The sequence below is a fragment of the Ambystoma mexicanum genome, chromosome 5q (genome assembly GCF_040938575.1).
Source record: "Ambystoma mexicanum isolate Mex_15411 chromosome 5q, UKY_AmexF1_1, whole genome shotgun sequence".
Lineage (NCBI taxonomy): Eukaryota > Metazoa > Chordata > Amphibia > Caudata > Ambystomatidae > Ambystoma > Ambystoma mexicanum.
The window spans coordinates 837,848,240-837,920,328 of record NC_090933.1 but is presented as its reverse complement, the minus strand read 5'-3'; positions in this window follow the sequence as shown (position 1 = coordinate 837,920,328).

The following is a 72,089-nucleotide window of genomic DNA, read 5'->3' as shown; positions in this document are numbered from 1 at the left end:
TGCCTGTCCCAAAAATATCATCCATTCCCGGGTGGCTCTGCCAATCCCATGTTACATAGTCAAATTTCCAACCCGTGAGCCTTTCTCACTTCCATTTCCGCTCTTGCGAGAACAGACCGCCATGGTATCTGACTGCCAGTTCTGTCACTCCCATTTAGTCAATGGGGCGAACAAGGCCACTGCATAAATTGTTGAGTCCCAACCGACCCTAGTGCTATCAGTGCCCATCTCCCCCATCCTGGCTGATGCAGCCAGCGGTTATAGCTCGCAGAAAGACCTCAGCGTGCCGACTTCCCTGAGACCGCCCTTGTAACTCTGCCTGGGACAGAAACATTTTTAGAAACATTGCTACAATCACCTATGAGAAAATTGGACCTGATTAAACAACATCAAACATCATCAACACCTGCACGAAATTGAAGAACAAAATTGGCATTGTCTTTGATCTTTACTAAATGTAGTCCTTTACCCCTATTTCATCAACTACAGCTTGGGTGGGAGGGTGGCTGCTGCTGCCTGGGCTGGAAGAGAGATCTGTCCCTCTCAGCCCAGGCTATTTATTTGCCTCTCCAGGCCAGGCCATTTCCGGGCCGGACCATGGGGGCACGCATTTCCGCCACCTCAGTGAGGGGAGGCGAGTCCATGCAGGGGGGTAGCCAGAGGGGTGGCCTGCTATGCCAGCTGCCCCTTTAGTGCCCCCGATATGGGCTGGTGCATCTGCTTAGCGGGGCTAACCCCTACTATGGCCCCCTATCCAGTAATACATCATATCTCATATACTTTGTCCACACATAATGAGATGAGACGGAGACCTTTCTGAATTTTTGAAAAAACATATTAAATTTTATTGGAAAACACATGGTCGCTTTCTGAGAGTCATCCTATTGGACGGTCCCAGCCCTGCTTCGGCCATAAGTATGCCTGTCCCAAAAACGTCATCCATTCCCGGGTGGCTCTGCCAATCCCATGTTACATAGTCTAATTTCCAACCCGTGAGCCTTTCTCACTTCCAATTCTGCTCTTGCGAGAACGGCCCGCCCTGGTATCCGACTGTCAGTTCAGTCACTCCCATTTAGTCAATGGATCAAACAAGTCCACTGCATCAGTTGTTGAGGAGTTCCAACCGTCCCTAGTGCTATCAGTGCCCATCTCCACCATTCTGGCAGATGCAGCCAGTGGTGATATCTCGTGGAAAGACCGCAGCATGCCTCTTTCTCTGGGGCCACCCTTGTAACCCTGCTGCGCTTTGGTGGTGGCCCCCCGTGACCCACAATGCCATGGATACCCTCCCGGCACCCTGCGCCCTGTTTTTGTGAACCCCTTCCCTACCTCTGGTATTCTGCCTGCTCCGAAAGGGCTGCCAGGTCTCCTTCCTTCCTTCCCTTTCTGTACCTACCCTGCCAAGCACGACAGGGGGGACTGCCCCCTCACCAATCGGCCGACTAGTTCTCTCCTTCCCCCCCATGTATGCCACACAGCCCTCCATATACTTTTGGTCCCAAGACATGCCTGGTACCTGTGCCATTTTTGACCTGAAATCCCGGTCATAATCAATCCAACCCGTGGACCCATAGCACTTGTGCTCTTCCACTATTGTGTCCCTGTATTTCCATAAGGCAGGCCCCTGCTCTGGGATCCTTTCCATCATCACTGCTGCTAACAGTTTTCAATAGTCTCTCTCCTCTGCTCTATACCTTTCTTGCCTCTTCTTCACCTCCTCCTTCGTTATAGTTACATCAGGGCCCTCTGTCTCTAGTGACAGTAGTGAAAACAACTCGAAATAATCCCTTGCCCAAATACACTCCTTCAGCTGTCTAGGGATGTACCATGACAGTGAAGACTTCCCTGATAACAGTGGGGTGATTGTTACTAGTGGAACTTCCCCCCTGATGTTGAAGGAGTTGACCCCAACCCTCCTACTGGTGAACCCACAGCTGGCCCGGACAGACAAGGCACTGGGGTTGGAATTCCCCCACTTGTCTGAAGAATACCACTACCTTGGCCTGTCTCCTGAGGTCCTACCCCTAGAGAGCCTCACTGTGCCCCTGCGAAAGCAACCAGCCCCACAGGTTGTTCCCAAATTCCCCTTGTTCCCCCTGCATTTGCATCCCGCAGTTCCTCCTGACCCCCATTTGTTCATTGCAGCATTTGATCCATGAACCTTTTCATCTCCGTTTTTGCCAATTCCATGTTCTGGTTGTGTGCCCCAACCCCTTGCACTACTTGCGCCCCGCATCTGCCTGGTACCCCAAGGGCTCCCAGCAGCAGTTCTGGCCCTGCATAATATAATGCTACCACAGGTAATCCTTGCACCACCTGTAAAACCTGCCCAATAGGCAACAAAGGCACAGTGACATCGGCATTGTGATTGCCTCAACCATGACCACCTCACCCTTTGTTTGCCTTTGTATTGTCCTCTTTTTAGCAGGTGTGGCCACGACCGGCTCCTGGATCGGTGGGATAAAAGCTGTGGCTGGGGGCATGTCTTGCACCAGTTCGTTCTCAGACTGCCCCAGCAGTCTTTTCGCTCAGCCTGTTCCCATGCTGAACACCCTCTCCTGGAACAGTACCATCAGCTGGGCTGCCTCCATGCTCTCCTGGGACCTACCGCTCTCAGAGGTGCCTTCACCGCTGTCGAACAAGCTCGGCGACCCATGGCTCGACATTCTAACTTCTCCTATAATGTTAATAAATAAACAAAAAGGGGTTTCAGGACCAGATCCATGTTTGCCTCCTGCCCAGAGGCGCCTTGGTGCACCTCACTTGTGTATAAGGGCTTTACAAATAAACCATTCCCCCCAGTACCCGCCTTCTGACCATTGACTGTTGACGCCATTACACCCCAGTCAACCACCATCCCCAACCTGGTGTCGGCACCTCACCCCACATTATTTTTAATGCTGCACCTTTGCTTTAAAGCTGTCAAACTTGCCATCTGCCTGAGCCCCGCTGCACAAACGGGCGCGCCCTTCTAACCGCTCTTTTATTGTCCTGCTTGTTCCTGAAACAAACCTCCCAAAGTGCGCCTTCCCTGGAAGTGAGTAGGGAACCAGCAATATCACATGGGGATATATTGTGGTAACATTTCAAATGTAGCTGCGTCAGCTTGCTGCCTCGCACCAGATTATGCCTTCTTTTTTCAGATCTGCCCATATAAACCCACATCTCCAGCAGTTTTAGTTTTTTGATTTCCTGAGATAAGTACCCATGTCGTGTTTACACTGGCAGGCCGGGGGCCTGAATGAAACCGGCATATGAATGGACCGTCAATGAGATGCAAGAGATTTTGGTGGCATACTATATAAACCGTTTTTTCTTATTTTCAGATTGGAGGTGTATGAAAATGGGCAAGGTCCTTGTTTTGTCCTCATCCATGTTAATGACCAGGGGTGGACTGGCCTATAGGGAACTCTGGAGATTTCCCGGTGGGCCTCTGCTCCCTGGGCCTCTTTTGTGTGGTATTTCCAAATTTCCTCATAGGAAAAGCATTGGGCTTGCTGAAAATGTGTCATATGGGGCCATTTTGGACATTATTTCCAGGGCCTCTTTTGGCCCCCAGTCATTATTTCCAGGGCCTCTTTTAGTTCCCAGTCCACCCCTATTAATGACCCTGTTTGAATGGGAGCCAAGTCCCCTTTCTATTGTTGTTCTTTTGTTGTGGGCTGTGCCCCACAGTATGCAGGAAGAGGTGGGGTCACCGCCTCAGGCGCCAGTTTCGCGCCGATGATTAAAGAGATAAGAAGCCACTTGACCGGCTCCCGCCTATTATTGTATCTGCTTCATTTGATCTGCTATATTGTTTTATTGCTGCACCCGGCCTCCGTAGGGATATAACAATGGCGACGAGATCTTCAACTGAGTTGTCACGCTCAGCCGAACCCACTAGACCGTGCCACAGCGAGGTGCGAGGGCCGCATCCGCAGCCACACTGCACGGTGAACTTCAAGGACTTCACCGCCACGGAGAAAACGCTCATTACCACGCGAACGCTGCCAGTAAAACCACGCGGACTCCATGACGACTCGACTTCCCATAGACGGCACAGGCCGCGCTGATCTGCAGGGAGAGGCCTGCCCCAGAAAACATCGCGACACAGCCAACCACACGTGGCTGCAACCATGTCGGAAGGTGCCGCAGATAGTGGCATCCAAAGCCCCCAGGCCAGCTCCACCCCTAGGCCTGCCAGCAACAAAGAGGAAGGTAACTCTGAGTCACTTCAATTACAAGCCGTGCCACACTTCGACATGTCTGACACGAACAGCCTGGCTCCCAGATGGGCCAGATGGCTAAAAGAACTGCAGATCTACATCGACGCCTCTGGAGTGAGGGAGGAACGTCGCCTAAGAGTCATTTTGATGCATTCATTGGGCCCTACGGTACATGATATAGTATTTGAAATGCCTGATTCTAGCACTGACTCATTCCAAGGATCATCGACTCTTTGAATACGTATTTTGCACCTTTAAGAAACGTTGATTATGAGAGACATATATTGCATACGACCATACAAGATAAAAGTGAAAGCATGGATAATTTTGTCATGAGATTGAGGAAAGAGCCAAATATTGTGACCTTGACAGATATTCCACAGACGAGGCCCTCAAATCACAAGCCATTGCCGGGTGTGGATCCCCCGAATTTCACAAAAAACTACTGCAGAAAAGTAGGACACTAGAAGAAATCCTGCAAATAGCAAGAGCTGATGCTGCATTAAACCTACAAACTGAGTCGCTAGGAAACATCACTATCATGCAAACGGCCAATGCAGCACAAGTATGTCCCATTCGCGCTCACGCCGACTCATCAGAACAAAAGAAATGCTACAGATGCGGTTTTCGGTTTCCCCACACAGGACCATGTCCTGCAATAGGTCACCAGTGCGACAAATGTGGAGGTGAGATCCATTTTCAGTCGGTGTGCAAAAACATTAAATTCTATCAGAGTGCTGAGCCTCACAGAGAGTCCTGGAGACAAGATGGCCACGGAGGGAAAGCCCGTGCAAACACGCAAGCCAGTCGTCTGCGCCCAGCAGGCGGCGCTCACCCAGCTCGTCAAGGGCTCGTCAAGGGAGCACGTGCCATCCACTCGGTGGCGTGAAGAAAGAAGAGACACATTAAGTCATCGCAAAAGTAGACATCACTCTCAGCACCGCCAGCCAAGACAAAGAATCAGGTACCTCAATGAATCGCCGCAAGAAAGAAGAACGGCCATGTCGTCATCTTCTAGTGGAGAGAGGAAACGTGCATATGTACATGCCATAGGAAACAACACGGCTGCTGAATATAGCCCAACACTGCTGCTGCAACTCAATGGACAAAATCTGGAATTCTTCATCGATACGGGGGCCACTGTCAATGTCATAAGCGACATAGTATACAAAACACTTGAGGTGAAGAAAGAGCTACGGAAAGCTGACACATTGATATATCCGTATGGCTCCAACAAACCGCTTGATTGCAAAGGCATGTTCACCGCAAAATGCCAATACAAAAATCAAAGCCAAAAAGTACAAATCTACGTGATCAAATGGGAAGTCCCAGGTGGAAGCATACTGAGTTTCCGCACAGCCATACAAATGGGGATAATCAGCATCATGTACCAAATTATGTCTGCCTACACTTCTAGCGCAAAAGACATGATTCAAAAGATGTTCCCATCTCTCTTCAAAGGCCTGGGACGTCTAAAAGACCAATAAATCAAGCTACACATCAACCAGCAGGTACCATCAATTGCTCAACATTATAGAGGCATCCCGCTTAACATACAGCGACAGGTTGAGGATGAAATACAGTCATTGCTACAACAGGACATTATGGAGCCAGCATCCGGTCCAACACCGTGGGTCTCTCAGATAGCACCGGTACCCAAAAGAGACAGCAAATCAAGCATACGCATCTGTGTGGACATGTGTGCCCCAAATGTGGCCATTGAAAGGGAATGACACCTACCCCCACGCATGACTGACATAATGCATCTATTACATGGGGCGACTGTGTTCTCCAAGCTTGATCTAAAGAAAGGTTACCATCAACTTGAACTTCATCCCTCATTAAGATATATCACAACTTTCTCAACACACCTAGGACTGTTCAGGTATAAAAGATTAAGCTTTGGAGTATCTTCGGACGGTGAAATCTTCCAGAACGAGATTCATCAAATAATCAAGCATATTCCCCAATGTCTAAATTATAGCGAGGACATTCTCATTTTCGGCGCATCACAAGAAAGTCACGGTGACACTTTGAGAAGACTCTGCATGGCACTAGAAAACGCCCACCTCACTCTCAATCCTGAAAAATGCGAAATCAGCGAAACAACATTGAAATTCTTTGCACATATATTTTCGAACAAAGGTATGCGCCCAGATCCTGAGAAGGTGCAAGCACTGGTAGACGCCCCTACTCCCACATCTCCATCAGCCATACGCTCATTCCTAGGGATGGCCAGCTAATGCACTCGGTACATTCAAGATTTCGCATCGGTGAGCACACCACTAAGGCTCCTCACAGGAAAAGATTGAGAATACCAGTGGACCCCAGAATGCGAAGAAGCATTTCAAGAGATCAAGCGTTGCATCGCATCAGCCTCGTGCATGGCTTACTATGATCCCGCATATGACACTGAACTGACCGTGGACGCTAGCCCGGTCGGCCTTGGAGCCATCCTCGCCCAGTCCGGACCCGGAGCCTCACCAACTTCACCAAAATGCATATTGGCTTATGCAAGCCGAAGCCTGTCACCCACCAAGTGTGCCTATTGTCAACCTGAAAAGGAAAGCCTGGCAGTCGTGTGGGTATGCGAACATTACCATCTCTTTCTGTATGGACGCCCTTTCACCGTCGTCACGGACCACCAGGCGCTCACCACGATCTACGGCAAACCCACGGCTAAAATGCCACCTCGCATAGCCCGATGGGGATTACGACTACAGGAGTACTCATTCACAATCGTTCACAGGCCAGGCAAAGATAATAATCCAGCGGATTTCCTGTCCAGATACCCTCTGCCCGCTCAAGAAGAGCGTCAATCCATTAAAGCAAATCAATACGTCAACTATCACGTTGACAACGCTCTCCCGAAACACATTTCCACAGCCCAACTAGAGGAAGCCACCAGCGAAGACAAACTCCTACAAATCGTGAAGGAGTGCATACAATCAGGCCGATGGCACATAAAAGACCGAGACAAGGCGGGCCTATCCTCCCAAGAGGAATCTCGATTGCACACATTCAAACTTATACACCACACCCTGTCTCAATCCCCGGAGGACTTGATTCTCAAAGAAAACAGACTGGTGTTACCATCCAGTTTGCAAAACCAAGTTCTAGACATAGCACATGTGGGGCACCGCGGAGTGGTATCCATGAAAAGACAGCTCAGGACAAAAGTTTGGTTCCCGAAAATGGATGAGAGGGTGGAAAGTCTCCTAAGCAAGTGCCTTGCATGCCAAGCGGTGGCTCCGAGAACATTCCCCGCACCGTTAAGGCTGTCTGACATGCCCCTACAGGTATGGGATGAGGTGGCCGTCGACATGTTTGGGCCCCTAGTGAATGGAAAATATGTGCTAGTCATTGTGGATGAAATGTCGCCTTTCCCAGAAGTACACCTTGTACACTCAACCAGCGCCCAGGCCATCATCCCTGATCTGGATAAGACATTTGCAGACTATGGAATCCCCACGACCGTAAAATCAGACAATGGGCCGTCCTTCAGTGGTCATGATTTTGCAATGTTCGCAGAACATCTGGGATTCCAGCACAGAAAGATAACACCCTTACATCCCCAAGCCAATGCAATGGCCGAGAAATTTATGAGCAATCTCAAGAGGACTTTACAAGTCTGTTCCATCACCAACGGATCATTTATGCAAGCCATTTGCACACTGTTGAGAGAATATCGGAACACGCCACACAGCGCCACCGGCGAATGCCCGTCCACCCTAATGTTTGGCCGAATCATACGGACAAGACTTCCGCACAACCCCCATGTCGAAGATGCATGAGCCAGTGACAAGGTGAGCAAGGACAAAATGAAAACCTACTTCGACCAGAGGAGACAAGCCAAACCATGCCAGATTCAAGTAGGTGATGTGGTACTAGTACGACAGGACCAAAACACCAAGGGCACCCCTGCGTTCAGACCCAAACCCCTGACTGTGACCCACACCAGCGGGTCCATGATAACGGCGGCAAGCCCTCATAGAACTGTCACGAGGAACTCATCATTCTTCAAAGTCTTCGAAGGAAACTCAGGTCGTGAAACCACAACCACCACGGTCACAGACGAATCCTCAGATCCAGAATCTGAATATAGAGTGGAACATCGGGATGCCGACGACAACGACACCCAGATGGCCAGATTAATGACACCGAGGCGAAGCCCCTCAAAACGGACAGTACGCAGACCAACCAGGTGGATAGAGGGGCGGGATGTTGTGTCCTCATCCATGTTAATGACCTTGTTTGAATGGGAGCCAAGTCCCCTTTCTATTGTTGTTCTTTTGCTGTGGGCTGTGCCCCACAGTATGCAGGAAGAGGCGGGGTCTCCGCCTCAGGCGCCAGTTTCGTGCTGATGATTAAAGAGATAAGAAGCCACTTGACCGGCTCCCGTGTATTATTGTATCTGCTTCATTTGATCTGCTATATTGTTTTATTGCTGCACCCGACCTCTGTCGGGATATAATGGAGATGCTGCTCTCCGCGGCATGACAGACTGCGGGTAATGTTAGCAAGAGCACGCATGGGGAAAGTACAAAAGAGTCTGTCTGTGAAGCAACTTCGACAGTGAGGATTGAAGCCTGCAACAGTAACTCCGACCACATGGAATCATGGGAGGGTTAGCAGCGTGGGTCCATAGAAGAGCTCCTCATCAACACTTGTTAACCTTTCATAATTAAAAAGCGGATAATCAATGGATTGGCGTAACGGTGACAACACTGGAAATAAAACCCCACTCCAGTAAATCTAGTTGTGTACTCTGACTCGAGCAACCAAATAAACAAAATCGGGGGTAGATGGAATGGGATGGAAACAAGCCCTGGACTGGCATGGCAGGCCCGCCACCCTCACTCCTTCTGCCATGTGCACGTCACCCTTCCAGGTGAGCCCCCAACTTGCACAAATGCTGGGGCAGGGTTTGTGGAGAGCGGATGAGTATGGAGAGCGGATGAGTGTGGAGAGCGGATGAGTGTGGAGAGCGTTTGAGTGTGGAGAGCGGATGAGTGTGGAGAGCGGATGAGTGTGGAGCAACGGTCGAGTACATAGAGCGGACGAGTACGTGGAGCGGGCGTGTTCGTGAAGCGGACGTATGTGTGGAGCGGATGAATAGGTGGAGCGGATGATTGTGCGGAAAAGTTGAGTCAGTGGTGCAGATGAGTGTGTGGACCGGATAAGTGTGTGGAGCCGACGAGTGTGTGGCGCGGATGTATGTGTGAAGCGGATGAATGTGTGGTGCGGATGAGAGTGTGGAACAGACGAGTGTGTGGAGCAGACGAGAGAGTGGAGCAGACGAGAGAGTGGACCGAACGAATGTGTGGAGCGGACGAATGTGTGGAGCGGATGAATGTGTGGAGCTGACGAGTGTATGTGGAGCGGACGAGTGTGTGGAACAGATGAGTGTGTATGGAGCGAATGAGTGTATGTGGAACGAATGAATGTATATGGAGCGGATAAAGGTATGTGGTGCTGATGAATGTGTGGAGCGGATGAACGCATGGAGCGGATGGATTTGTAGAGCGGATGAGTATGCTGAACGGAGGAGTATGCTGAATGGATGAATACGTAGAGCGGATGAATAGTATGTTGAGCGGATTAGAGTGTAAACCGGATGAGTGTGTAGACCAGATAAGTGTGTAGATCAGATGAGCGTACTGAGCAGATGAGCGTACAGAAAAGATATGTATACAGAGTGGACGGGTTTACAGAGCGGATGAGTGCGAAGGCAGACATGAGTACATGCGCAGGGTAGACTGGAGTGCATGCGCAAGAGGACAGGAGTGCACGCGTATGGAACACATGAGAGCATGCATGGGGCACACTGGAGAATGAAGGATAGACTAGAGCACTCAAGGTGAACCAGAGTGCGTGAGTATGTCGAGCAGACATGAATGTTGTAGGACAATCTTGAACGCCTGAAATGAACAAAAATGCATAGAACGGACCTGTCCGCACGGAATTGCGTGACGTACATAATATGCTTTGGAAAGCAGGAAACATTTGAAAGAGCAGACATCATACCACACCCCACGCTTACTCTCTCCTTTACACCACCACTCAACTAGAACACAGAGATACTATGACACCATTCAGTATAACTGTTCTCATATCAACATCTCCCGCTCACTCCACATCACTCTAAGTAAACATTGCTGGCTTCACACCCCCCAGCCAGGCGTTCTCCTCAGGCCTAACGCAGCCACACTCGGTCTGGATAATTCCGGCCAGAGCGAACACATATTCCTGGTCTCTCAACCACCACACTTACCGCTAAGAAGCAGCTACCACATGAATTCCAGACCAGCGGCACACATACCTGGTGCGCACTTGCACTTTTTGGACTCTCTCTACTCTCTCTACTGACCCGAACTTCGGTTTCCAAGGGCGTTCAACCTACCAGCGCCTTCAGACCATACCAATGGTATATAAGGCGCTATATAAATGCAAAATAACATAACATAACAGGGTGACTGAACTGTACAGTACCCAAATGCATACTTGCACTAATAAAGCGGTACGGCGACCGCCCCGTTTGGTACAAAATTGCATACTTGCAGAAAGCATTGTTTGTTGCAAAATAGGCACATTGCAGAGAAACCGTGGCCGGCGATCATACTGGTCCTTACACAAATGCATTTGCAAAATGATCACGGCACGCCGACCGCGCTGATCCTTAAAGACATGCACAATTGAAATCCCACGCTGTCTATAAATCCAACCCACATTGATCCACGGCGACCACTTTGTACAGCAGTTTGACCCATACATTTCAACATTATATGCGGTGCCCAGACCGCCTCATTCAGCAATCTGACATGAAACATTCAGAAATACGTGGACCAGTGGATCTCTTTGTTCAGCCCCCGAACTTTCAATTTAGCAGTACGTGGCACGGAGACCGCCCTGTTCAGTAACCCGCACTATCCCTGTACTTGCACGCGGCATAGGGACCGCTTTGTCCCTCAATCCGACAAAATATCAAGGAATATTATTACACAAGACACATGGCATGGAGACTGCTTCCTCGACAAGTAAACAGCCTTTGACAAAAGCGGCACGCGACCGCACGCTCAGTAACACGTTTCACCAAGGAAGAAAACAGAACAGAACACGAGTAACCCCAGCCTGCAGTGTTGCCCCGACTGGTCAAAAAACTCATGCCTCGTGGAGGATATGCTGTAGACCTAAAAATTAGCCTGGCAAAGGCGGGCGCTCTCAGCACCAGCCCATCAACCCCAGTCATACCTAGTTTGCTCAGTATGACCCAGTGAAACTGCTACACTGATCCTGCTAACACACCTCTGCTGCTCCTGCTGCCCGCTGCTGCCTGGCCTGGAAGAGAGACCTGGTCCTCTCAGCCCAGGCTAGTTAAGTGCCTCCACAGGCGTTTCCGGACCGACCATAGGGGGCATGCACTTCCACCCCCGCGGTGAGGGGAGGCGAGTCCACGGAGGGGGTGGCCAGAGGGGTGGCCCGCTATGCCAGCTGCCCTGCGTGGGCTGGTGCACCTGCTGAGCAGTGGTGGAAATTCAAACAATGTGATGTGGGATCCCACAAGGGCTGGGATGGGGACAGAGTTTGGAGGAGGGGGTTGGGTTTCAGGGGGCGGAGCCTGCTGTTGAACTCTGCTCAAAGGAAATGTTCGAAATAAGAGTTTAAAACTGATGCTTCTTTCCCAACTCCACACTGTACATCAGTTCCGATTTAAATCACTTCAATGGCAGTGCTGCACCCAAAATACTGTTGGTAATGCAGTGATTTTTATTACATTAAGGGATCCATAAACAGCTCTGCAGTAGAGGAATAGCAGGGTAGCTCAGCAGGTTGAGTGACAGTTGCTGAGAGGTTATACATTAATAACTGGTTGCTAATAGTATAACTTTTTGCAATTCCTTATAAAAAAAAAGAAGTGCTATAAAATGTGTTCGGCCAAGCCATGGGTTGGGATGGTTGATTTCGTATATTCAGGGCTGCAGTATTTCTGCCCCTGCAGTGAAAATAAAAGGTTGGCACCCATGAACCCACAGTTTAATTTCCTAATAACTGCTGTTAGCAGAACAGATGCATTGGTTAGTGATTAAGCAGTTTGACAAGCATATCATTTTAACCCCTCCTTCAGCACTGCTCGCCTTTCATAAACAGCAGACTAACACTTGACTCACCAACACAGGTAACCTAATTTCCCAGCCCTGCTGGGTTTTCAGAGTAGCAAGACTGGCATGTGAATTCCCAGCCCTTCTGGCCCTCCACAGATAATACCAGTGGGAGCACTGTGCCACCTCCGGCCCTCCCCTGCAACGAGGGAGCTGGTGCAGGTCCCAGAGCTGCAGGTGAGCATCAAAGGGCGCTTTGCCTCCAGCTCACTGTCATGCAAATTTAAGTATCAGACGGATACTTAAGTTTGCATGCTGGGGGCCTGGGCTGGAGGCAAAGCGGCCATCATTTGCTGTTGGTGAAGAGCAACGCATCCGGCCACACACAATACAGGAACAGCAGGGGACTCAGTTGGTGTGTGTGTGTTTGTTCCTGTGAATTGAGTCCCCTGCTGTTCTTGTATTGTGTGTGGCCGGACGTGTAATTCTTTATTAGGTGCTGCAAAACGTTGCTCCCTGTCCTTCTGTTCACTAATTGACAGACACTGAGAAAATATTTTTTGGTGTGACATCCCCCCTCCCTCCGATGGACAGGGGTGAACTGAAAAATCTGTCACAAGACTTTGGGTGGGTTGTTGGCCAGGGCTGAGGCAGAGGCAAGCCGGATCCAAAGATCTGGCTAGAGATCTGATGCCGGATCTCAGATCCGGCGAGAGCTGTCCCATTGGCCTGCGCTGGTGCAGAGGGAAAAGATGAGGCTGCAAGTTGCCCATGTCCTTCCAGAGCCAGCGCAAGGCCAGTGAGAGAGAGAAGATGGGCCTAATAACTGCTGAACCCATCATATGCATGCATTAGTAATGGCCGAACCCCAAACCCCCTCCCATAATGATAGGCTCACAACTTGTATCAAGTGTTGGCAATAAAAGGCCGTAGGATTTTATTGTACAGATATGAGTTATGGCAATAACAATATCACATATCATGATGGTATCATACTTTTGGGCACCGGGTCCTGAGGTTACCCCCTCGGACCCGTGCCGCCTTCTTGTGTCCCACAACTTGTTGTGGGCACCGTACAGTGCCTTGTACTTCTTTTTGTTCTTCTCCCCTTTTTGTAGGGTGGGCGGGTTCTGTGGTAAAGAAGCAAGAAGATTTGGAAGACACTGAGTAAACAGTGAACCTCCTGTTGGCTTGGGTCCCCGTTCAGGGTCCACAAACAGATTGTGTTTACTCTGAGCATGCTGCTCTCATTTATAGGACCCAGGGAGGCCCTGGGTCTTTCTTGTGTATGTGGTGGGGGCTGCTGTTGTCGCAGCCCCGGCCGGATAGCCGACTGTCTGACCCCCTGGTGGGGGAAGATCTTTTGAACCTGGTCCCGGCCTGATGGTTGTTTTCCTTATGGCGCTTAGCACCTTGTTGTTTGGAGGAAGGGTGAGATGACTGTTCGCACCTTACCCTTCCGTGGCTTTTGTGCTGCAGAGACTGCGTGTCTCTGAAGCTGGGGGGAGGAGAGGAGCAGGCACGGGGAGGTTGGGGCTGCCCCTCTCCCAGCTGCCGATGGTAACCGCAGTTACCCTGCCTCGCTTGTGGGATGCCCATGCAGCATTGCCCAGGACGCTGGCCGAAGCCAGGCACACACTGTGGGAGTAGTTGTCCCCCGACTACCGCACGGGGGTGGGTGGCAGAGCCTCACCAAGGAGCAGACCCTCTGCTGCTGAATAAGGTACATCAAGAAGCTCACGGCACAGCTCTGCATCATCTAACAATTGTGCTCTCTCCGCACACTGTCGCTCTTTCTCTCTGCATGCTGTCTCTCTCCATGTGCTGTCATTCTCTCTCTCTCTGAGTGTGTTGTCACTCTCTGGCTTCCTGCATGTTCTGTCACTCTCTCCATGCACCCTGTCGCTCTGCTGTCACTCTCTCTCTGCACGTGCTGTCACTCTCTCTCTCCCTACACACACTGTCGCTCTCTCTCTGGCACTCTTGAACAAACCCCCTCATTCGCGCTTCTCCAACTCCCACCTTTGCTCTCAGCCCTTACTTTTTCTATCAATCTACCTCTCACACTAGCTTTCTCACTCATATTTCCTCTTGCTCATCATCGGCACCCTCTATCAATGGCTTCCTCCATTGGTCTATTCCCCTTTTCATTTCATTGCACACCTCCACCCCTTATCACATCCTCCTTTACAACTTTGCACTCTCCTCCTTGCACCCTGGTGCCTATAAATGCAAAATGAAAAGAACAACAGTAAACGCCAAAACGATTGCCATTGTCAATGCTTGTTTTAAAAATGTAACTGTTCCCTTGCCCGAGCCTTTGAAATTGTGGTGTTATTTCCCCATGCAGCTGCTGCACTCCTTCCGGTTCCTCATGCCCAAAAGGAGCACTGCTGTGTTCCTGGATGGCAAGCAAGATGGCTACAGAATCATGGCGAACTCTGCCTATTTCCAACATCAACACCCACTGCTCTCAACTCTTCGTCTCACCCGCAACGTGTGAATATTAACTTTGTCTGCTGTTGAGGTCCTGTTTGGAACAGCCGTTCTCCCTGGTGAACAAAGAGGCAGATATCTATATGGAGGGTTTTATGGGGTTTAGTGCTGGGGAGTTTGTGGGGAGCATTTGGTTTGATTGAACATGAAGCTCTCTACCTATTTAGCCTCTTGCCCAATGATCTGCTCAACCTGCCAGCCAAGAGGGACACAGGGCCTAAAATCACCCAATACAGTACATAGTGTGTATCACGTGTTGATGATGTCATCATGCAAGTTGACAAGCACAAGTGGTGATAACATACGAATGGGTGCACATCCACGGGGACATGTTACTGTGACATGCTTCCCTGCGCCTTTGAAGATGGGGAGGGGGTGTTGGCTGCATGATCTCGGGGCACCCCCCTCTCCCCAAAGAAGTCCAGGGCATTAACATGGCAGCACGTAGATGAGCCGAGATGGGTGACTAGAGATGGGCAACTTCTGTGGTTGTCATAAACAGCAAAGACAAATATACCACGACCAGTCTAATCGCAGACATGACCAGTTGTTTGCATACTAGAAAGAAGCCCATTCACAATGCAAATTTCCTGTAAAAACAATGTTAGAAGAAATGTACCTCAACTGCGAATCTACATGCCGCTCTGCTTGTAAACCTTCTCGTGCCTTTTGGTGACTGCTTTACCACATGACCGCTGTGTTTATGACTCATAATTCAAAACCAATTTAAATTTAAAACACAGTTAAACAAGCATTTGCAAAGCCAACAGTTTGGGCTTTTCTGTAGGCATTTACCATGCACTGCCATACTAGCACCAGCAGGTCAAAAGATGGCAACAGCTGAAAATGGTGTGATTACCTGTGCGGGTGGCTGCAGTGCCTAGCAAATGCCAATCTAATAGCTACACATAAGCCAAAAATGGTTAGCTTTGTAAATGCTTGTTTTTAACAGAACCTAAACACAAGGAACATATATGCATCAAGTAGATCATTGAAATGTTTGCTACACCAGGAACACGTTTGCAACTGCATTCCAGGCATTGACTCTCAGCAGACTGCTTAGAAATAACACTGGGAGGCCAAACGTTGATGTTACTGCTTGATAGAGGTAACTCTAAGAGATCCCAGGAAGATGTGTTTTGGGCGGTAAAGGACAGGTTGTTGTTGGGACTGACCATGGTGATTTGCACAGCCATGGAGAGTCAATGTGTGGGTATACAACCAAACAACAGGCACAAGCTGTGTGCTCCTTCCCGCATGCCATCTCCCTCCTGGCGGGTGGCCAATGCAATAGTTTAGGCTCATAAGTGGCGCTTAAGCATCATTGAGTAGCCAACATGTAAAACTTGTTCTGAGTGGTCCCTTACATTGTGTTTTGCAAAGATTGCGTGCAATATAAATGCAGCTTTGAAAGAAAGAGAAAAAGGAGAAAATAATATGTTTAGACAAGCATTGGCAAAGCCAGTATCTCTGGCTATGTAAGTGTAGAGTAGGAGCTTTCTTTACCTTGAGCATTTGTATCAAATGATTTTTAAAACGTGCAATTCTCAGAGAGACATGTGTAATGGTTCATGGAAGCATAATGAAACATTACTTAATTGTGGATACAAAAGAGTAAATGAAGGCTATGCTGAAGAGAAATAAATGGTATTGGAATGAGCTGAAAGTAGTTATCTGCAAGTTTAACATCTGATTTGGTCAGTTTTCAGAAAGTAGAACGTTTTCAGGTATGGCTGGGGGGGTGCAGCGGGAGCAATTTAAAGTTTAAGAGGAGCTACAGTGCCAGCACCTGCTTCTCAGCAGCACGCAAGTCCCTGCGTCTTCTGATTGGTTCCGGTCTCTCATCACTCTCTCTGGGTGGAGAAGATGGGACTCATTTTCGGGATGGGTAATTGAGAATATTCTGTGAAGATGGAACCCCCACACAGGAAGAAAGGCGCCAGCATGTTCCCCAAAGGAGCAGAAGAGCTCAGAAAATACTGTTTGCTGAATAGACGAACGCGTCTCTGCAATAGTACATTCACGTTGCAGTGCTGAGTGTTTCCATTCATCCACTTTCATGGGCTGTTTACACAAGTTCCCAAAGCTGCACTGAATTGAATCCCTCCAGCCCCCGTCCTGGCTTCTGTACTGATTGCTTTTCCCCATAGATAGAGCCCAAAAATGAAGAATATGCTGTTGACCAAAGATCACAAAGCTTCACTGATTCCTTTTCTTTCCAAGGAAAACAGTCCACGTGATGATCACAAGACTGGACTTCAATGATTCCTCTGCCAATTGTTTTCCTTCGCTCCTCATGGAACACAACACCCCACAATGCATGCCATACTGGAGAACAAAAAATGTAGATTGTTAGGGTGTCCCTAACTCCCGACACTATTTTTCTTCTTTTCCACCTCATGACACAAAGGAGCTGAGTGTCTATGGTTTTCGCCAGAGATCACAAGGCTGCACTGCTATGCGCCTCGTGCTGATCTGTTACCTTTCTTGCTCATGAATGCAATTGCACCGGATGTACGATTTACAAAAGAACAGACACTGCCACTTAACCTCTCTGCCAGCATCCTACGCTAACTACTTTCACAGTAAGCTTTAAATGCAATTTCTTTTATAAAAATCATCTGTGAAATCTTAACGCTTTTCTTCCTTCTAATACAACTAATATAATTGTTTTCTTATATTTGTGCGAGTTTTTATGCGACCGATATCACGTTAAGTGGCGGCTGGTTGCTGAAGGCGGGAGGGTGCCACCCTCCGAGTGCAGACAGCCTGAGGCAGTGTGCCCGCAGCGGACGTCGGAACAGCAACTAAATACATCAATAACGTATTCTGACCTGGGCCTGCGTGTGATTGCGGCATGACGTGCAGGGGCCTGTCCAATGCAAAGCAAGTTTCCTTTGTGTTAATGCAGTGCAGCCTGAGCTAGAGCGGGGCCGCCAGTGACTCGTGATTAGAAAAGCACACAGCTGAGCAACCCACGTGGGCCTCCCCCATCATCTTTGAGGTAAGTTTCATTTCATTGCAGCTGGATGCTCTCTTTTTTAGATACTGTCCGAATAAATTAACGTAGCAGTCATCATAACACACGACTTATCTTAAAAATGATTCGATGGCCCATAGAGGTTTGGTTTTAGTTTCAAGCGCAGTAGTCTTGCTCCAAGGTAAGAGTTCAGCTTCAGGGGTGTTCACAGATCAGAAAACAAATACCAAGTTTGGCAGACCAGAAATAGAGGTGCCAGTAGCAACGTACCGGCACCCTTTCTGGACCGCCAAACAATAAGTATGTGGGTAGGGGTACTGAACTACCGGCAGGCCTGAGTTAACAGTGCCGGTGCTTCAGTGCCCCCATTCCCATGGAATCCTATGGGACTCCTTGGGAATGGGGATTTATCATACTGCTGCCGTTTGTGATATAATAGTAGCACTGGAATGTCAGGCCGTGGTAACAGTGTTATGGGGTTGCAGATAACCCGCTGCTACCAGCAGATTTTACCGGCAACCTCGTAATGAGATGCAGTAATGCAAGTAAACGAAGTAATCATAAGGTTGCCTACGTAGTAAATAGATTGCAGGCGAGGCGATGATTCAATGTATATGTATAGGAATGTATAGAATCTGGATGTTCCACGACGCATTGTAGTAAACTTGGACCCCGTGAAGGAAAGGGTTGGAAATGTAGTGCAGCAGAATAGAATGGCTGACAGCAAAGGTGGATTCGAGAAGGCCTGCCTGGCCCAGTGTCAAGAGTTGCGGCCACCGAAGGCCTGGTTATCTGCTCGAAAGGATACAATAACGTGAAAAGTGGGCTGAGCTCCCGCTTGAGGTGTAATGGAAAAACACCAGAAGTGCCAGGTTTTCTCCATTTAATAAAATAAAATGCAATGAAGGAGCTCAAAACATGGTCTCGAGTCACATGGTCAGATGAAAATAGACCTTGGGCGAGCTACACCGAGACCAGAAGATAAGGGCCATGCCTTCACTCCCTTTTATTCTCAGGTGCAGAGAGCTTGCACAAGGCCAAGTTCAAACATAGTAATTGAATGGCAGACCGCAGGAGTGATGATGGATGTTGGGCTAACTGGGTGGGGAGGCATGACTAGGCCGACCTCCCAGCACCTGGGGTACCTAGCTTGCATGCTGCTAGCAAGTGGAATATTCCAGAAGGGTACAAGTGTGCCAACCAATTATAGAGGGCCACGTATGACAGAGCCCTATAGTTTGAGAAGCTAATAGGACATTGTGTATTAGTCCTACATGGAAGATGACTTGGGGTGGGCTTAGTTGTCCACCTGACTTTAGAGACCCAATCACAACCCCATACCCCATAGAAAGTATATGTAGATGTTCCCCGTAGACCAACCACCATCCCACTTAGGTTTTCTTACTTTGCCACATAGTTTGACATCACTTATGATGAATATTTGCTATATAAGGTTGTTTTTTATGAAATGTTCTCGAGAACTCATTGAGCGAGCTGTGCAGCATCCGTAGATGCCAATTGTACACCCGGTTTTAACAAATGTTATTAAAACAGCCAAGATTTTGCCAAACTTCCTGAGTCGGACTGATTATTGATGTATGGGTAAGGTCTGCATCCCCATCCATCTCAGATACTGTTACCTCATCTTAAAGGGGCCACACAGGTTCATTTGGTAGCAGAAAGAGGATGGTTCAGATCCGTCGATTAGTAGGCTTTCAGAGATTTTGGAACATCGAACGTCATCTGCGAATTTAGCTGGCAGATCGCAAGGTTTCCTGTGGAGAGCAGCCGATTTACAAATTCTTGCAAGAAGACTGATACAGGTGGGATGGGTCCCTCTTTCACAAAATCCCTCCTGGTTTCCACAGGCGCTGAGCAGACTGAAGGCGACGGTGGTTGTTTGGAGGGAAAGATGACCCTGAGTGTCAGGAGCCAAAAGGCGAATGGTGAGTAGATTGAGGGGACGGGCAAAAAATATGAGAATGGGGATTGTGGTAAAGGTATAAGGTAATGGGGGTTATTTGGTTAATATATGACAAAGAGCGTCAAGACGAGGAGTACCTATATAGAGCCCAGAATCCTAAGCTCAAGGAACTTCTGGAAAGAGTCATTTCAAAACCCAAAGTGGGTACTTAGGCGGCACACAGACAAGGTCTCTGAGAGGGAATGATTCAAACTCCTATCAGGTTAGTTTAGGGGCACAAGATAGCAGCGAAGAGCGCTGAGGAGATATATGTTGAAGTCGACTGGTTTGTCTTTTTGTGTATTTCATGTATTAGAAGAGTGGAGTGTTAAAGAGCGATAAAGATAGGCTGTGTTGAGTAGAGATAAAAAACAAATATATATCTTTTTAGTCATTGTCGGCCCCGACTGAACAGGTAGATTGGAGTAAATTGAGAAATAGCGTCTTTGAGCAGTGACTGTTGGTGCACGCTCATATTTGTTATTTTTCTTGTGTTTAGTTTAGAGGTATGGAAAATGTACCAGGAGGAACAGGAAGATCCGCCTCCTGAGGATTGGATGCTTAATCAGTGTAGGAAGGAAGGTGTTAAGCCTTCTGCTTCCCCTGCCGCGCCCAAAGTAAATGGTCATAGTGCAAAAGATAAAGGATTGTATCCATTAAGGGAACTAAAAGTGGCAACAGGATATAGTAATCCGATACCTGAACTGCCTGCTTATAGCAGTGACGAGAGCCTAGAAAGGACTAGAGAAAAGGGGTGATCTTTAAGGTCTTACAAGACAAAGTGGATAAAGCGGACAACCAAACGTATCCTTAGCTATCGAACTAGAGATCAGGAGATGGAAAGGAGAGAAGGATACAACTGACAAGGTTACACTCGTAAAGAACAAACGAATAGGTGGACAGATATTGCTCAAACTTGATGGGAAGAGTATTGAGGATGTAAGGCATGGGGAAGATCAAGACGAACAAGATGGACAAGACGTAAAGAGAGAAACAATTGACAGAGGATGAACATAAAAAGAAGGGAAGAAAGGGCAGAGGAGAAAGGAAGTATGACAACAGGCATAGAGCAATCGAAGAACGAGACAAGCTAGAAAAGAAGAGAGAAGAGGAAGAAGAACAGAAATTATGAGATAAAAGAATGCAAAGACGAAGAGACGAGGAGGTGCATGGGGCAAATGAAAAAGGGGAAGAGAAAAGGCAAGAAGAAGAAAGGGTTAGATGGGAATTGAAGAAAGAAAGGGAGCTGGACAAAGAAATGGATCGAAAAAAAGGAGACAGAGGGCACGCAACATTGATCGCATTCAGAAAGAGCTGATGGAACCGAGTCCAGTAATATCATGGGGTGACATAGAGGAGTTTCTCCCATCGTAAGGAGACATGCCAGGACCGTCTAGGGTAAACTTAGATGAGAATTTTGAGATAGGAAGTATCAGAGATAAGATCGATAAAGCTTATCAAGAGATGAGAGCAAAAGGTGAATCGGGAAGCAGGGCAAAAGGAGATCTACAGTTGTCCGGTTACGAGGTAAAGAAGGAAGTCTATTTAGTCTTGAGCATAAAGCCTTGTCTTTAGACAGGCTGACTTTAAATAAGGATGAAAAGGATGGAAGCCATACTAGTCAGGACTAGATATGTCAGACAAAGACAGAGAAACCTTCCGTGGGAGGAGGGAGAAAGTGCATGTGGTCCTGAGGGATGTCTGCAGACAGACAAGGAAGTGAGAGGGTCGGATTTAGACCAACCTAAAGATAGGACGCCAGACCCCATGGCATACCCAGAACAACCTAAAGGAAGATTGCATAGTGAGAGGTGGGAATTTCCCCTATGTGTAAACAGACTGAGGTCATTACTAGATAGAAGGCAATCAGGAACCATTGACCCTACTATGGATAGACAGACGATGGGGCCAATTGCGAATTTGGGTTCACGCAGTTGCCCCTATTGGAGAAAGGAGGGGCCAGACCGCAGTGTATCCCTTGGCCCCAGATGGACAAGGATAATTTAAGGTGTAAATGCCCTAGTTTAATGGCAGGTGCGGAAAAATTGATTTATGAGCTAGAAAGGATGACATGAGAAAATAACCTTGCTATAGGGGACATTAAGGGTCTCCTAGCAGCCATTCTTGGGGAAAGGGCTGATGACATTTGATGAGAGCAGGTTACTCAAGTGTCACAGCACAGAATACAGTGCATGATGGAGCACTATTTAATAATTGTAGGGCGGCTATTTGGAAAGTGCTTAGGGTACAGTATCCAGATACATCAGATATGGGTGCAATTATGGTACGTAAGATGAAAGATGACCAAGATCCACTTGCTTACATTCAAAATATTGAGGAACGGTGGACTTTGAAAACTCGAGAGCTGTGGGGGAAATCAGTGCCAGTATCTTACCACATTTTGTGTCAGGGATTGCCAGAGAAAATACAGAGACAGCTCAAGAAGCTAGCGGGAATGGATGCGAAGCATGGGCAGAGATACAGTTGACTATTGCGCATCGTTGCAGGCTGCTGCAAGAGAAAAATAATAAGAAGGAGGATGCTAGGAAACTTGAGGAAGCTACGTTAGTACAGAAGATATTTTCAAAATACTCCATGGAAGGAGAGGTATTGACAAACGGAGAAGGGTTGGGAATGCAGCAAGCAGTGGGTATGTCACAGACAAATAATCAACGCCAACCAGATCAAGGAGGGAATGGGTTTTTGCCGTGAGGCAGAGGAATGGTTTTCAGAGGAAAAGGCGGTTTTCAGAATAATCAGGGTAGCTTTCAAAATAACCAAGGCTGGTTCCAGAATATGCAGAATTATAATCAAAACATGCAAGGAGGGCAAATTAGAAGGCTCCCTCCTGTATTTTGGACATGTGGCATGACAGGGCACATTGCACGAACATGTGGAAGCCAGGGATATGTACATAATGGCCAATTCTCAAGAAGGAGGGGCATCTTATTCTCCAGCATATAGCCCATAAAATAGGGATGGGTTTGCCCAAGATCAGAAAGTGTAACAAGCACCGCAAATGCAACCATCTTTGCAACCACAGCAAGCACCATTGAATCTGCCATAAGGGCAGTTACAGCATGCACCCATGCAGATACAGCAGAGTGCAAACATGGGACAGTTATTGATACCTACAGTAGGGTGTGTCACTGTCATGGGGGGAAATCTTACAGGTACAGGAATAAGTATGTACCCACAACAGGGTGACTTGATGTGTTTAGTACTATCGGTGACAGCAGATCCTCAAGAGGAACCAAGGATTGATGTTACCATAGGAGGCAAATCTTTTTCTTTTTTAGTAGACACTGGGGTAACTCACTCATGCATATGAGAGGGAAAATCTTCGTTTTTGAGAAATGCCATGAATGCTCAGGTCTTCTCTGGAGCTACAAGTAGAGTTCCTTTTACTAATGAATTATCAGTCTCTCTAGGAGAGTGTGATATGTGATATGTGTGATATGTCTGTCCTTAATTGTATTTGCAGCAGACACCAGTTAATATTCTGGGCCGAGATTTAATGATGAAGCTAAATATGACGATTTCCTTTACTGATGAAGGCATAGTGTGTTCCACTCCAGGGATACATTATTTAAATGTGGGTGAATTTATCATGGCGTTTACAAGGCAAATAGCTCTGTGAGGAATGCCATTAGAGCCAGAGGTTTTTCTTTATGTGGTACGCATTCTGTTCACATGGCTACCTGGCTTAGTGGGAAAGACTATGAGAATACCTGATGAGTTTTTGTTCAGGTAACAGATACCTATGGACAAAGAGGGTGGACAGATTATTCCCTTATAGCTGCAGGCAGCCATAGTGCGAGTGGAATTGGCCATGCTGGAAAGATTTGATGACTAATGCAGGCCATGGAGAACAGTGATTGACATTGGGGAAGGGAATAGATTGACTGACGTCACTGACAAAGATATGTTTAGAGATGATCTGTCAGATGATGAAGTGATATTTGAGATGTGTTTTACATATTGGATTAAGATAGAGAACAGAGAGGTCCCACAGTGAATGATGATAGTGCGGCAAGGCCCAGCAATTTTGATAAGGTCATGAAGAAAGTGCCAACCTCCTTATGGACTACAGGCCCCTATGTGTAGGCATATTGAGGGGGGTGAGAGAAGTTAAGCTTAAACCAGGAGCAATTTTACCCCGAGCAAGGCAGTACTCCATGTCTCGAGAGGCAGATGAAGATATTTTAAGACTATATTAGCCATGATGGAACAGGGTATCTTGGTGACATCAGAGACACTGTGTATGACTGCTGTGTACCCTGTGAAAAAATCGAAAGGGGGTTCATGGTATTTCATTCAGGACATGAGGCCAATTAACGAGATTGCAGAGGCAGAGTTTCCTCTAGTTCCAAATCCTGCAATGAATTTATGTGGTATCCCCACAGAGGCACGATATTTCACGGTGATTGACTTAAAAAAAGTGTTTTTCTCAATCCCGTTGCGTAAGGACTCCCAAGTCCTTATGTCATTTACGTTTCATTAGACTAGGTTGAAAAGTACTCGTTTGTCCCCGGGCTATTGTCAGTCGCCATGGATTTTTAACAGAGTCCTGTAGATGGACCTGAACAACATTGATTTGCAAAGTGTGAAGATGAGTGTAGATACAATTCAATTCAGTTAATGACTATCCTTGCACTATTCAAGGGTGATTACAAGACTATCCTTGCAGACAAGGGATATAAAATAGACAAGGAGAAATGGCAATATCGTCAGGTGGAGGTGTTCTACATAGACCAGTTAACCTTGCATGAAGGAAATAAAGTCACATCTGAAAGAGCTGAGGCGATTATGAAAACACCAAAACTGCACACGATAAAACAAATGCAGCAGTTTCTGGGATTGTGCAACTATGTTAGAGCATGGGTATTTGATTATAGTTCAATCACAAGACATCTGTTTCAGGCTTTGTAGAAAGCCCAAGTGAACAAAGAGAAAATAGAACAGACTGAGGAAATGGAGGGAGTGTTTGAGGAATTGAAAACAGCAATTTGTACAGCTCCAGCTTTAGTAATTCCCAATTAGTCTGAGGAGGCCTACCTGTTTTCGCATACAAATGGGACAGTTATTATTGCTTACACAGAGGACTACACTAAGGTACAAACCTCTGGGATATTATAGTGAGATTTTAGATCCAGTTATGAGAGGACACTTTCCTTGCAAACAATCGCTGGCAGCAGCCGCATTCACCATTGAGAAGTCTAGAAGTATTGTGATGGGGTGGTCCATGACTTTATTTGTTGAGCATGCATTTTTTGCTGTTTTGGAGAAACCTAAGGGTACACTGACATCTCAGAGGGCTTTTGCATATGAGATAGTTATATCAAATCCAACGATTAAAATATTCAGGTGCAGAATAGTAAACCCTGCCACATTTGTAGCGAACCTGTGACAGTGGATAAGAAAGTGGATAATTGCTCCATTTACGAGGAGTTTTATGATGCGATCCCAAGGGTAAAGGAGAATTCTCTAGCAGGGGGAGGTTCCCTTCATTGACTGGTCGTCAAAAATGTATCAAGCTGATGGGGAAAGGCGTTCATGTTTAGCTGTGGTACAGAACAGAGCTAATGGGGAATTTGAAATTGTGGTGAGCATAAGGCTGCCATCTCATTTTTTGGCACAGGCTGCAGAATTAGGGGCCGATTCATGGAACAAACGTGCGCCGAAAATCTACGCGCAAGCAGGCGCAAGCAGGCGCAAGCGAAAAAAACAGGCGCATGCGCACGCCTGCGATACATGGAAGTCCCTGCGCGTGTCTTCCTCGGGATGTGCGCCAAACCCGTGCATGGCGCACACGTCACTGCAACATCCCGAAAGACGTGCGCGACGCGCACAGTGAAAGCGCACAACCTCGGCGCATACACTAGAAAGTGGGCAGAACACGGGGCGTAACGCGCGGAATGGGGAACAACTCGCGAAAATAAGGGCGTAACTGGGGATGTACTGCAGGGAAGCAGACGGAACGCCCACACGCACCCGAACCACGCGTATTCATGGAATCGAATAGGGCAAAGCCACGCACAGCGAAAGACACGCACAAGCCGAAACACGTCCGCCACACAAAGGCAGGCGGTAGCGTCCCTGCGCATTACAAAAGTGGCAACATACAGCAATAGTGCCTGTGCGAGCGGGGCACGTGTATTTCAGGGTTGCGCGGGAAGTTACACACGCAATTGAGCGGGGTACGTGTATTCCGGGGGTGCGCGTGAACTTTCTCACGCGATCAGGCCTGGGGGAGCGGGCTACGTGTATTTCAGGGGTTCACGGGAACTCTTTCACGCGATCGGGCCTGGGGGAGCGGGCTACGTGTATTTCAGGGGTTCGCAGGAAGTCACACACGCGATTCCATCAGGGTACGTGTATTTCGGGGTGCGCGTGAAGTTCCACACGCGATATCAGCAGGGTACGTGTATTTCAGGGTGCAGGGGAAGTTACACACGCGATTTCCGCAGGGTACGTGTATTTCAGGGTGCGCGTGAAGTTCCACACGCGATATCAGCAGGGTACGTGTATTTCAGGGGTGCGCGTGAAGTTCCACACGCGATATCAGCAGGGTACGTGTATTTCAGGGTGGAGGGGAAGTTACACACGCGATTCCATCCGGGTATGTGTATTTCAGGGTGCGGGGGAAGTTCCACACGCGATTTCAGCAGGGTACGTGTATTTCAGGGGTGCGCGTGAAGTTCCACACGCGATATCAGCAGGGTACTTGTATTTCAGGGTGCAGGGGAAGTTACACACGCGGTTCCATCAGGGTACGTGTATTTCAGGGTGCGGGGGAAGTTCCACACGCGATTTCAGCAGGGTACGTGTATTTCAGGGGTGCGCGTGAAGTTCCACACGCGATATCAGCAGGGTACGTGTATTTCAGGGTGCAGGGGAAGTTACACACGCGATTCCATCAGGGTACGTGTATTTCGGGGTGCGGGGGAAGTTCCACACGCGATTTCAGCAGGGTACGTGTATTTCAGGGGTGCGCGGGAATTTCCACACGGGATTGGGCCCGTGCGAGCAGGGTACGTGTATTCCAGGGGTGAGCGGGAAGTTCCACACGCGATTCCATCAGGGTACGTGTATTTCAGGGTGCGGGGGAAGTTCCACACGTGATTCCATCAGGGTACGTGTATTACAGGGGTGCGCGGGGAGCACCACACGTGAATTGCACGTGTGGGCCCTCCCAGGTGTTCCCTCTACACCCTCCACGGCCCCTGCAGGTGGCTCACACCACAGGGGCCTACCCTGCACATGTCCTGCAGGCACCCCATCCACCATGCCCATGCCCCCCAGCCAACCCACATGTCAACTTGCACTACTGCCCACCAACGCATGTCCCCCTGCACCCCCAGCCACCAGGGGCACCCTCCACCAGGCCCCCACCCATGTCTCCCAACACCCCCACCCCCCAGCCACCAGGGGCAGCCTCCACCAGGCCCCCACCCATGTCTCCCAGCACCCCCACCCCCCAGCACTGTGGGGCACCTGCCAGCAGGCCCCCACCCATGTCCAACTCATGTCTCCCAGCACCCCCACCCCCCAGCACTGTGGGGCACCTGCCAGCAGGCCCCCACCCATGTCCAACTCATGTACCCCTGCACCCCCACCCCCCAGCACTGTGGGGCACCTGCCAGCAGGCCCCCACCCATGTCCAACTCATGTTCCCCACCACCCCCACCCCCCAGCACTGTGGGGCACCTGCCAGCAGGCCCCCACCCATGTCCAACTCATGTTCCCCACCACCCCCACCCCCCAGCACTGTGGGGCACCTGCCAGCAGGCCCCCACTCATGTCCAACTCATGTACCCCTGCACCCCCACCCCCCAGCACTGTGGGGCACCTGCCAGCTGGCCCCCACCCATGTCCAACTCATGTTCCCCACCACCCCCACCCCCCAGCACTGTGGGGCACCTGCCAGCAGGCCCCCACCCATGTCCAACTCATGTTCCCCACCACCCCCACCCCCAGCACTGTGGGGCACCTGCCAGCAGGCCCCCCACCCATGTGCAACTCATGTACCCCTGCACCCCCACCCCCCAGCACTGTGGGGCACCTGCCAGCAGGCCCCCACCCATGTCCAACTCATGTTCCCCACCACCCCCACCCCCCAGCACTGTGGGGCACCCTCCACCAGGCCCCCACCCATGTCTCCCATCACCCCCACCCCCCAGCCACCATGGCCAGCCCCCACCAGGCCCCCACTCATGTCCCCTATCACCCCCACCCCCCAGCCACCATGGGCAGCCTCCACCAGGTCCTCACAATCCCCAATCATGTGCGTCATGGTCAGCCTCCACAGCCAAAAAGCCCTACCAAGTAACCCATTCACCCACATGGAAATTGAAATCACATGTTACACCCCCAATGTCCATAAAGCAAATGAACCCATGTCCGTGACACACAACGGTTGCAATTGAATGGGAAAACACCCAACATGACATGCATGAAACCAATGAGATGATACCACACAGTGAAGTATGAAAACAAAATTGTATTAAAAAAAAAGAATGCAAATGAAATGAAACAAACCACAATGGCAAAGAAAAAAAGAGAAGCTGCATGTCCGTCTAAAAAAACAAAAACTACAAATCCAAATCCAAAAAAATGTTGTCCAAAGTCACATTAAAAATAAAATCAATCCAATGAAGAACTATGTACAAAACATCCAAGGGCCCATGAGCCCAACTGAACAAAGGAAACCTACAAAAAACCCTAACTAAAATGCAACTATATACAAAAAGTGGAGCAGTGTCCGTCGACTCCAAATCATAATAAGAAACAAAGGAAACCTAAAACTAAAGAACTATATACAAAGGCGGCGGGCAAGTCCAGCGGCTCACTCCGTGGTGTTCCGGGCCAGGGCATCATCGAACTCCTGTTCGATGTCCCGGAGGCGGTCCTGTTCCATGGCCCCGAGGGTCCGCAGGGACGACGCCGTCTCCTCCTCCAACCCCCTGCGGATTGCCTCGAGGCACTCGGCCCGCCTCAGGGCCCTCCGCATGGAGTTCTCCGCCCTGACCATTGTGAGCCACGCCTCTTCCGCCCGCCGCCGCTCCGCACCTATCTGCTGGCCCAACCACTGCCACACAGAAGACACACCCCGTCCTGGGTCAACCTGCCCTCCGGCCGATGCCTGCCCCTCCGATGTTGAAGGCCCCGAGCCTTCATGGCTCCCACCACGTTGCTGCTGCTGCTGTGCCTCTGCCCGTGCACTGCCTCCTGCTGCCTGCACATCCTCCGCCGGCTGGGGTGCAGTTGTTGATGTGGCCACCCCTGCTGGACGTCCGACTCCCGACTGTGGCAGGGATGCCTCCTCCACCAGCCTGGCCGCACCTTCAGAGGCAGCTCCACAGGGCACCCAGGTGACTGATGGGTGGGAAGATGGCACAGAGGACGACTTGCGCGTAGGGGGTCCAGTTGAGGAGGGGGTCGGAGCAAGCCCCATCAGACGGAGGAATCCGGCCTGGGTGACCTGTCCCAGCAGGCTGACGTGGTCAACGAGCCATTCGAGATGACGTGCAGTCTCTCCATGAAAAGACTGCAGGTCACCTCGCATGGCCCGTTGACGCAACGCCACACCAGCCAGGACAGGCTCAACCCGGACCTGGATAGCCACGTCCGCAGGCAGAGGAAGGCCAGTTGACGTGAGCTCATCCCCTGCCTGAAAACGGGTCTGGACGTAGGCATCCCTGCTGGTGCAAGATGATGCAGGGACAGGATCGGGGACAGGATTGCACACAGGCACCTCCGCGGCGGCCTGTGCTGCCTCCTGTCCCTGGTCCTGCACTGCACCACTAGCACCAGTGGGATCCCCACCTCCAGACCCCGTCTCTGGTGCTTGCACGGCCTCCTCCTCCACCAAACCCCCCACCAACCTGGATGACTCCTTGCCATCTTCCCCTGTTGGGCCCTGTGGGGTCCCAGCTGCCCCTTCTGCTGCAGAGGAGTCCAACTCCAACCTCCGCCTCTTGGACCTCCCCCCGGCAGCTGCGGCCTGGGACGCGGCACCGGACTCCTCACTCCCCGACGAGATGACAACCTGGGAGGGGAGCCGGGCCTTGCGTCTCCGGCTGGCGGTGGGATCCCCGCCGCTGTGCTCCACAGCACCTTCTCCGCCCTCTTCATCAGTTGACGCTGCAGACAGGGAGAAATAAAACACAGGCATCAGGGCACTGTACAATGGACACATACACACATGACAGTTGTACATGAGTGGCATTGGCAAACCTCAGACATGTCATCACAATCCCCAACACACATGTCATTACAACTCGCACACATGAGCCATACCACAGCCATATCGCAACTGCCACCACCATCCACACACATACAACAGCATGAGCAGCCAAAGGTGAGCCAGACATCACATGCAACACAGGAAGTGCACCACACATGTACACACACCACCAGACTTGCATGCATGTGTACACCTCTGCCAAGTGTCGCACTGTTCAGACGGGCATCCATGTCACATCTGCCAATCAGGCTTCCACATACCGCTGTCACATGCATCCATGTTGCATCACTGTTGCACCCTTGTCAAATACACACACATGCACATGTACACAGTGCTGATACATGCAGCCGAAAACAACATGCATGCGTGACATCACGGACATGTCTACTTACATAAACATTCATCCAAACATGTGTGCCCACACAACTGCATTTGGCATGCAAGCCTACACACACAAGCACCATCCATGTCTCACACATCACAGCCCTCGCATGTGTCAGCCCCACGGCCCTGTACACCCCCACCCATACTCGAGCCCATACAAACAGATGTGCAACCTGCACACTACTGAATAATCACCACACGCACTGCTCACAATCAGGATGCATTTACACTCACCGCTCGACTCCAGACGGGTCTGCTTCTCTAGGACCTGGACGTGGAGCGCTGGGGATATGCGTTCCAGGACCCTCATCTGTTCTTCCGACAAGTGGCCCCGGCGCCCCTTGGCATCCGCTGCCTTCAAGAGGCGCCGGGCCTTGTTCAGGGTCCTGGACCTGAAGTCCTCCCAGCGCTTCCTGACATGTTGTAAGTCGCGGACTGCCACCCCCTCCGCGTTGATGGCAGTCACAATGTCAGTCCAGATCCGAGTCCGTCCTTCCTTGTCGGCGCGGGAACTTCTGAAGAGGGCATCATACTGCCCCAGGACTTGCTCCACCAGGACACCAACTTCGGTGGCACTGAAGCTGGTGCCCCTCTGCCTCTCTGGCCGGGGGTTGTCAGTTGTCACAGATGGTGTTTGGCCCGACATGACAACCCCAGAGGCAGGAGTGGGTGGGAAACTGGGTCCTGGGGCTGGGCTGTGGAGCGATGGAATCCCATTCGGGAGTCTTCGGTTCCAGCAGGGGTGGTCACAGCAACAGCACCCCTGGCTGATGTGCAGGCAGCAAATGGCAGGCCACGTGGGCAGCAGGCAGTCAGGCAGCAGCAGATGGCAGGTGGGAGCGTGCTCGGGGCTCTGGGGGGCAGTCGTTCGGCCTCCTGGGCAGGAGCGTGGTCTTCCGTGTGCTTACGCGTGGCCAGCTTGATACGGAGTGAATTGGCACGTGAAAAATCTGCACGTCAGCGTGTAATTCGAGGAAAGGCCCTTAGCGCGTAAGCGCGTCTGCACGCATATGCATTTTCATTGGACAGAAGGCCCCTCAAGCGCAAGAGCCCCTGTCACGTGACGCGTACAGACGCGCATGGCCCTTTCCTCGTATTACACGCGGACGTGCAGTTTTTCACGCGCGCTTACGCGCATGGCCCTTTCCTCGTATTACACGCGGATGTGCAGTTTTTCACGCGCGCTTACGCGCATGGCCCTTTCCGCGTATTACACGCAGACGTGCAGTTTTTCACGCGCGCTGAAATGCCCACGCACGTCTGTACGCGTCACGTCACAGGGGCGCTTGCGCTTGAGGGGCCTTTTGTCCAATGAAAATGCGTATGCGTGCAGACGCGCTTACGCGCTAAGGGCCTTTCCTCGAATTACACGCTGACGTGCAGATTTTTCACGTGCCAATTCACTCCGTATCAAGCTGGCCACGCGTAAGCACACGGAAGACCACGCTCCTGCCCAGAAGGGCGAACTACTGCCCCCCAGAGCCCCGAGCACGCTCCCACCTGCCATCTGCTGCTGCCTGACTGCCTGCTGCCCACGTGCCCTGCCATTTGCTGCCTGCACATCAGCCAGGGGTGCTGTTGCTGTGACCACCCCTGCTGGAACCGAAGACTCCCGACTGGGATTCCATCGCTCCACAGCCCAGCCCCAGGACCCAGTTGCCCACCCACTACTGCCTCTGGGGTTGTCATGTCGGGCCAAACACCATCTGTGACCACTGACAACCCCCGGCCAGAGAGGCAGAGGCGCACCAGCTTCAGTGCCACCGAAGTTGGTGTCCTGGTGGAGCAAGCCCTGGGGCAGTATGATGCCCTCTTCGGAAGTTGCCGCGCCGACAAGAAAGGACGGACTCGGATCTGGACTGACATCGTGACTGCCATCAACGCGGAGGGGGTGGCAGTCCGCGACTTACAACATGTCAGGAAGCGCTGGGAGGACTTCAGGTCCAGGACCCTGAACAAGGCCCGGCGCCTCTTGAAGGCAGCGGATGCCAAGGGGCGCCGGGGCCACTTGTCGGAAGAACAGAGGAGGGTCCTGGAACGCATATCCCCAGCGCTCCACGTCCAGGTCCTAGAGAAGCAGACCCGTCTGGAGTCGAGCGGTGAGTGTACATGCATCGTGATTGTGAGCAGTGCGTGTGGTGATTATTCAGTAGTGTGCAGGTTGCACATCTGTTTGTATGGTCTCGAGTATGGGTGGGGGTGTACAGGGCCGTGGGGCTGACACATGCGAGGGCTGTAATGTCTGAGACATGGATGGTGCTTGTGTGTGTAGGCTTGCATGCCAAATGCAGTTGTGTGGGCACACATGTTTGGATGAATGTGTATGTAAGTAGACATGTCCGTGATGTCACGCATGCATGTTGTTTTCGGCTGCATGTATCAGCACTGTGTACATGTGCATGTGTGTGTATTTGACAAGGGTGCAACAGTGATGCAACATGGATGCATGTGACAGCGGTATGTGGAAGCCTGATTGGCAGATGTGACATGGATGCCCGTCTGAACAGTGCGACACTTGGCAGAGGTGTACACATGCATGCAAGTCTGGTGGTGTGTGTACATGTGTGGTGCACTTCCTGTGTTGCATCTGATGTCTGGCTCACCTTTGGCTGCTCATGCTGTTGTATGTGTGTGGATGGTGGTGGCAGTTGCGATATGGCTGTGGTATGGCTCATGTGTGCGAGTTGTAATGACATGTGTGTTGGGGATTGTGATGACATGTCTGAGGTTTGCCAATGCCACTCATGTGCAACTGTCATGTGTGTATGTGTCCATTGTACAGTGCCCTGATGCCTGTGTTTTGTTTCTCCCTGTCTGCAGCGTCAACTGATGAAGAGGGCGGAGAAAGTGCTGTGGAGCACAGCGGCGGGGATCCCACCGCCAGCCGGAGACGCAAGGCCCGGCTCCCCTCCCGTGTTGTCATCTCGTCGGGGAGTGAGGAATCCGGTGCCGCGTCCCAGGCCGCAGCTGCCGGGGGGAGGTCCAAGAGGCGGAGGTTGGAGTTGGACTCCTCGGCAGCAGAAGGGGCAGCTGGGACCCCACAGGGCCCAACAGGGGAAGATGGCACAGAGTCATCCAGGTTGGTGGGGGGTTTGGTGGAGGAGGAGGCCGTGCAAGCACCAGAGACGGGGTCTGGAGGTGGGGATCCCACTGGTGCTAGTGGTGCAGTGCAGGACCAGGGACAGGAGGCAGCACAGGCCGCCGCGGAGGTGCCTGTGTGCAATCCTGTCCCCGATCCTGTCCCTGCATCATCTTGCACCAGCAGGGATGCCTACGTCCAGACCCGTTTTCAGGCAGGGGATGAGCTCACGTCAACTGGCCTTCCTCTGCCTGCGGACGTAGCTATCCAGGTCCGGGTTGAGCCTGTCCTGGCTGGTGTGGCGTTGCGTCAACGGGCCATGCGAGGTGACCTGCAGTCTTTTCATGGAGAGACTGCACGTCATCTCAAATGGCTCGTTGACCACGTCAGCCTGCTGGGACAGGTCACCCAGGCCGGATTCCTCCGTCTGATGGGGCTTGCTCCGACCCCCTCCTCAACTGGACCCCCTACGCGCCAGTCGTCCTCTGTGCCATCTTCCCACCCATCAGTCACCTGGGTGCCCTGTGGAGCTGCCTCTGACGGTGCGGCCAGGCTGGTGGAGGAGGCATCCCTGCCACAGTCGGGAGTCGGACGTCCAGCAGGGGTGGCCACATCAACAACTGCACCCCAGCCGGCGGAGGATGTGCAGGCAGCAGGAAGCAGTGCACGGGCAGAGGCACAGCAGCAGCAGCAACGTGGTGGGAGCCATGAAGGCTCGGGGCCTTCAACATCGGAGGGGCAGGCATCGGCCGGAGGGCAGGTTGACCCAGGACGGGGTGTGTCTTCTGTGTGGCAGCGGTTGGGCTAGCAGATAGGTGCGGAGCGGCGGCGGGCGGAAGAGGCGCGGCTCACAATGGTCAGGGCGGAGAACTCCATGCGGAGGGCCCTGAGGCGGGCCGAGTGCCTCGAGGCAATCCGCAGGGGGTTGGAGGAGGAGACGGCGTCGTCCCTGAGGACCCTCGGGGCCATGGAACAGGACCGCCTCCGGGACATCGAACAGGAGTTCGATGATGCCCTGGCCCGGAACACCACGGAGTGAGCCACTGGACTTGCCCGCCGCCTTTGTATGTAGTTCTTTAGTTTTAGGTTTCCTTTGTTTCTTATTATGATTTGGAGTCGACGGACACTGCTCCAATTTTTGTATATAGTTGCATTTTAGTTATGGTTTTTTGTAGGTTTCCTTTGTTCAGTTGGGCTCATGGACCCTTGGATGTTTTGTACATAGTTCTTCATTGGATTGATTTTATTTTTGATGTGACTTTGGACAACATTTTTTTGGATTTGGATTTGTAGTTTTTATTTTTTTAGACGGACATGCAGCTTCTCTTTTTTTCTTTGCCATTGTGGTTAGTTTCATTTCATTTGCATTCTTTTTTTTTTAATACAATTTTGTTTTCATACTTCACTGTGTGGTATCATCTCATTGGTTTCATGCATGTCATGTTGGGTGTTTTCCCATTCAATTGCAAACATTGTGTGTGACGGACATGGGTTCATTTGCTTTATGAACATTGGGGGTGTAACATGTAATTTCAATTTCCATGTGGGTGAATGGGTTACTTGGTAGGGCTTTTTGGCTGTGGAGGCTGCTCATGGTGGCTGGTGGGTGGGGGTGGTGGGAGACATGAGTGGGGGCCTGGTGGGGGCTCCCCCTGCACTGCTGGGGGGGTGGGGGTGGTGGGCGACATGAGTGGGGGCCTGGTGGGGGCTGCCCCTGCACTACTGGGGGGTGGGGGTGGTGGGGAACATGAGTTGGACATGGGTGGGGGCCTGCTGGCAGGTGCCCCACAGAGCTGGGGGGTGGGGGTGGTGGGGAACATGAGTTGGACATGGGTGGGGGCCTGCTGGCAGGTGCCCCACAGTGCTGGGGGGTGGGGGTGATGGGAGACATGGGTGGGGGCCTGGTGGAGGCTGCCCCTGGTGACTGGGGGGGTGGGGGTGGTGGGAGACATGGGTGGGGGCCGGGTGGAGGCTGCCCCTGCACTGCTGGGGGTGGGGGGGGTGGGAGACATGGGTGGGGGCCTGGTGGAGGCTGCCCCTGGTGACTGGGGGGTGGGGGTGGTGGGAGACATGGGTGGGGGCCTGGTGAAGGGTGCCCCACAGTGCTGGGGGGTGGGGGTGGTGGGGAACATGAGTTGGACATGGGTGGGGGCCTGCTGGCAGGTGCCCCACAGTGCTGGGGGGTGGGGGTGCAGGGGTACATGAGTTGCACATGGGTGGGGGCCTGCTGGCAGGTGCCCCACAGTGCTGGGGGGTGGGGGTGGTGGGGAACATGAGTTGGACATGGGTGGGGGCCTGCTGGCAGGTGCCCCACAGTGATGGGGGGTGGGGGTGGTGATGAACATGAGTTGGACATGGGTGGGGGCCTGCTGGCAGGTGCCCCACAGTGCTGGGGGGTGGGGGTGGTGGGGAACATGAGTTGGACATGGGTGGGGGCCTGCTGGCAGGTGCCCCACAGTGCTGGGGGGTGGGGGTGCAGGGGTACATGAGTTGCACATGGGTGGGGGCCTGCTGGCAGGTGCCCCACAGTGCTGGAGGGTGGGGGTGCTGGGAGACATGGGTGGGGGCCTGGTGGAGGCTGCCCCTGCACTGCTGGGGGGTGGGGGGGGGAGACATGGGTGGGGGCCTGGTGGAGGCTGCCCCTGGTGACTGGGGGGTGGGGGTGGTGGGAGACATGGGTGGGGGCCTGGTGGAGGGTGCCCCACAGTGCTGGGGGGTGGGGGTGCAGGGGTACATGAGTTGCACATGGGTGGGGGCCTGCTGGCAGGTGCCCCACAGTGCTGGGGGGTGGGGGTGGTGGGGAACATGAGTTGGACATGGGTGGGGGCCTGCTGGCAGGTGCCCCACAGTGCTGGGGGGTGGGGGTGCAGGGGAACATGAGTTGGACATGGGTGGGGGCCTGCTGGCAGGTGCCCCACAGTGCTGGGGGGTGGGGGTGGTGGGGAACATGAGTTGGACATGGGTGGGGGCCTGCTGGCAGGTGCCCCACAGTGCTGGGGGGTGGGGGTGGTGGGGAACATGAGTTGGACATGGGTGGGGGCCTGCTGGCAGGTGCCCCACAGTGCTGGGGGGTGGGGGTGGTGGGGAACATGAGTTGGACATGGGTGGGGGCCTGCTGGCAGGTGCCCCACAGTGCTGGGGGGTGGGGGTGGTGGGGAACATGAGTTGGACATGGGTGGGGGCCTGCTGGTAGGTGCCCCACAGTGCTGGGGGGTGGGGGTGGTGGGGAACATGAGTTGGACATGGGTGGGGGCCTGCTGGCAGGTGCCCACAGTGCTGGGGGGTGGGGGTGCAGGGCTACATGAGTTGCACATGGGTGGGGGCCTGCTGGCAGGTGCCCCACAGTGCTGGGGGGTGGGGGTGCTGGGAGACATGGGTGGGGGCCTGGTGGAGGCTGCCCCTGGTGACTGGGGGGGTGGGGGTGGTGGGAGACATGGGTGGGGGCCTGGTGGAGGCTGCCCCTGCACTGCTGGGGGGTGGGGGTGATGGGAGACATGGGTGGGGGCCTGGTGGAGGCTGCCCCTGGTGACTGGGGGGGTGGGGGTGGTGGGAGACATGGGTGGGGGCCTGGTGGAGGCTGCCCCTGGTGACTGGGGGGGTGGGGGTGGTGGGAGACATGGGTGGGGGCCTGGTGGAGGCTGCCCCTGGTGACTGGCAGGGTGGGGGTGGTGGGAGACATGGGTGGGGGCCTGGTGGAGGGTGCCCCTGGTGGCTGGGGGTGCAGGGGGACATGCGTTGGTGGGCAGTAGTGCAAGTTGACATGTGGGTTGGCTGGGGGCATGGGCATGGAGGATGGGGTGCCTGCAGGACATGGGCAGGGTAGGCCCCTGTGGTGTGAGCCACCTGCAGGGGCCGTGGAGGGTGTAGAGGGAACACCTGGGAGGGCCCACACGTGCAATTCACGTGTGGTGCTCCCCGCGCACCCCTGTAATACACGTACCCTGATGGAATCACGTGTCGAACTTCCCGCGCACCCCTGAGATACGCGTACCCTGCTCGCACGGGCCTAATCGCGTGTGGAAATTCCTGCGCACCCCTGAAATACACGTCCCCTGCTGGAATCGCGTGTGTAACTTCCCCTGCACCCTGAAATACACGTACCCTGCTGATATCGCGTATGGAACTTCACGCGCACCCCTGAAATACACGTACCCTGCTAAAATCGCGTGTGGAACTTCCCCTGCACCCTGAAATACACGTACCCTGATGGAATCGCGTGTGGAACTTCCCGCGCACCCCTGGAATACACGTACCCTGCTGATTTTGCGTGTGAAACTTCCTCGCACCCCGAAATACACGTACCCTGCTGATATCGCGTGTGGAACTTCACGCGCACCCCGTAATACACGTACCCTGATGGAATCGCGTGTGGAAATTCCCACACACCCCTGAAATACACGTACCCTGCTGTAATCGCGTGTGGAAATTCCTGTGCACCCCTGAAATACGCGTACCCTGCTCGCACGGGCCCAATCGCATGTGGAAATTCCCGCGCACCCCTGAAATACACGTACCCTGCTGAAATCGCGTGTGGAACTTCCCCTGCACCCCGAAATACACGTACCCTGCTGATATCGCGTGTGGAACTTCCCGCGCACCCCTGAGATACACGTACCCTGCGGAAATCGCGTGTGTAACTTCCCCTGCACCCTGAAATACACGTACCCTGATGGAATCGCGTGTGGAACTTCCCGCGCACCCCTGGAATACACGTACCCTGCTGATTTCACGTGTGAGACTTCCCCCGCACCCCGAAATACAAGTACCCTGCTGATATCGCGTGTGGAACTTCACGCGCACCCCGAAATACACGTACCCTGATGGAATCGCGTGTGGAAATTCCCGCGCACCCCTGAAATACACGTACCCTGCTGAAATCGCGTGTGGAACTTCCCGCGCACCCCTGAGATACGCGTATCCTGCTCGCACGGGCCCAATCGCGTGTGGAAATTCCCCCGCACCCCTGAAATACACGTACCATGATGTAATCGCGTGTGGAACTTCCCGCGCACCCCAGAAATACGCGTACCCTGCTCGCACGGGGCCAATCGCGTGAGGTACTTCCCGCGCACCCCAGTGATACACGTAGCCCGCTTGCTGTGCTGGTACAGGGTTAGCGCAGCCCTTTGCGCTGGATTGGGTATATTGATGGCTTTTCCCTGCGCGAGAGGCGTTCTTGGGGGCGTAACTGGCGCTGCTGCAGGGTCGCTGCGCCACGGCTGGTTTTGGTGGCTGGAATCCATGAATACGCTGTGCGTGGAAATGGATTTTTGCGCACGCGGCTGGCGCAGGGATTCGCACGCGCACACTGTGCGCCAGCCGCGTGCGCCACTTGTGCGCTGAATTCTATGAATTACCCCCTAAAGCTCCCAGCAGCCATTGCAATAGTTAAGTGTGCAGCACATACTAAGAGAACTGACTTTATCACACGCAGAAACGAAGCCACAGACAAAGAAGCCAAAGGAGTTATAACTTATTCAGATACCTCGAGTTTTGATACTCCTAATATAAGAGAGGGGGTGACTATGGCTATGATAATGGAAGAAGGTTTTAATCATTTACCGAAAACACAGTTAATGGAAATTCAAGGCAGTGCTCCTCAAGAAGAACAAGAACTATGGAAACGAAGGGGGTGTTCTCTATCCCCCTCTGAAGCATTGTGGTGGCAGGACAGCACTAGAAAGCCGGTAATGCCTGTAGCCTTATTAAGGGTAGTGCTTGAACAGCTGCACTTCCCTGCGCATATAACTAGTGAAAGCCTTGCAGCAACTATTGCGGAGGATTGGTTTGTATGGAACCTATTAGAACACGTTGCAGTCTACGTAGTAAAATGCATCTTGTGTCAAAAGTTTACTGCTGGGTTAAATTGCGAACAAGAGTGATTCCTCGACCAAATGGTCCTTTCCAGCATTTACATATTGATAATGTTGATATGCTGCAAGTCTGTAGTGAATAGAGGTATATGATAGTGGTGGTGTGCCCCTTATCGAGATGGATTGAAGCTGGTCCATGTACACACCCTGATGCCACTTGCGCTGCAAAGTTTTAGTTTGAGAAGTCTTTCCCAGAAGGGGAATATGTGAGGTGCTGAGATCCGACAGTGGCCCCCATTTTGTTAATGAAGTTTTTGATCAGATAAGCCTATTGCTTAGTATAAAACATATGTTTTCTGCATCTTGTCACCTGCAAGCAAACAGAATATGTGAGAGACTCAATGTTCATCTCAAAGAGTGAATTGCTAAACTTAATTGTCACTGAAGAAAGGATGGCTGTACTGCCTTAAACTTGCATTGTATGCATTAAGAAATCAGCCTGGGTCGGACCACCACCTCACGCCCCATGAGTTAGTAACAGGGAGGGGGATGAGAAGGCCTCTGACTACTCCATTTAGTAATAGAAGGGATATTCAGAAGACAGCAGAATTGTTAGGAAAGGAGCTACATGCGTATTTAACATGCATGACCTCTAGTATCTCTGTCATTTCAGATCAACTCAAGCGTAAGGGGGGTCGGTCTCAGGACATAGATGAAGACCATTCATCAACCAGACCTAGGAATTACCTATACCTACATTATTTATTTGAGATCCCATTTTAATCCGCAATTTCACTAGGAAGTGGCACAAGCCCCGTTTCAGTGGATCATACATCATCGAGAATATTACTTCCTCAGCAGCCCCTGGATAAACTTGGGCAATATGAAGCCATATGCTGGTAAGACCGGTGCACCCCCACCCGATTCGGAAGCAAGCAAAGAAGAAGTAGTTCAGCATGTATAGACTTGATCGATGACGAAGAAGAGTGACACTAAGATTGCTGATTAAATAAATGCAAGAGTGCATTTGGACTGTGGCTTGCCCAGGACACTCTTTCTAGATATTTTAGCAGGCGTGAGAAAGTAACTGTTCTTGAGACACAGGAATTTCTTTCATGGGACTTTAGGAAGTGCTGGTGTGCAAAAAATGCCAGACCTTGAGTTTATATTTGATGATTGGAAGAGGGAGCAGTTCCTCAATTCTTTCTTCAATGAGTTTCTCCTTGGATAGATTCATGGTCCTATCTGATGCCGACATTCATAGACATTCATAGACTCCTTCTCGTAGTCTTTGTTTTTGTACTTCAAGCTTACCCTGCTCTTATTGGGCGGAGAATGGACATTCATACTTTTGTGCAGGATCCTAAGAATGGCCCTGCAATTAGAAAACTGTTGGCAGCGATAATTGAGCAAATTAAGCAGCCCCCGGAGCATCTGACAAGGCTGCCTGATTAAAAAGGTGTTTTCCTTCCTTAAAAAATAGTACACAGTCACAAAGTGGAGTGTTGAAAGTAATGCAGTTCCAGAAAATTACCAGACTCAATGATGAGTGTAGTGACACCAATGGTGCGGTCTCATGTATTGGTGCATAATATATGTCTACACAGCATCTTTTAATGTTTTCCTGTTTCTGCTAATGCATGCTACTTACCTTGCTGGTCCTAGAAACATAGAAGTCCCCTTGATTCTTCCTACACCAGTGAACTATGCAGAGTTAGACATTGCAAGGAAATCAAGGCCATATGTGATTATCGCTACACCAGTGACATGTGTAAGGTCACCGATTTCTCTAACGCGTGTTCCAATGATTCCCTGAGTAGGAAGGTCTGTTTTTGATCTGATCCATGATCATTATGTACACACTCACTATACAAGAAAGAGACCCAAGAGAAGTGCAACGGAAGATGGTTACGAGTTAAATAATTATCTAGATAGTACAGCACATTTGGGGAACAACATGTGGTATCAACACATGAAGGAGGTAGGAAAGAGAACCTCAGAGGAGGATTGATATCTATGTGCTCTCCTACCTTATGCTCTGGGGAAATCCAAGATGTTCATAGCTATAGAAATAGATGTCCATACAGCTCATTGCTTAACTCGCCTTGCGCTCTGCCATACAAGAGGTCAATTCCAGTGTTGAACATCATCCTTGGTATGGGTGACGGAATGATCAGCGCCAGAAGAAGATGATTATGTTCCAGATTTTAAGACAAGAGCACACACCAGAGTTGGAGAAAATCAGCAGTGCAGTCGAATCGTCGATGTACCAGGAATGAAGGATGGGACAGTAGTGATAATGGACCACTACTGGGCCTTTCGATTCAGAGCATACATGAAGCTGCCCAGAGACTGGGGAGGACTGTGTTCTGTAGTACTTGTTCATGTTCCAGCATTAGTGATTCCAAAGAGTGAGCTAAACATTGGTGAGTTTTCAAAAGCAGATGCTCACCTAAGAAAGAGGAGATCAAGTGGATTCCTTAATCGAACAAAGAGGGAGAACTATTTATCAGCTAAATTGATAGAAGCCTTCAATTCTATTCCGTACGAACACAGATTGTTCAGCCAGACTTCCGCAGTGTTTGCAACAATGTTCATGCCAGGGATCCAGATGATGGGAAATGCCAAATGGTTACAGATAACCAGATGGGAGCTCCTGCAGACTATCAATGCTACAATAAAGGGATTCAATGCTATCAAAGAAGAGCTAAGAGCAATACGACTGATGACTCTTCAGAACAGATACATCTTGGATATGATTACAGCTATGGATGGAGGTTTTTGTGCCAAAATCGGAGAATCATGTTGCTCATTCACACCTTCTCACGATGAAGAGAATGGGACCTTGGCAGAGGCTTTAACGCTGCTAACGAACTTACATGTCAAAATGGAAAATGAAGTAGAAGACATTGTTGAAGACAACTGGTTTGCATCGATCTTCTCATGGGTTCCACAATGGATGGCAAATATTTTCAAGTTTCTTGGAGCCCTGTTAGTGATGATCATGTTTGGATTCTGTTTGATCAGAATAATAATCACAAAGTGCAAGAAGCCGGCAAAGAAAGCAACAGGAATGAAGATTATGATCGATGTCGAGTCTGGGTTGGGACCAAAAGATCTGACAGATGAAGAAATCAGAGAGTATGTAATGGCCAGTGTTCATGCACCTGAAGGAACGAAGTTCCTGTACCCAAAGAACCACAAGAAGTATTTGGGAACATGGATCTACTGCAGCCCGATGGACAATGTAGTCTGATGACATGGAGTAGTCACAAACATGTGAAATCAGCAGGATGTCTGAAAGGAGTGATAAAGATATCGACTCCAAAGAAGCACTTCTTCAGAAGAGGATGTCTAGATGTGGAGACTAGTGAGAGAGTGGTCGATAAATCAACCAGATGGGGGAGTGTAGAGGAGAAGCCAAGTAATCCTACCAGATGTCCCGCCCCCATCCTGCCTATATGTTGGCAACCAGAAATTGCAGCATACGCAAGGCCAGTAATGGTACCTATATTGCTAAGAGTCCTTTAAACAAGGTATCCATTGAGAAAACCCTGTATGTATCCACAAAGAAATGACAGTCTTCTGAAGGAAGTTCCGGAAGAAGTGTAAAAGAAAATGAAAGAGAAGACAGGTGACGTCACACGAAGCAGAAATGATGCACCCAGAAGAAATGCCGATGAAGAAAGCATATAGACCTTATAGAATCTGCTAAAGTAGCAGATTAAGCAGCATTTCAGGAGCAAAATGAAGATTGCACGTGCAGAGAATCACTGAAGAAAATGTCAAATGATGTTACAATTGTAAAGACGCAGTAACGCAAGTAGACAAAGTAATCATAAGGCTGGCTACGTAGTAAATTGATTGCAGGTGATGAGCCAATGTATATGTATGGGAATGTATAGAATCTGGATGTTCCATGACACTTTGTATTAAACTTGGACCCCGTGAATGAAAGGGTGAGAAGTGTGGCGCAGCAGAATAGAATGGCTGACGGCGAAAGAAGATTCGAGAAGGCTTGCCTGGCCCAGTGTCAAGAGTCAGGGCTGCACAGAGTCTGGTTATCTACTCAAAAAGATACAATAACCTGAGAAGTGGGCTGAGCTCCCGTTTGAGGTGTAATGGAAAAAGACTAGAAGTGCCAGGTTTTCTCCATTTATTAAAATAAAATGCAATGAAGGAGCTCAAAACATGGTCTTGAGTCACATGGTTGGATAAAAATAGACTTTGGGGCGAGCTACACTGAGACCAGAAGGTAAGCCATGCCTTCACTCCCTTTTATTCACAGGCACAGAGAGCCTGCACAAGGTCAAGTTCAAACATAGTAATTGAATGGCAGACCGCAGGAGTATAATGAATGTTGGGCTAATTGGGTGGGGAGGCATGACTAGGCCGACCTCCCAGCACCTGGGGTACCAGCTCATGTGCTGCTAGCGAGTGGAATATTCCAGAAGGGTACAAGTGTGCCAATCAATTATAGAGGGCCTTGTATCAAAGAGCCCTGTAGTTTGACAAGCCAATAGGACATTGGGCCTCATTACGCAGTAGGCACGAAGGGATTACCGGCACCGGTAAGGGCACCGGTAATCCCTTACCACCCTATTCCGAGGTCCCTTAGCGGGTCCCTTCCTCAATGCCTGGCTTTACCAGGCATTATGGACGGGACCCGTTAAGGGACTTCAGAGCTAATAACGGCCCGTTATTAGCTCCATCCCCATTCCCACTGAGCCCTAAGGGGGCTCAAATGGGAATGGGGAATGGTTCCCGGAATGGGGACTTACCGGGTCCTCCAAGGTTGAAATGACCCGGTAAGTCCCTTTCCAGGAACACGGGCCCAGAATGCGGTAAGGGGGTAGCCATGGCTACCTCCTACCGCGTACTAATAGCGCCATGGTTACCTCCTACCGCGTAATGAGGCCCATTGTGTGTTAGTCCAACAGGGAAGATGAGTTGCACTTGGGGTGGGCTTAGTTGTCCACCTGACTTTAGAGACCCAATCACAACCCCAAACCCCATACAGCGTATATATGTAGATGTTCCCCCGTAGACCAACCACAATCCCACTTAGGTTTTCTTACTTTGCCACGTAGTATGACGTCACTTATGACAAATGTTTGCTATATAAGGATTTTTTTTATGAAATGTTTTTGAGAACTCGTTGAGCAAGCTGTGCGGCATCCGTTGATGCCCGTTGTACTCCCTGTTTTAACAAATGTTATTAAAACAGCTGAGATTTTGCCAAACTTTCTGAGTCAGTCTGATTATTGATGTATGAGTAAGGTTTGCATCCCCATCCATCTCAGATACTGTTACCTCATCTTAAAGGGACCATACAGGTTCACTGTTCTGAATTAGTCTGTACTGTATTATTTTAGATTTTAGCTAATATGCACACCAGTGTTATTACTTTTTCAACCACAGGGAACTTGGTTGATCCATTCTTTACTATGTTTTAATTAATAATTAGTTGACACCTGGCATTCAAAGGCTGGTTGTTCTTTAATCTGAGAGAATATGTCTTATGTCTTGGGAATCCTTATCTCATGTTCTCTTCTGAACTGTTCAAGCCCTCCCTTAATTAACCTTGAAGAGGGGCCACGCAGCCACTGCCTGCGCCCAGCACAAATCTGTGCTTCAGTGGATTCAGCAGTTTGAGTTTTTCATACAGCTTCGAGACCTCTGTTCAGTTCAATGCGTCTTACGACTTCCATTCTAACAAAAGATGGCATCCTTTTACTGTTGTGTTTTTACCTTGGTAGACTACGTATATCGTTTGTGTTGTGTTTCAGCTTATACATTGCTTGGGTTATATTCTTTGTGTTTATGGTACAAGCGATATATGTTTGTGTCTAAATGCACGTTTGATCTAATGTTTCTTCATTGTGAGTGCGTATTTGCCTTGTGTCTTTTACATGTGCGTATGTTGGTCTAACGGTAAGTTTGCTTACTCTTGCCATCTTTAGTTGCATCAGGTCCATCTCTTCCTGTATTGATCTAGGATTAGGGCCATTATGGTTGCTTTAGTGCATAGCGTTTCTCTCCTTTACAATATTGAGGTGGGGGAGGGCAGTTGCCATTAATTATGTATTCATCTGTCTCTCGACATTCCTCCCTCTGGTCGAGTCCTCAACCACACCCTTATTCTGACCCTCCTCTGCGTAAGATACCTTGGGTATCCATATTTCAGTTACCCCTGTCAGGTCACCAGCACATCTTATGTGCTCATTCACAATCCAGGCATGTAGCAGCACTGCCCAATTGTTTTGCAGAATACCCTGCATCCTACATAATTGCCCGCTTCAGGAAGATAAAAGAATTTGATCCTGATGGTGTGATAGAGCTTTCTTGTACGGGGATATGAGGTAAATTATCATTTTGTTTATATTTGTGTACTTATCCACGTTTATCACCATTCATGGTTGTTCTCAGGTTGCTGAATCCCAGTAGTACTAATAACAGTATGGCTATTAGTATTGTGAATGCATTAGCCAGCCAGCAGAGGATCCAGGCGAATAGATAAGAGAGCCAGTCATCATCTAGTATGTCTTCCACCTCCTATGTCATTTTGGTGTGTAGATCTGTTAACAAAGTTATGGCCTCTGTGAGGGTTCCATTTTCCTCATCAGGGGAGGGTACGTACGTGCCGCAAGACAAGCCAATCTTTACACAATGCCCCCCTCAATGGCCATTTTCAGGTCGAGTACATACTTGTTTTGAAGGCTCGTTAGTCTTATGGCACCTTAGCTCTTCTTTTATGGTGTTAAATCCCTTCACTGTTGCGTTGATTGTTTGCAACAACTCCCATCTCGTGATTGGGAGACATTTAGCATTTGCAGCGACCTGCACTCCAAGGAGGAAAACAGCAGAGAAAAATATTGCCGTTTTGCTAAACAATGTGTGCTCATCTGGTATGTCGCCGTATGCATCCTCTGATTTTGCTGAGAAATAGTTGTCCCTATTCCTTTTTTCCTGTTTTTACCGGTGAGAGTGAGGGACCTTCTTTTTCTAAAAACTGCATCCATTTTAGTATCCGTAATTTGTATCTCACTCTGGCGAACTACAAGAGCTGGTGTATTCAATTGCACTGTGGAACAAAGACCTCCCCACCCTGGGGGTAGCTACATGTATGCTTTGGTACCACAAGCCCAATAGTGATTCATCAACACTGTTGTTCCTGTTTTCATGCCAGCTACATTAACCCCTTAAGTGCCAAGGACGAGTATGTTCTTCGTAGGTGCATGGGGCTGTCCATTCTGAGCAGATTCCTTAGCAGTTAAGTGGTTAAAAACACATTTACACCTGGTGTTTCTTCCAACATTTCTTGTACCATTATTTCAGAAACATAGGGTGCCATTTTTCAGGGGTATTATATGGACTGGTCCCCCCTTGTTATGAACCCTTGTGAGTAATTTTGTGATTTTGGGTCATCGGTCGAGACATAAATAGTTTGCATTTAGCACTACTTCTTCCCATTGACCTATGGCCGCTAGAGCTTTGCACACTACTCATCCCCCAGCCCACCCCTCAGGTGTGAGCACAGTTCCCTTTATTTGCAATTGATCTCTTTCCCAACACCCGAGTATTTCTTTTCTATTTTTGTGGTTACATTGGACCATCCAATTTTCTTCTCTTCTAATCCCTGCCCCATTTGTTTCAGACAGCATATATCTTAACACTGTGTGCTGTGTTTCAGTTTTGGTCATCATTTTCGTTAATTGTATATAGTTGTCTTCTCACATGGACTTTGCTTTGATTACCCATATGAGTGAGGCAGTGTGGCCTTGGAATTGCCCTCTCGTCAAGCACAGTCCAAGATGTGTTAGGCAATCAGTTATGTGCGCGGATAGCTCTGTGGCTAAAAAAACTTGGGACGCACTCATGGCATAGGAGATAAGGGAGCATACATAGCAGGTCTTATCGTAGGTCTCCCTCCTCACTCGTGTCATGTACTGATACCATAAATTGTTAGTGGCTTGGGCAGAATTAATTATATATGAGGTCAAGTCCCCAATGTCATTCATCACACGTTGTTCAATCCTCTTCATCTCTTTACCGAACATGGGAAATTCTGGGGTTGTTGTTACATTTGTCATGGAGAAAGGGGTCACATTGCTATAGATGGTTCTGTATTCATTTTACAGGACCAACTCTTGTAATGCAATAAGAATGAAGAATAAAGACTGCTGCAAAATGTAACAAATGTTGCTAAAAGCATTGTCGCCAGCATATCTTTTCTTTGCAAATAATCACATGCATTATTTCGTCAAAAAGTCAGAAGCATGCACCTAAAAGAATTAAGAAGTTCAATTTTCGTCCTTCAAAAGGTCAGCTTTCGCGCTCCGAAACACTTACAAATAAAATATGATATCATATCATGCACAAAATGTCAATGCTTCAAACATAAAAATGACTCATATAGCGATAACAATTCTTTCAAAAAGGAAACGTGTTTTGGGAAACCTTAAAAGAGCACTGAGAGTTGTGTTTCTTAATCCTAACGCAGGATAGGTGTCCACTATTTAAGTAAAAAGCATAAACAATGACTGTTTGCAGAGAAAACATGCATCTACTTTTCTTCTTCGTGAAAGTGCTAGTATTTGTCATGTGCAGGCATGATGTTTCAAAGAAAATGTCCACTAGAATCCTCCTACTATTATTCAAATGAAACCAAAGATGATCTCTCTCTTAATCCTTCGGCTGTTGGTTGGCCTGGATGGTGGAGCACGTCTGGAAAGGCATTGTTTCTTCTTCCCCTTAAGATTCAGTGGGTTGCAGGAGGGGGGTCTCTCCTATGTAAGGTTTGACGTACCTGAGGTGCAGCCAGGTCCTTCTTGCCTGCATCGTCACTGCTGTGGGTGTCACCTGCTCCACAACATGTGGACCTTCAAAACGTGGGCCCGTGCCAGCGCCGTGTAAAGTTCCTAATGATCTTGCCCTCCCCCGGATATAACAATAGAGGTTTCAATACTGTTAGAGGATCACTTTGTTTGTTTTCTTCCTCAATCTTCTGAGACGTCCTGCCACAAAGCTGTTGAAACATAAAAGCAACACTCACTGTCATAGCAGCCAAATAGTGATGCATTTCATTTCCAAGTATTCTAGACATGCAATGGGCATCAGAGTGGGAGGAGCAAGAGGTCCACACATACAGAGTCCCGTCACCAGCTCGTGAGGAGTCAGGTGATGGTCTGAGCTGAGCTGATTGCGTAATGCAAATAGGGCTAAGGGTAGGCAATGGAGCCATCCTTTTTTAGAGTCACTTTTAATTTGGAAATACGTTCTTTAAGGAGGCCATTGAGGCTGTAGAGAAGGAGCTAAGTACCCCGACCTCAACCACTTGAGACACGTGCATTACCAGTGAAAATACTGAGACCAAGGAGAATCGTGGAAGCAAGGTTCCCATTGAGGAAACCATACCTGCATACGAGACGGTACGATGGCCATTTTAATGAAATCCCAGAAGAAGCAGGACCAATGAATGGCAAAGAAGAATGGTGACATCACAGAGAGCCGAGCTGACATACATAGAAGAGATGCAGAGACTAGAGAATGCAGATATTCTATAAGGCATCAAGAAAATATCGAAGATAAGTGGCATCTTGGGATCAAGATGAAGAAACTTATGCTACAGAAATGATGAAGATGTCAAGTCATTTTATACGTATACACATGCAAAGAAACGCAAGCAGATGAAGTATTCTTGAGGCTAGCTAAGTAGTGAACAGATTGTGGAATGCACCAACATATACATATATATATAGAAGTGAGTAAAGAATGGATGTTTCCACTACGTGTTATAGCAGAACTGGACATAAGGAGGAAGGCCTCTTTTCCAGTGTGTCGCAGTTGAAAAGCAAGTGGATTATCAAGTAAATCTCAGAAAGGCGAGACTGGATGAGCCAAGAAGCCAAGGTCTTATCAGGCTGAGGTGAGCAGACATTAGATACAAATCATGTGAAAGAACAGAACTCCTGTTCAAGAGGCATGGATAAAAACAAGGAAGACGTCAGAGGTCTATTAGAAAATAGCGTTTTAAATACACTAGGGATCTATTTTGTGGTCTTCAGTCACGTGATGGATGAAGTTGGACGAACATGATGGTCACACCTACGCATGAGGGCAGAGCGTGCCTTCACTCCCCTGAATTCTCCAGAGCAAAAGAACACTCCCAAGGACAAGTTCAAAGCCCTAATTGACAGCAGACTGCTGAGGTGATGATGGATGAATATGCTAATTGGTGGGAAGCTATGGTTCAAGACTAGCTCACCAGCACCTGGAAGCCCAGTCTACATGCTGTTAACGTATGTGAAAAATTACTGATAGAGGTTGGAGTGCCAACCAATGGTAGGGGGCTGCATGATTAAGGGTCCTATAGTTTGTGTAGTCAATGGGACGTCATGTATTTAGTGATGCTCATAGTGCCCTGTTTAAGGGGAGGGCTTAGTTGCGCCACCTTATGTTAAGAAACCTATCACTTTCTTCACTCCTGTAGACGAGTATAGATCGTATACTTAGATTTTCCCTTAGACGCTGTCACAATTGCCACTAGATTTTTGTAGTTTGCCACGTAGGATGATGTTAGAAATACGTAGATTGACATCATCTATGATGATTTTTGCTATAAAAGAATTTTTTTTTTTAAAGATGCCTTGAGAGATCTTACGCTAAAACGCCTGTTGATGTCCGTTGTACTCCCTGTTTTTGATAATTGATATTAAAACAGTTATCCTTTTGCCAACTACCTGAGTCGTTTCGATTATTGATGTTTGAGTAACTTCTGCATCCCCTTTCATCTCAAGGGTATTGTCACCTCATCTTAAAGGGCTGGAACCCTCCAGTTCACATGGCAGCTGAGGGGATGGTTAGATATCCATCGAGAGAGTAGGCTTTGGGCTCCCGGAAATATCGCACGACCTCTGCCATTCGACTGAAAGGACGTGAAGCTCCCTGTAGATCGCAGTATCCGTTTTTAAACTTTAGGCTTGCAAGCAAGGGTGAGATGGGTCACCCAGTTTCCAAGGAATCCCCTCCCTGTGTCTATCGGAAGCTTAACAGATGGAAGATTGAAGAGGCTACTGAGGAGGCGTACAATCCTGAGAGTCGGAAGTTGAAAACGTGAATGGTGAGTAAAACTGAGTGAGCTGGTAAAAGTGTGAATGGGCAGTGGGTAAAGAAAGTGATAAGGGGAAAATGAGTAACGGAGGGAGGCTGGCGTAAAGTAACTTGAGAAATGATGAGTATTGAATATTAAGTAATTGACTTGAGGAGAGGCCAAGCAATTAAGAAATATTGTGAAGAGAGGTCACGATAAAGAGTACGCCCAGGTTTAATGCGTTTTAAAGAACAGAACAGAAGACGTCGCCCTTAGAGCCCTATAGACGGGTGATGTACCCTACAAACTCGGTTAAAGACGAGTTTAAAGAGGGAAAATTACATCCCAATCAGGGTATTTCTAGGCATAGGACAGGTCTTAGAGAGGAGACTGTGAGATATATGTGGCCGGTCGAGTATATCCGTTTGTCTGTTTGTTTTATGTGACTGTATATGGTGAAAAAACAATAGAGGCATCCAGGAAGTGCATTGGTAAGTGCACGGACTGTTGGACTGGCCGTGTTGTTGACCCATCCTGTGTTTTCCATACTCACCCCGCTGCTGTGGAGGAGAGGCAGTCGGCAAGAGTAACCGCTGTGTGCTGAGAAACGGGTGAAACTAAGCCAACTCTCGGATTTGCGTCAGCTGCCTGGGTGTCCCCGCCCCCGAACTGTGAGCCAACTTCCTATTTAGTCCTGGTGCATGCGCATCCTGGCACGCATAAATGCATTGGCAAGTGCACGGACTGTTGGACTGGCTGTGTTGTTGACCCATCCTGTGTTTTCCATACTCACCCCGCTGCTGTGGAGGAGAGGCAGTCGGCAAGAGGAAACGCTGTGTGCTGAGAAATGCGTGAAATGGTGCGCATCCTGGACTGGGTCTTGTGTTTTTTCACTTTGTCTGTTTTGGCTGTACGAGTACTACGAGTACTGCATACTCAACGAGTCTCTTTTTTTCTTTTCGCTAACAGAAGCCAACTCTTGGATTTGAGTCAGCTGCCTGGGAGTCCTCGCCCCCCGCCCCTGAACTGTGAGCCAACTTCCTATTTAGTCCTGGTGCACATGCAGCGCGCGCATCCAGGAAGTGCATTGGCAAGTGCACGGACTGTTGGACTGTTCGACTGGCCAGGTTCCGAGCCTGACCAGGTACATTAGTAGTATTGTATTTTATGATTATAATATCCTAGCTTTAATATGTGCAGACTTCGCTTTGATCCTTAGACTTTGAAATTTACCAACTCTTATTGTCGAGCTACAAAAAAAAAAGGTTTGCTAAGGCGTGGTTGCCTAACTCAGGTTTGGGTAGTTATAATTTTTTTTTTTCTTTGAGTGTGGTTCAGTACTCATAATATTTATATCGCTATCAAGATGGTTAACGGGCTCTGCAGTGTTCGTAAGATCCATGATGCACAGAGTGTGCAATTGACTCTTCCATAAGAAGGGTGTTTGTAGACTGCCCCTGTGACTGTATTGGATATAAATGAAATGGAAGTTTTGCAAGGAGCTGGCATCTCAATCTGTGAGGAAAAACAATGTGCTGTAAATTTGCCAGAATTGAGTTATGATTGTGCTACTTCTAATGAAGGAACTCAGAATGCACAACCTGTTGATGTTAATGATAAAAAGGTGGAGCTATAGCACCTATGACCTTTAATATGAAGGATATGAATCAAGATGAACATAATAATGTAATGAATGATTACTCTGAATTAACTGATCAAAAGGAATCATTATCTGAAATGGGCATTACTACTGCAAAACCCATAATTTCCGTTGTTTCAATCATTGCCCTGGCCATCGAGGCTTTACTAGAGAAGCGAATGGGATTTTCGTTGGGCCCATCAACCCCGGTCAAGCAAAGTAGATACTGCATTGAGGATGTCCATATGTTTACCAAATTGCCAGATATGCCTGAAAAATCAGGGAGGGGTGCTTTCCTTTCTGAAACTGCTGGTCATCCTAAATGTAATAATACAATGCAAGACTTTCAGAATCTTGAATCTAGTTCACCTTCTGAAATTCTTGGTACTATGAATTCTTTAGGCACGCGTTCACTATCTCAACCTGAAATTGCTATGTTTCTACCAAATTCGGAGCCGAGGAACTCGGAACCAGATACCGAGGCTGAACACATTATTCTGGATGCCTCGGCTTTAGGTTCTGATTTTTCTGTTCTAACTAGGATTCTTAATTTGCTTGACAAGGGGCGTGAGCAAACGCATGCCCAAATGATGGGAATAAATGGATTACTAATGGAGTTCCTAACGAAAGTCAGTAGGTTGGAAGGACTTTTATTCACCTGTGATGCCGTTGCAGCTTTAACTGTTGGTAAGAAAGAGGTGAGCCAAACTATGACTGAGAGAGCTACGCAAACGTTAGCTGATCCTAGGATGGCTGGTCATACGATTAAAACATTTGCTGAATTAGTGGTATCAAATGACCATAAAGGGGAAACCAAACTAAACTGGGTAAAGAATGATCTGGTCCAGAAGGTGTCAGCAAATGCTAGTGCAATTCAGCAATTACTACAGGGGCAAATTAATACTCAGCAAAGTGCTTTGTGTAAGGTGGATCCAACCCACAATAACTCTCAGGACGGATGTCCGATATCGGATTATCAGATGGACAGTCCCTCAGCCCTCACCACTTTAATAGATTTGGATGATGAACTACAAAACAAACATGGTATTGATGAGCTGATTATTGAGAATATGGCTCACAAACTGACCCCCCAAACTGTATTGACTAGGAAGCAAAAGAAATTGATGATGAGAGCAGAGAAACGCAGGATACATCATGAAAAAACACAGTGCAAATTAAAAAAAAAGAAAAATGATATCCTGACGGTATTGAAGGCTGATCCCAAAAATTCAGTGAAGAAGAGAATATTGATCTGCAACAACTTAATCAAGAATCCAAAGCCCTTTTGAGTATTGAATTAGATAAAATTGAGAAGGTACCAAAAGTCGCTAAAGGCGATAAATCAGCTATAAAAATGAATACAGAATCCCTGCGGGACAATTCACAGAGCCTGGCCAAACAAATAAAACAGACCTACTGAATTATTTTCCTTCATTATACATCAAGAAAGCGTCAAATAAAATCAAAGTGGCAGGTTCTAATAAGACTGTGAGCAGTACCAAGTCCAGCAAGCTGAACTCAGTGGGGTTAAAAGGCAAGCCGGCTGAGCCTGTTATAAATGGGAATAAAGAATGTGTAAAACAACATTCTACACAAGAACTGTTTCCCTTTAATATGGCTGCTGCTATTATCCCTGCACTGATTGATGATGGGGGGGGCTATGCAGAGGTATGTAATTCTAATCGCTCAAACAGTGACCTAAGTGTAAGAGATGTGAGAACTAATATTAATCCAAGGAAAGAACTGATAGAGTCTGTGCCTGAGTCATATGTGCTGACACTGACCCCTGAGATTCCATCGATTATGGGATGGGAATCTAAGCTCTTGTCCAACTCAAAGTGGACTTAAATCATTCTGCAATGCTAAAGGCTTTTCAGGCAATCCCGGCATTGAGAACGATTACAACTGACTACAATGATTGGGTTTGCTTATCCTCTAATAATCCGACTAGGATGATTTGTGGTTATCTTTCACATATTATAATGAAAATGATATGGGAGCAACGAGAGGATTTTGAACTACTGGGATTGAAGAACAAGCTAAAACCTTTGTTGAAACACCGCCTATAAAGGCTGAGACCCCGATTGGTTTGATGCTTGATAATGTTTCTCCACAATTTACTGAAGATTTATTTAAACAATTTATGAGTTTTGCAGCAGCCTTCTCGGGAATGACAGGGGCTGGATTGACCACTTCGACTCAGGCACAGGAAATGAATGAAAAGCAGTAGGATTCTGGTACTGTGCTGACCCTGATGTCATGGAATTCCTGTGGCATAGGAAACATGCGGTCATGGGCAAGTAACCTTGATGTCCTGTCCCGTCCAGGGATTTGGTTGATTCAGGAAACAATGCATCAGGGTGCCCTTCAGGTGGAAGGTTATGAGATGTACCATCAACCTGCCCAAAGGGGCTTACAGGGTCGCCCGTCTGGTGGCCTTGCCATTATGATTGACAAATGCTGCAGGATTAATTCCTCGCTGGTGAGCGCAGATGATGCTGTTTTGGCAGTGGAGCTCTGGCAATTAGGAACTAACCCTGGGTGTCTCTTACTCATTAACCTATATTGGAATGTCACTAGTGTTTCCCTTGACAATGTGCTAGCACAGATTAATCAAATCCTTGAAGAGACCTACTGTTCCAATCCAGGGATTGGGATTCTGATTGGGGGGATTTTAATTCCTTCTGCCAAGTTCTATTAAAGGATGATATGTCAAGTACACAAGGGCCTGGAATAAAATCAATTGAAAATGTAAAAAGATGGGGTGACTATGTCATGAAATGGGATATCCAATTGGTACCTTTTGTAAGGGGGATTTATGGATATACCTGGTCAAGAGGAGCCTGGAGCTCTATGATTGATTAGGTTTTTATATCGACTAGCCTATTGGGGATGATTGATCCAATATTGATTTACAATTTGCATTATGGAGATCACTTTGCTTTAAAATCAAAGTTTCAATTGCATTTGGGTACTCTTCCTGTAGTGCCGGCAATGACAGCAATTGAATTTGATCGGCCAAGGCTATCACTTCGATGACATCCAAAAATATGTCAAAAAATTATTCGGAACATGCAAGACGATCCGTGGTATGTTTTGGGAGTGACCCAAGGTGGAATGGATTGCATACTTGCCAAGCTCCAAAACAGCTGGAGAACCCATGTACATGTGAACCAAATTATGGCGGCATATGCTTGTATAGTTCCTGTTATACATAGACATTCCTATAACATCGAAATAGTGAATCTAAAAAAGGATAAAAGGTAACAGCTACGTTGCCTTGGAGCAATGGATTCTGACCTAAAGGTATAACATATCCATAAGTGATTATGCAAATATATCAGAGAAAACTGAAAACCTTAAAGTGTGAAATTGCTATTTTTGATAACCAAAACATGATTCAACTATTACTCAGAAATTACACTAGGCAGGTATGGGGCACTCTGAGAACTCTCACTGGGGTCCCTGACTCATTACTCGAACCATCAATATCTGCATCTAAATGGGTTGATTTTATAAAAACAAAATTTTCTATGCCACGTGCTTTTGAAAAGGGGTGGTCTTCGATGGCCAGAACCTCTACTTGGTCTATAGAGGATATCCGTGGGGTGATAGTTAAATCTAGGAGTTCTAGGGCTCCAGGGCCAGATGGCATCCCTCCCTGCCTTATTAAAGCCGAGCCGGACCTATCGGCCTCTATCTTAAAAAACAAATTTGACTTGATCCATCTGCATGGAATCATCCCTCCTTCCCACCATCCCTCCTTTCATATGCTTGGAATCATCCCTCCTTTTCAGGCAATCCCGGCGTTGAGAACGATTACAACTGACTACAATGATTGGGTTTGCTTATCCTCTAATAATCCGACTCTAATTGCAATAGAAAATGTATTTTGGTGTTTTATGTTACAAATGAAACATTTTTTTTCATTTTTCTTGATTGGTTTGGAATTAATGTACCTTATGAGATCCATTGAATTATATTGGTTTGTCTGTTTTAAAAAAAAACATTTTTATTCTTAGATTGCTTACTGTTGATTCAACTTTTGTAAATTTCTAATTGTACTGAAATGTCTTTTTATGTAATTCATTGATGAAATTTTGATATTGTAAAGGTTTTTTTTTTTACCATAAACAATAAAAAAAAGAGAAATTGATAGATGCGAAAAAGAAAACACGAAAGTTGAGAATTAATTATTTATTTGTTGGTATTGAACTAATGGTATTTATTGACAACATAGAGTAAAGTAAAAAAAGTGAACTAGAGGGCTTGGAGCCTGCGATGATTGGTGCACACTCATATTGTTTTGTTTTCCTGAAATGTACTTTTGAAATCTGCAAAGTGTAAAGGTGAGTATTGAAAGTGAAGTGTGACGAGTCAAAATGGAGGATATTACTCCACTTATACACCTTTGCAAGCAGTTACCCAAGCACGCACCCAAGCTTAGACAGTACAGTGCAGAGTGGGTTAAGGGTACGGCAGACAAAATATTCATGCCATGGCCACAAGGGGGATCACTGCCGAAGTTTTGCAGCATACAATGACATATTTGAATGCAGCATATACGGGAAAAAAAGTTAGACAAGCGATTAGCGAACTTAGAGCTCTGGAAGATGTACCAGGAGGAGAGAGAAGAGTCGCCTCCTGCATATTGGATACTTAATGTATGCACAGAGGGGTGTGGGGAGACTTCTGCTCCACCCGCTGTGCCTGAAGCCGAGAGAAATAGTAAGAAATATGATGGGTTGTACCCATTAAGGGAGCTCAAGGCAGCAACAGGGTATAGTAACCCGGCATATGAGTCACCTGTGCGAAGCAGCGATGAGGGCCCAGAGAAAAATACTGAGAGAGATGTAATCTCTACTGTCCCGAGGGACAAGGAGAGATGGGATGAAGGGTTCATAGTGATAATACCGAATTATAATATCTCGAAAACCAAAATCTCGAATACAAAAGGCCGAAAAATAAAATATCGAATTTTTTTTTCAATGTGTTTTTTTTCAAAATGGGCCAACCCCCCTTTTTCATTTTTTTTTTTATTTTACCCCTTTTTTTTACTTACCTGACCCCAAAAACATATATAAATAAATAAATAAAAAATTCGATATTTTTTTTTTCGAGATTTTGGTTTCGGGCTTTTTGTCATTCGAGATTTTGTTTTCGAGATTTTGACTGACCACCGGGATGAAGAGAGATGGGAACAACCCAGTACATCCTTAGATGTAGGACAATAAAAGATAAGACTGATGAGTTAGCGCTTATACAGAACAAATGGATGGGTGGTCAGATTTTGCTCAAACTTGATGGTAAGAGCATCGAGGACGTGAGGCAAAGGGAAGATCTAGACGAGCAAGATGAAAAGGATAAAGAAAGAGAGGAAAGATTGAAAGAAGATAGAATAAAAAAAGATAGACAAAGACGGGAACAGTGTATCAAGAGGAGCAACTGAGAAAGCAAGAAAGAGCAGAGGAGCAGAGAAAATATGACAACAGACAGAGGGTAATCGATGAACGATAAAGAATAGAAAGGAAAAGAATGGAGGAAGAGGAACAGAAATTAAGGGATAAAAGAATGCAAAGACGTAGAGATGAAGAAAAACAAAGGGCCAATGAAAGAAGGGACATGAAGAGAAAAGAGGAAGAAAGGGTAAGGGAGGAAGCAAGAAAGCGAAGAGAATTTGATGATGAGCTAGAACTAAAGAGAAGGCAGAGAGCATGCAACACGTATGGAAAAGGAAGTAATGGATCCTGATCCAGTAGTGGCATGGGAAGACATAGAAGAGTTCTTCCAAGCACATGAGCCAATAGCAGGTCCGCTAGAGTAAATATAGAGGATGAGTTTGACTCAAGAAGCATTGGGGATGTTATTGATAAAGTCTATCATGATATGAGGACCAAGAACGGGCAGCAAGGGAAGGGTAAACATGATCAACTCGAGAGTACGCAGCTGTATGACAAAGAGGGAGTCTCATGTAGTTTTGAGCCAAAGGAGCTGTCTTTAGATTGACTGACACTGAATAGGGATGAAGAGGAGAGAAGTCACACGAGTTGGGGATAGGATATGTCAGACAAAGATAGAGCAACCTTCCGTGGGGAAGAGGAAGGTGACGCATGTGGCCCTGAGGGGTGTTTTTCAATGGATAAGGAAGTAAGATGGTCAGATCTAGACCTACCCAATCTCGGGTGTCAGCATCATTGACGCGGCTAGATTGACTTAAAGAGCGACCCCATGGTGAGAGGGGGGATGCGCCACAGTATGTGAGCAGGTTAAGGTCGCTGCCAGGTAGAAGGCAGAGCGGAACCATTGCCCCTGCTATGGATATACAGACAATGGGGGACGAATGTAAGTTTGGGATATCGCAGTTTCCTTTGTTAGAAAAGGGAGGAGCCAGGCCACAGTATATACCTTGGCCACAGATGGATAAGGACAATTTAAGGTGTAAACTCCCAAGTTTAACCTCTGGTGCTGGGAAATGGATACATGATTTAGAGACATTGACAGGAGGAAACAAGTTAGCTATAGGGGACATTAAAGGTCTTCTGATTGCCATCCTTAGGGAAAGGGCTGATGATGTTTGGTCAAGAGCAGGGTATTCTAGTGTTACTATGATAAACACTGCTCATGGGGCACTGTTCAATAACTGTAGGGCACCGGGCTGGAAAGCGCTTAGAGTACTGTATCCAGGCACGTCAGATATGTGAGCTATAATGGCAAAAAAGATGCAGGAAGGGGGTGATCCTCTTGTTACATTCAGAATTTCCAAGAGCAGTGAGCCTTGGAGACACGGGAAGCTTGGGGGAAATCTATACCTGTATTTTATCATATATTGTGTCAAGGGCTGCCAGAGTCAGTGCAGAAGCAGCTCAAGAAATTGGCGGGCATGGAAGCAAAGCCGTGGTCAAAAATAAAATTGACCATTGTGCATTATTGTAGGCTGTTGCAAGAGAAGAATCGAAAGAAAGACGATGTTAGGAAAGGTAAAGAGGCAAAGTTAGTGCAGAAGAAACAGTCAAAGTATGCCATTGAAGGGACAATGTTGATTAGTGAAGACAAGTCGGGTTCACAGCAAGTAGCGAACATGCCACAGGTAAATAACCAAAGGCAGTTCGATCAAAATAATAGTGGATTTGCACCACAGGGAATGGGAGGCTTTTGAGGAAGAGGCTTCCAGAATAATCAGGGAAACTTCCAAAGTAGTCAAGGTGGGTTTCAAAACATGCAGAATGATAGTCAAGACATGTAGGAGGGGCAAATTAGGAGACCTCATCTTGTATCCTGGACATGTGGTATGTCAGGGCCCTTTTCTCGCATGTTTAGAAGTCAAGGATTTGAGCAGAAGGGCAGTTCTCAAGAGGAGGGACTACAAACCCGCCTGCATATTTGCTGCAGAATGGATATGGGTGTGCTCAGAATCAAACAGCGCAGCAGACACAAGCGCCGAGAATGCAGCAAGATTTACAAACACAGCAGGCACTAATGAATCTGCCACAAGGGCAGTCACAGCAGTCACCCATGCAGATACAGCAGAGCACAAGTACGGGTCAATTAAAGACTCCTAGAATAGGGGGTGTTAAAGACTCCTAGAATAGGGGGTGCCACTGTTGATGGAGGAAATCCTTTCACAGGTACGGGGATGAGAATGTATCCACAATAGGACAACTCACTGGGAGACTTGATGTGTTCGATACTATCTGTAATTCCTAATCCTCAAGAGGAACTAAGGGTTGACGTTAATATAGGAGGCAAATCTTTTTTATTTATAGTAGACACGGGTGCAACACGCTCATGTATAGGAGAGGGGACATTTTCGATGTCTGGAAATGCCATGAATACTCAAGGTTTCACAGGAGCTACAAGCAGAGTTCCTTTTAGTGACGCATTGCCGTCTCTGTAGGAGAGTGTGACATGCCTGTGCCATTGTTATATTCAAGGCAGACACCTGTTAATATAGGAATGCATTATTTAAACGTGAGTGAATTTATTATGGCATTTGCAGGACAAGTGGTTATGAGAGGAGTACCGTTAGAACCAGAAGTTTTTCATTATGGGGTACGCATTCTGTTGACATGGCTGCCAGGTTTAGTTGGCAGGACTATGAGAATACCTGATGAATTCTTATTTAGGCCAAAGATACCTATGGATGAATAGAAAGGGCGACTATTTCCTTTAGAATTACAAGCAGCCATGATGCGAGAAGACATGGCTTTGCTTGATGGAAATGATCATGATGGTAGACGATGGTGCACAGTGATTGCCATTGAGGGAGGTTACAGATTGACTGACGTCACTGATGAGGATATGTTTGGAGACATCCATCAGATGACAAAGTAATATTTGAGATGAGTATTACTTATTGGGTTTGAGTAATGAAACATGAGGTTCCCCAGAAAATGATGCTAGCAATAAGAGTTATTCCAAGACCTAGTTGACCCTTTCAGCATTTGCATATCGACTATGTCGACATGCTGCAAGTATGTAATGGATACAGATATATGATTATAGTTGTATGTCCTTTCTCGAGGTGGATTGAAGCTGGACCGTCTACACACCCAGACTCCACCTGTGCAGCTTAATTTCTAGTACGAGAAGTATTTCCTAGATGGGGAATAGGTGAGGTATTGCGATCAGATAATGGCCATCATTTTGTTAACAAAGGGCCTCATTACACGGATGGCGGTAGGGATTTACCGGTACCGGTAAAATACCGGTACCGGTAAATCCCTACCGCCTTACTACGAGGTCCCTTTGCGGGTTGGGGGATTTAACGCCTGCTTTTTGCAGGCGTTAAAATCCAACCCGCTAAGCGATCTCGGAGCTAATTACGGCACCGCAAAATTGTGGTGCCATAATTAGTGCCTTCCCCATTCCCATAGAGCCCTATGGGGCAGAAATGGCAATGGGGAAGGGCAATGGCGGAAAGGGGATTTACCGCCCCTCCAACCTTGAAATGGGGCGGTAAATCCCCTTTCTGCCAAGGCGGTGCCGGTATTTTACCGGCATGAGCCATGGCGCTAATAGCGCCATGGCTCACCGCCTACCGGGTAATGAGGCCCATTGTCTTTGAGCAAATAAGCTTGGTGCTTAGTATAAAGCACAGGTTTTCATCGGCGTATCATCTGCAAGTGAATGGGGTCTGTGGAGACTCAACTGCTTGCTGAAAGAGAGAATAGCCAAATGGAAGCTTACCCTGAAGAAAGGATGGTTAAATTGTCTACCACTGGCATACGTTGAGAAATCAGCCAGGTTCAGACCACCATCTTACCCCAAACGAGATAGTGACAGGGAGGTGAATGAGGACACCTCTCACACCTCTGTCTAGAACTAGAAGTGATGCCCAGACAACAGCAGACTTGTTAGGACAGGAGTTACATGATTATCTTGCATGCATGATATCAAGCATCTCTGTCATTTCAGATCAGCTCAAGCAAAAGAGGTGTGGGGCAGCGCAGAACACAGAAGGAGATTCTACAGCAAGTGGAATTTAAAAGTTATGTCTTCCCAAACCTTTCCCTGGATAAGTGGTCCTAATCTGCAACTTCACTAGAAGCTGGCATGAGCCTCGTTTTAACGCTCCCTTCATAGTAGAGGACATTACAGCATCTGCAGTCAAGGTGCAAGGCAGACGCGGTTGGATTTTCCTTGGAGACTTGAAAATCTATGCTGGAGAATCCCCCTCACCCTCACCCCCATCGGAAGCAAGCATCGGGGAAGAACCACAGCACATGCAGACTAGGTCTATGATGAGGAAGAAGGATGCAGAAGCTGTCAAATAAAGACAAGGGGCCTCATTACGAGTTTGGAGGCAGCCATGGAGCTCTTAGCTCCATGGCTGCCTCCAAACCGGGATCCTTTTCCGGGTTCTTACAATGGGGACTTACCGGGTCATTCCGACATAGGAAGACCTGGTAACTCCTCCTTGCAGGAACCATTCCCCATTCCCATTTGAGCCCCCATAGGGCTCAATGGGAATGGGAATAGAGGTAACAACGGGCACATTATAAGTGTCCCGTTGTTACCTCCTTCTTCCCCTCGTGGGACCCGAAAAGCATGCCTGGTTTTACCAGGTGTCCGATCCGGGTCCCACGATGGGAACCCTGTAATCAGCCCTGACGGAATGAAGGGGGCCTGTCCCGCACCGGCCCTCTTCGTTCCGTGAGCGCAAGCCTCGTAATGAGGCCCAAGGAGTATATTGGACTGTGGCTTATTTCGGGACACTCTTTTCTGTCACTAAAAAAGGAGTTAAGGGAAGCAATTTGTTCTTAAGCCACAGAAATGTATTGACATTGGATTAAGACATGCTTAAGTCTTGATCATAAAGGAAAGCATGCCTGATTTGGAGTTCCTTTTCAATGACTGGAAGAGGGAGCAGTTCCCCGATTCCTTTCTTCCTTTCTTACTGAATTTTTTTTCAGAGGGGCCTTTGGTGGTGCCCAATGACAATGTTTCACAGATCTTTCTTGCAGTTTTTCTGTTCATTGTGCGCGCTTACCCTGCATTTGTGTGGAGAACTACTAGCGTTCATCTGTTCTTGCTAAGAATGGTCCAATTATGAGTAGATTGCTTGTGGCTATCATTGAGCAAATGCTTCAGCTTCCTGAGTTCAGTGGGGAAAGCACAAATGCCCCTATTGCCGGATAATGTTTATAGACTGGTCAGTTTGGTGTTTTACTATCTGACTGAGGAATGCTTGCATCTTGTTTGGAGACAAACTGATATCAGAACCTTTCTGGGAGATCCGAGGAACAATGCAGCACTCAAGGAAATATTGAGAGATATCATAATACAAGTAAACTGGTACTCTGAGAGAACAATGAGAACTGAATGAGACTATCGAGGAAGAAGATCTGAAAGTCTACTGATTGAGGAACTTTGTTTCATGCTGATGGAGAATCTTCATGTCATCTGGTAAAAGGGCAATTCGTGGTCTCGACTGGGAACATTTGTTCATAATCGTATAGCCAGCTGTAGCTGATCGAGCAACTTGTGGAGTCGATTCAGCAGCTTCCAGAAGTACTGCATGATGTTGCCCGAATAAAGATTTGTTCTTCCTTCCTTAAAGAATAAAAATGGGCAACATCAATAGCAACATTGTGATGATAGATCCTGAGAGATGTCCACGTTGTGCAAAAGGCTATTGCTGCAAATGGTCTTATTTGTGTGTTATTTACACTTGTATTCTGTTCATAGTAATACTGCTTTCACTTACAGTATGCATTGTTTACTATATAGATGTAAATGGAGCAAAGACTCGTGTGAATCTTCCTGTACAGAAGGAAGGTACAGATGCGGCAACTACTAGGCAGTTGAGACCTTATGTGATTGTTCCTACTCTAGAGATACACACAAGGGCACCTGGTCCTGTGATGGATAAGCCTGGGTTACCTTTTAGAAGGAGATCACGCATGGAGATTATGCAAGACATTTTTAGGCCTAAATATTATGTTGATAGGATGAAACTTCTGGCACTTTCTCCTACACAGGTAGTACATGTAAAAACACCCAATACACTGATAAATGTTTCTATGGTTGGTCTAGGGAGAAGAAACTATGCTGACATATTAAATTAGATGGTTAGAGAAGCACGTAAGAAAAGAACGAGATCTAAGAGAAGTGCTAGTGAGGATGATCATGAGCTCTTTGATTACCTGGATAGCACTGCACATTTGGGGAATAACATATGGTATCAGCATATGAAGGAAGTGGGAAGGAGTCCCTCAAAGGAGGAATGTTTTGTGTGTGCACTCCTGCCTTTTAGCATGGGGAAGTCTAAGATCTTCATAGCTATTGAAATAGACATCCAGACAGCACATTGTCTTTCACACATAGCACTCTGTCATACAAGCGGACAGTTCATGGGCCGAGGTGCCTATCTCAAATGGGCAACTGAATGGACGGATTCAGACGAAGATGACTCCATTCAGGACATGAAGACAAGAAATAGGGTGGATACTAAGAACCATGTGATCAGATACGAAAAGCCTGGAGTGAAAGGAGATGGAATCAGATGGGAAGTAAACAAAAGACTTGAGCGTCCAGGAAAATCTGCAGAAGAAATGTGAAGATGGAAGAACAGAGGCCAGATGCAGATTTGGGAATCAGTGTTATCATCAGATGGATGGGAAGAAGGAGTGATGATCTGCAGAGTCTGAGTGGTCATTGGTTGTTATCAACCTCTATGGCAGAGACCTGCTAACCTACTGACCTGGGTCGAAGATAGAGGAGGACCCTTGTAGATACTGCCTTTGGAGAGTGCAAAGCTGTGCTTCAGAAATAATGGCACAAGAAAAGTCAAATAAAATCAGAACTGTGGTTGAATCTTTTGATGTACCAGGAATGAAACTTGGAACAGCAGTGATCATGGATCACTATTGGATTTCGGAATCCAGAGCATACATGAGGCTGCCCAAGGATTGGGGAGGACGATTTTCACTGGTGAATGTTCATGATCCGGCATTGGTGATTCCTAAATGTGATTTGAACAGTTTCCCAAAAGCAGATGCTCACCTGAGGAAGAAGAGATCTGTGGAGCTGATTAATCGAATGAAGAGGGAGAACTATTTCTCTGCCAAGTCAATAGAAGCTTTTAACGCCATTCCTTATAAGCACAGACTGTTCAGCCAGACTTCATCGGTATTCACGTGGATCTTCATGCCGAGTATCCAGGTTGGAGCTAATACCAAATGGCTGCAGTTTGTCAGATGGGAATTGCTGCAGAGGATCAACACAACCATACATTGATTCAATGCTATCAGAAAAAGAGATGAGAGCCATATGACTGATGACTCATCAGAATAGATACATCCTGGACATGATCACAGCGATGGATGGAGGTGTTTGTGCAAAAATCAGAGAATCATGTTGCACATTCATACCTTCTCATGACGACGAGAATGGCATCTTGGCAGAGGCCATAGAGATGCTAATGAAGCTACACGTCCAGATGATAGATGAAGTGGAAGACATTGCTGATGACAGCTGGTTTGGATCACTCTTTTCTAGGGTTCCACAATGGATGGCAGACATGTTCAAATTTGTTGGAGCCCTAATCTTGTTGGTGTTGCTTGGATTTTGTGTGATCAAATAATAATCACACAATGGGCCTCATTACGACCATGGCGGAGGACCATGGCGCAATAAGCACCATGGTCCATGGCGCTAAGCTGCCAACTCCGCCATGGTGGTTGGCGGACTTACCGCCCCATTCCGACCCAGGCGGGGCGGTAAATCCCCAATCCCCATTTTACCCTTCCCCATTCCCATTCTTGCCCCATAGGGCATAATGGGAGTGGGGAAGGCGTTAATTACGCCACCGTAAATTACGGTGGCGTAATTAACAACAAGGACCCTTAGCGCCATGGATTTTAACGCCTGCAAAAAGCAGGCGTTAAAATCACCATGGCGCTAAGGGAACTCGTAGTAAGGCGGAAGGGGTCGGCGCTGTTAGCGCTGGCGTAAACCCCTTTTCGCCAGGGTCGTAATGAGGCCCAATGTAAGAAGCCAGAGAATAAAGTAATAGGGATGAAAATCATGATCGATGTTGAATCAGGATGGAAGGCCAGAGACTTGACAGAGGAAGAAATCAGAGACTTTCTGAAGGTCAGCATCCATGCACCTGAGGGAATGAAATTCCTGTATCCAATGATTCATAAGAAGTATGTGGGAAGAAGGATCTATTGCAGTTCGAGTGGACAGTGCATGCTCATGACTTGGAACAAGGATGAGCATGTGAAGTCAACTGGATGCCTGAAAGGAGTCATAAAGATATGTATCCCAAAGAAGCATTTCTTCAGACAAGGGTGTCTAGAGATTAAGGATGATGGGTGGGAGAGTGGTTGATAATTCGCCCAGAGGGGGGAGTATAGAGAAGGAGCTAAGTACACCCACCTCAACCACTTCGCCCATATTGCCTATATGTTGGGAACCAGAGTGTGAGACACGTGCAGTACCAGTGAAAATACTGATACCAAGGAGAATCATGGAGGCAAGGTTCCCATTGAGGAAACCATACCTGCATACGAGACAGTATGATGGCCATTTGAATGAAATCCCATAACAAGCAGGACCAATGAATGGCAAAGAAGAATGGTGATGTCACACAAAGCCGAGCTGATGTACATAGAAGAGATGCATATACTAGAGGATGCAGATAATCTATAAGGCATCAAGAAAGTATCGAAGATAAGTGGCATCTTGGGATCAAGATGAAGAAATGTATGCTACAGAAATGATGAAGATCTCAAGTCATTTATACGTATTCAGATGCAACGAAATGCAAGCAGATGAAGTATTCTTGAGGCTAGCTAAGATATGAATAGATTGCAGCATGCACCAACATATACTTATATATATAGAAGTGCGTAAAGAATGGATGCTTCCACTACGTGTTATAGCAGAACTGGGATAAAGAAAGAAGTCCTCTTTTTCAGTGTGTTGCAGTTGAAAAGTGAATTATGAACTAAACTTCAGAAAGGCAAGACTGAATGAGCCGAGATGCCAAGATCTTATCATGCTGGGGTGAGCATACATTGGATACAAATCGTGTGAAAGAACAGAACTCCTGTTCAGGAGGCATGGCCAAAAACAAGGAAGACATCAGCGGTCTATTAGAAAATAGTATTTAAATACACTAGGGCTTGATATTGTGGTATTCAGTCACGTGGAAGGATGAAGTTGGATGAACATGATGGTCACACCTACGCATTTGGGCAGAGCATGCCTTCCCTCCCCTAAATTCTCCAGAGCAAAAGAACACTCCCAAGGACAAGTTCAAAGCCCTAATTGACAGCAGACCACTGAGGTAATGATGGATGAATATGCTAATTGGTGGGAAGCTATTGTTGAAGACTAGCTCACCAGCACCTGGAAGCCCAGTCTGCCTGCTGCTAACATAGGTGGAAAAGTACTGACAGAGGTTAGATTGCCAACCAATGGTAGGGGCCACGTGATTAAGGGTCCTATAATTTGTGTAGCCAATGGGACGTTGTGTATTTAATGATGTTCATAGTGACCTGGTTAAGGGGAGGGCTTAGTTGCCCCACCTGATGTTAAGAAACCTATCACTTTTCTTCACTCCTGTACACGAGTATGGAACGTATACTTAGATATTCCCTTACACCCTATCACAATTGCCACTAGGTTTTTGTAGTTTTTCACGTAGGATGACGTTAGTAATACGTAGATTGACGTCACCTAGGACAATTTTTTGCTATAAAAGATGCATTGAGAGATCTTACGCTGAGACATTCGTTGATGTCCATTGTACTCCCTGTTTTAGACAACTGATATTAAAACAGTTATCCTTTTGCCAACTACCTGAGTTGTTTCGATTATTGATGTTTGAGTAACTTCTGCATACCATACATCTAAAGGGTATTGCTACCTCATCTTAAAGGGCTGGTAGCCTCCAGTTCAAGGTGCTCACATCTACTGCTTGTCTGTGGGTGATAAGCAGATGAGAATGTGTGCTTAATACCCAACAGGATTGTGATGTACTCAAAACTTAATTTACAAAATGTGGTCCATTGTCAGACCTGAGCAGTCTGTACACTCCACACCTCAAGAAGACCTCAAGTATGAGAAACTTTGCAGCACATGTGGCATCAGGATGTGTGCATGGACTTGCCTCAATCCATTGAGAGTAAGGGAAGACTACTACTAAAAAAAATATATATCTCTAGCCTATGTAAAATTGGCGCATGTCTACGTAGGATGAGGTATTGCTCCTTTCACTGTTCGTAGCGTGTACCCTGCAGTGTACTACTGACAAACAATGAAGGCGGCAACCTGCTCTGCCTGATTAGATATGAACCATTCTTCCAAGATCAAGGCTGCAAGACTCTCCTGTGTTGTATGTTCTGGGTAATATATTTGATCTAGTCCTACATGAAGTAATCCAAGGGTCATAACTGGTTTCCCGGTGCTGTCCTGCTGCCACATTACATGTCTCTTCCACAATTTTTGCTCCTCTGGAGAGGCCCATCCTTGCAACTCAATAATTTGGCTATGCGCAGTACATTAAAGCCTTCTTTCAGTACCATGTTTCGGGCTCATGTGGGTTTATTTGGGGCAGCATCAAATATGGATATTTCAGGAAAGTATGCTTCTTTTTTTGCCGCCAAGTCAACAGCCTCGTTGCACCAAGAGACTAAATCTGCACCTTTACTGTGGGCTGTGCACTTCACCCTGGCAATGGCCAATGGGAGCTTTAGTGCATTTATGATCCTGGCCAATAGTGGTGCATGTTGCACTGGGGTGCCGTTCGCGCATATGAAGCCCCGCCTCTTCCAATGTGACAGCCCTGCATGTACTGTTGACGTTACATAGACAGAGTCAGAATATACTGACACTTCCTCATCCTCATGTGTTTTCAATGACCAAAATAAGCACTATCAATTCTGCTGCTTGTGCTGAAAAATGCACAGGCAATCTTGCACTTGCCAATTTCTCATTGTTGCCATTCAGTTTTGCATTTACACTGCGGTCCCCGTGTGCCTTTCACCTGTGCTCTGGTCAATCATCAATGACCCGTCAATCAAGAGGACGAGGATCTCTCCCCCTCCTATGGCATTTTCTTTAACGTGTGGTATGTCACCATGATATTTAGTTTTGCGGCAACTTTGACATTCTAAACGTCCTCCAAAACACCCATGAGTTAAACGGTCGCCGTGCTAGGAATGGTAAGAACCCTATTTTCTTGTACACACACTCTGAAGTTCACGGGGCTAATTGCCCAATGTGGGTTGAATCTGAATGGAATACATCATTGTGTGGGAGAGCATTAGGAAGATAGCCACTAGGTGTTGCAGATAACCATGTGCAATTACTTCCCTTCTCAAATTTTAAAAGAGCTGAGTCCTAGGCTATGACACCAAACAGCCCCTCTCTCGCATTAGTTTTTTCTTTTAGAAAGACTGTGTGAAATCGGATAGAAAAATGCAATTTAAACCTGTTTTAGAGTCAGTCTGTTGTTCGAAGTGTACACTGAAAATGTGTTGTTTTCCTTCCACCCTGTACTAAAAAGAAGCGCCTTCTACCACCCCTGCCAATAATTAAGATTGCAGAGCGGTAAGCCCCACCTAGAGAATTACATACTCAAGGAGGGATGATTGTTTTGATACTTGATTCCAGAACAATACAACTCATTTATTGTGTTGTTTTTCTCCCTTTTAGGCTACTGTTAGTTTCTAACAAGAAGCAACCGCATGAGGTCTGCCATACCGGTCTTACCAAGGTTTTATAACATACACTAAACAAGTCTGTTAAATGATAAATTAACCAAGTATTGAAGAAGTCCCCTGAAGAATTTCCCTACACAAGACTCATACATTTTGGGAAAGAAACATGTCGGGACAATGAAACTGTGTGATTGTTGACAAAGAACAAATAGAGCACTAAAGGCTTTTTAGCTACTTAGGGATACTAAGGGATCCTACGAGTTAAGTAAAGGATTCTCTACTAGACATCAGAACGTTGCATTCGCTAGGTTTTGCTAGTCACGTGGGTTGTATCATTTGATTTGTATAGTGGTATCTTAATGTTTTTTTTAAAACAGACACTCATTCTGTTTTTTCTATTTTCAAATATCAGTTGGGTGTAATAATTTGTTGATCATTGTGTTTTTCATGTGGTATTTTGATTCTAAATCAAGGTTTATTTTCTCTTTTTTTTCCTTTTTCTTTGTAAAATGTTTTTAAAAGAAGGTTTGCATATGTACTTGTGGTATTATGCATTTTTAAGGTGTTATGAAATTTGTTGTAATAAAATATATTTATTTTTTCCAAATAATGAGTATACCATGGTATTTTGGATTTTGACCAGGTGAAACAGTCCTCATGGTGGTTCTTTGAGTATTTGACTCATTTAAAGGGTATTTTTGAGAGGTAACAGTACCTTTTCATAAATGGCAGTGTTTTGTGAGGGGTCCGGTCCCGCCCTCATTTTCTAAAAAACCCCAGTCCTTCTAATGTTTAGATGTCATCATGATATTCAGTTTATTTGGTGAAATCATGCACGTAGTCTCCCTCTTCTACTGGCTCAGCTATAAATATTGCTGGGTTCACTGTTCTGCACCTGTCAATTTTGATTGCTGGATTTGATATAATCACCTCATAGCCAGAGGCTATTTGTGTGGTTAATGTACTTTTAGGCTTTTCAAGAGTAGCAAACAGGGCATGCTCAACATATTATGGTAATGCACAGCCCATCGTAATAGTGGCAGATTTCTCAATTGCGAAGGCTGATGCCACCAGTGATTGTTCACAGGGATAAAGAACTCCTATGACCGGATCTAAGATCCCACTGTAAAATGCCAGTGATTTGTGTCCCAAAGTAGTTTTTTGGGTGAGGACTGCTGTCATTACTACTCTGGAACGGGAGACCAAAAAGAATTTGCCATTGTAATCAGGGATCCCTAATACGGATGCTGTCCATATTGATGTTTTTAACTCATCAAAGGCCTCTATCATTTCAGCTGTCCAGGCTATGTCACTGTTATCCTTCTGCATTTCCTTGAGTCCTTTTAAGAGGGGTTTGACATACGTACTATAATCAAAGCCCCATGCCCTGCAGTAATTGCAAAGGCCCAGAAATTGTTGCATCTCCCTCACTTTTTTTAGTCTGGCTGTTTTCATAATCGCTTCTGCTCTCTCATGGGCCACCTTTCTTCCTACTTGGGATATGAACTGCCCTATGTACAAGACTTCTTTTTAGCAATATTCTAACTTCTCCTTGTCAACTTTATACCCCTTCTCTGCCAAGATTGTCATCAGCTGTATTGAGTTTTTTCTGCACTGTTCGTCTGTCTCAATGCACACCAGAATGTCATCTATATACTGTATCACTGTGCTCTTGAGATGTACATTTCCTAGGTCCATCTGGAGCACTTGATTAAAGATTGAGGGGGACTCACAGTACCCCTGAGGTAACCTTATACGTTTCCACTTATTTCTGCAATTGGAAAACCAAGTAAAGTCTTGTGACTCCTCGTGCAGGGGGATTGAAAAGAAGTCATTCTTCAAATCAATTACTATAAAATATTTAGCTTTGGATTGAATATTGCACAATAATGTGGCAGGGTGTGGAACCATTGGGAACTGTGCTTCAACAATATTGTTTGGGGGTAAATGCTGAATACATCTTCGTGACTCCCACATTGATTTTTCTCACTGCATACACTGCCATGTTAGATGGGGATTCCTGTGGCACTAATATCCCTTGTTGTACTAGAGCGGAGATGGTATCATAGATGCACTCCTCTGCTTATCTCAACATTGGGTACTGTCTCACTTGCTGGCAAAATAGCTTGTGGCTTCAATTTAATTTTGACTGCACCTACTCTTTTTAATAGGCTGACACCATAAGGCTGCTAGTCCACTGTATGCTTGGTACCTGGGACAAATCTTCCTGGAGAAATTATGTTGTCTTCTTTATTAATGGCATTCTCTGTGTCACTTCTCTGTTCTCAATGTTCAACCAATAGGTGAGGCTTATGGACAAAACTACCTCATCATCTGAGTCATTCAGTATGTGTCCCTCATGAAGAGCTATCACCCTGTCTTCTCTCACTATAACTGCTTTTAGCTCTATAGGAATCACTTACACTTCTTCCTCAACAATGTGTAATTCTGTTCTGAACAAATATCCTGCAAGTAGCCGCAACATTTGGCCCCTTATTCTGGGAAACCATGCTAACACTATGTGTACTCCATAAAGGAATACTTCTGGCTCTAATGGCATGCCCCACTGTGCTTTGTGGCCATAGAATGCCGATATAAATTCTTGTGCATTTACATAGTGAATCCCTTATGAAAAACATATTATTCCCTGGTCATTGAAGGATATAGTCATGTTGAGTTTGCTCATCAAATCTCTCCCCAGTATGTTAACTGGTGTTTTGTAGGAGTACAATACTGGCAACGAGAGGTCATGTTCTCCTATAGGGATAGGTAAGTAGTCAGTAAAAGAAACCATACTTGCCCCAGAAAAACCGTGTGCATTCATGGCAATCCCTTACATTGAGAACTTCCGGTCGCTAGTGCAGGGCCTGGTCGCCCCCGTATCAACAAGGAAAATGTCTTGTCATGTAAAGT